This window comes from Ochlerotatus camptorhynchus, unplaced genomic scaffold, assembly GCF_037179485.1.
Source record: "Ochlerotatus camptorhynchus isolate MF236.1 unplaced genomic scaffold, CSIRO-AGI_Acam_v1.1 ptg000013l, whole genome shotgun sequence".
In the NCBI taxonomy this organism is placed as follows: domain Eukaryota; kingdom Metazoa; phylum Arthropoda; class Insecta; order Diptera; family Culicidae; genus Ochlerotatus; species Ochlerotatus camptorhynchus.
This window is the reverse complement of record NW_027040505.1, coordinates 11,475-83,563: the sequence shown is the minus strand read 5'-3', so window position 1 is coordinate 83,563 and position 72,089 is coordinate 11,475. Positions and strand designations below refer to the sequence as shown.

Genomic DNA, 72,089 nt, shown 5'->3' with positions numbered 1-72,089 from the left:
AAGTTCCAAAAAATTCCGAGCTATTCCGAAACTTTCTCGGATATTCTAAGAATTATCAGAAATTTCTAAAACTTTAAAAAGTTTTCAGAAATCTCCAAACTTTGGAGGAAGTCCTGGGATTTCTGAAAGTTTAAAGATCTTCTAGGAAGCTTTTGCAATTTTTAGAAAGATCTTGAAAATACTACTTACTTTTGAGAAGTTATCGCAATTTTTGAGAAGTAGTCGTATATTGTGGGAAATTCTCGGAACTTCTGGGATGCTTGGAAAGTCCTCGGAATTTTCTAGTATCTCAAATTCTGAATGATTTCCGAAATTTCTGGGACGCTTTATGAATTATTGTGAAGTTCCTTGAACTTCTCAGAAAATTTTGGGATTTCTTGAAAAATTGCAAAGATTTTGGGAAATTTAAGGATCTTCTGAACAGTGCTTGGAAGGAACTTCTAGGAAGCTCACAGAAATTGCGAGTAGCTCTCGGATGTTCTTCGAAGTGCACGCATCTTGTAAAAATCTATTGGAAGTTCTAGGAAGTTGTCGGAAATTTTGGGAAGTTGTTGGAACTGTTGGGAAGCCTTCAGAATTTCTTGTTAGTTCTCGGATCTTCTGGGAAATTCACAGATTTTTTTAGAAGTTTTCGGAATTTCTGGAAAGCTTATGAAAATTCTGAAAAACTCTTGGAACTGATGGGAAGTTTTCGAAATTTTTGGAATGTTCTTGCATCTTCGTACGGGGAAGCTACGTAACGTGGGTAGATCACCTTTTCGTGGTACGTTACGGGATGTAAGATCTACCACCGATTCCTAGTCTTGAATACTTCAAACTAGGGGAACAGGATTTTTCTCGGATATTCTAAGAATTATCAGAAATTTCTAAAACTTTAAAAAGTTTTCAGAAATCTCCAAACTTTGGAGGAAGTCCTGGGATTTCTGAAAGTGTAAGTATCTTCTAGGAAGCTTTTGGAATTTTTAGAAAGATCTTGAAAATACTGGGAGAACCTTCTAACTTTTTAGAAGTTCTTGCAATTTTTGAGAAGTAGTCGTATCTTGTGAGAAATTCTTGGAATGTTCTGGGATGTTTGGGAAGTCTTTGGAGTTTCCTAATATCTCAGATTCGGAATAGTTCCCGAAACTTGTGGGAAATTCTCGCATCTTCTGGGATGATTTCGGAATTTCTGAGACGTTCTATGAATTATTGTTAAGTACTTTGAACTTCTCAGAAGATTTCAGGGACTTCTTGAAAAATTCCAGATTTTTTGCACAGTTGTCAACATTTCTGGAGAGTTCTCTGAACTTCTGAGAAATTCTTGGAGTTTCTGTGAAGTTCTTGAAACTATTGGAAAGATCTCAGATTTTTTTGGAAATTCAAGGATCTTCTGAACAGTTCTTGGAAGGAATTTCTAGGAAGCTCACAGAAATTGCGAGTAGTTCTCGGATGTTCTTCGAAGTGCACGCATCTTGTAAGAATCTATTGGAAATTCTAGGAAGTTGTCGGAAATTCTGGGAAGTTGTCGGAACTGTTGAGAAGCCTTCAAGATTTTTGTAAGTTCTCGGATCTTCTGGGAAATTCACAGATCTTCTTGGAGGTTCTCGGAATTTCTAGAAAGCTTATGAAAATTCTGAAAAGCTCTTGGAACTTTTCGATTTTTTTGGAATGTTCTTGCATTTTCTGGGGAAGCCGCGTAGCGTGGGTAGATCATCTTTTCGTGGTACGTTACGGAATGTAAGATCTACCACCGATTTCTAGTCTTGACTACTTCAAACTAGGGGAACAGGATTTTTCATTAATCAAAGGAACACATCTTAGTCCTTGTTACTTTTTATGCCTTGTTAATAGTGATAAGTACTCGGGTTGCCTGGACCGAGGATGATCCTGAAACAAGGAAAAAATTAGTTAGTTGGTCTTCATCTTTGTGATTCCTAATCTTCTATTCGTTGTTCCCTAGTTTGAAGTGGTTAAGACTAGGGTTCTGATGCATGGCCACTATCGGTGTCATTCTTTAATTTTGTTGCTAAGGAATCCAATTTTGACTGACAAAGGGGCGCGCCTTTGGAGGGTGTTCCAACACTCCGAAGGGTATTAATAGCGGGACCTTTCAATTAGAATCGATTCCTTGCGATGAGGCCAAGAATGACAACTGTATCAAAACCGAATACTTCATCATTTATCAATAGTGAAGAAGTAATACGACATGCACTAAACTAAGGACACGGGATATACTACAATAGATCAAATTACTGATCGCAGTAGTTTTATGTCTCGAACAGAGGAGAAAAATTCGTCTGGGGAAGTTCTTGGAAACTCTGGGAAGTTCTCGAAATTTATGCGAAGTGCTTGAATCTTCTAGGAAGATTATTGAATTTTTGGAAAGTTCTCGGAATTTTTGTGAAGTTTGGAAAGTTCTCGCATCTTCTGGAACAATTTTGAAATTTATGGGACGTTTGAATTATTCTAAAGTTTGAAAGGTTGCAAAAGGAAAAATTTCAGATTTCTGTTAAAGTCTCAGAATTTCTGGACAGTTCCCTGAACTTCTGAGAAGTTCTTGGAATTTCGGTGAAATTCACCGATCTTCTGGGAAATTCTCGGAGCTTTTGGAAAGTTCTCGGAGTTTCTAGAAAACTCAAGAATCTTTTGAACAATTCCTAGAAGAATCTTCTAGGAAGCACACATAAATTGTCAGTGGTTTTCTGATGTTCTTCAAAATGCAAACATCTCGAAAGAATCTGTCGGAAGTTCTGGGAAGTTGTCGGAGATTCTGAGCAGTTCTCGGATCTTTTGGGAAGTCTTCATAATTCCTAGTGAGCAGGGACATTCACAAATCTTCTAAGAGGTTTTTGAAATTTCTGGCAAGTTTTTGGAAATTCAAGAAAGCTCTTGGAACTGATAGGAATTTTCAAATTGTTTTGGGATGTTCTCGCATCTTCTGGGGAAGTTCTAGAATATTCTGGAAAATTTATGGAAAGTTTTGTGTGATTTCAGTCTTATAGGGTAAACGCAGCAGTATTGGTCATGTTCCTATTTTGGCCACCTTTTGACGATATTTTACGTTGTTTACAATTTTGAGATGGTCAGTTGCGTTCAGTTTGTTGGTATGAATCATATTCATCAGTGTACATAACATTTCGACCACAAAATGCACGAATATTGTAATTTAATCAGTTTTCTGAGGTGTGGCCAAAATACCAATGCCAATACTAGTGCACTTCCCCTTCTCTAATTTAGAACTACACGTTTGCTATTCATTCAAACGTCTCAGCGTCTCAGCACTTGTTGGTGCTTTCTTCAGGGGAATAATAAATATAGTATAACTTTGTCAAAATATTTTTTTTAATTTCTGTTGACAAAGTACTAGACTAATAACCCAAAACCACCATAGTTTGAACTTCTACAGTCGACCTCTACTTCACCAGTTACTTCCGGAAAGCTCTCGGATTTTTGGGAAGTTTTCGAAACATGTTGTAAATGCACGGATTGTTTTCTGGAAAGTTCTCAGATCTTCTGAGAAAGTCTCAGAACTTATGGGAGCCTCTCGATAATTCTGGAAAGCTCTCAGAATTTCTTGGAAGTTCTCGAATCATCTAGGAAGTTTTAAGGATTTCTGAGAAGTTCTGAGAACATAAGGGAAATTATCGGATTTGTTTCTGCGGATCTGATAGGAAGTTTGAGGGTCTTCTTGAAACCTCTCGGAATTTTTGGGAAGTTGAGAAATTTTCCAACCTGAAAAATTCCAAGACTGGACCGGGATTCGAAGTCAGCCACCTCCAGCAAGGTCTTGCTTTGTAGATGCGACTGAGCTAAAGGAGGCCCCTAGAAGATATATATCTAGTAGTACTCGGAATTTGCGAGAAATACACAGATCTTTTGGAAAGTTCTTGAAATGTATGGGAAGTTCCTGGAAGTTCTGTGCAGTTCCCAGAACTTCTGAGTAGTTATCTGAATTTCTTGAAAGTTCTCTAATATTTTAGTTCTGGAAAATTGCGGGAGCTTTCAGTAATTCTGGGAAGCTTTCGGACATTCTAATAATTTCTTTCAATTTCCATGGAACTTTCAGATTTTTTTTTTAAACTCACGGAAATTGTGGGGAGTTCTCAAATCTTCAGAAAAGTTCTAGAATTTTTGAATAAGTATTATCCTCGATTGAGCTTACCGCTTGCAAATCCGAAAGCCCAGTAATTTAGTCCTTTGTGCGAATTTCGCTGGATCTGGTCAATCGCCGAGTAGCAACTACGAGCAATATGGTCATCAATGTTCGACATTTTGTCCTACAACATCGTCACGTACAGATGCATACGCAATTTTTAAACATTCTCTGTGTAGTGTTCTATTGAAAGCTAAATGAATTAGTTAAAAAATTATCTTATTAATATTAAGCTTTTATATGTGATTTTAAATTCTAGTAATTTGTTAGCTCCATCTCCAGCCGTAGTCTATAGACTCATTTTTCCACTTGTAATCCGTTCCGCTGATTACTCTGAGCTGTTTGTCCATATTTCATTCGAGCAGCCCATCCATTCTCCTGGATTGTAACAAATAGATACCAAGATCGTGCTTAACCTTGGTCTTTAATGTGGAAACTTAAGTCGTTAGGTGCAATTCCCCATTTCTCCGGAAGCAGCCCAAGAAGATTACTTTCCATGTGATAGGGTAATAAGCATAGAACAGTAGAGGGGGGGGGGGGGGCGACAGAAGATAAAGAACCATCCCTAAGAAGAGTTTTGCCTGTGTAAGGAATTAAGGTTGCAACAGATGCATCCATTACATGAAGTTGGATTCCGTGGTGGGGTGGGGTCAGTAAGCCCAGCTAGTCGCCTGATGCTGCAGACAGAACTTTTGCTGCATTCTTCCGCAAGACTTGGACGACGACGACTTTGCTGCCGTCGTGCTGCCTGTCGCTACCGGAAGAATTTGCTGCGAGCGAAGAAAATTTATTTCAACATAAATTTTCGCAATTTTATCGAAGCTTGAGAGTGCACCCAGCCGGCGTGGCTACAGGAAAGCAGTGAGTTTATTTTATACTTCCCAAGTGAGCTCCCGAAGGCCCATTCACGTCCCGCTCTTTGAGTTGATTCAACAGAACGACGACGGAGTAGGATTCCATATTAAATTCCTTCCGAAAGTTCACACCGACAATAGTAGCAATAACAACAACAACAACATCCAACAGTGCTACAGTTCAGCCTGGTATTCAGTAGTTGAAGGAAAGCTCTCACCCAATGTCGGGAAGTGTTGCAGGCTTGATCAATCCTAGACTGGTTGAAAAGGTTGTAGCATTTTTGCGAGACAGGTTTCAAGATTCCCTTTTCGAATCCGTCTGATGAAAGGCTCGGCTTGCTAGCGTGACACCTCTCCCTGTTTGGGGGGAAATAAATGTCAGCGCTGCAAATAAGGATTATTTCCGTTCTCATTTCTACTGTCGACCGCTCTTCCTCTGCTTGCTGTTGGTCCGCATCTGCGGATGAGGGGTTTTGCATTTTGCAGCAAATGTTGTGGAACTAAAATATGTCCCGGGGTGAACTGGGGGGTGAATAGGGGATGGCAAACACAAACACACACACACATACACATACCGAACTGCCTTCCTGTCCCTGTATGACTGCAGAATCTCCTGTCCTGTGTCTGGTGAAGCTGTTTAGAAATGGATTTATAATGGGTTGTGAATTTTCGGTTTCCAGTCCTTTGAGCAGGAATCTGTGGGCATGTTGGTTCTGGTTTCGTTTTTTGATAATAAATAGTAGCTCATGGAAAAAGAGGATCTGTTTCTGCATTTCCTGTTGAAATGGGTTGGAATGAGTCGTCGACCGATTCGGTTACGGTTATTGTGTCATAAAACTCTTTCCAAGCGCATTTGGTCAGTTCGAATGTGGATAAACTGGGACTAGCTTTAAAGTTGAACATAGTTACTAAGCAGAAGTGCGATGCTTGAAAGCATATTTCAAATATGATTCGATACACACTACGAACAAGTCATGTAAATCTCGGTACCTTGACACATTTAAGCGGCCCTTTTGACATAAGAATCAGTAGAAAGAACTGAGAAATTAAATTTGGTTAAACGCACTTTTCATCAAGTTGCATATGTTTCGGTTTCAGATCACTAAAGCTGGGTTTAGACAGGGCAAGTCAATTGATCAAGTCAGTTGATTTCAACTGACTTGAACGCGAATTGAACGTGAATTGAACGCGAATTGAACGTGTAAACCATGCCATTCAACTAACATCCCAAGTAACCAAAAGTTCCGCATTCAACGATTAAAATCACTTCCAAGTTCCATAAAGTTCAAATAAAGTTCCGACAGAACTTTCAAGTTCCATAAAGTTCGAATAAAGTCCCGACAGAACTTTCAAGCCACATGAAGCAATCCGCACAAGTCTTTATTAGTAACAAAATTTAATTTACGTAAATATGAAATGGTCAGTGGCCCAAATAAATCATAATTCTTATATTTATGCAGTGCATCAACATTCTATCCAGGCATAAAAAAATTAAGAAGTAATTTCCTGCATTCAAACCCGTGTATTTGGGCATGCAATCTAAGAACGCTAATCACTGCACCACTAGTGTTTTGGAATACCATGCGGGCAAACACCAATTTAAAATTCATCAAGGTGTTGTGTTTCGTATTCAAGTCAGTCAGCTGGCACTGAAAACTCCAACAGTAGGCGGGACAACAGCTCACTATATTATATCTCAGATGACGCAGCGGTTCGTGCAGGGGCTCTCACGCAGAAGGATTGGGTTTAATTCTTCAAACAACTACAATTCTACTACTAATGGTGATAAATCAATACACATTAATACCTGAATTTAGAAATAACTTTCATAATAGTGCGAACTAAATATAGAATTGATGTAGAGGACAAAAACCTTTTTTAATTTATTTTCTAAAAGTTCCGTTCAAGTTCCGTCAGAAGCTGCTTAGAATGCTATTCAATTATGATACCGGAACTTTCAAGTTCTTATAATGACTTAAAAATGAGGCTACTTAGAATTCTATGGACCACCTTCAACCAAGCTGCTTAAGCCACAAATAGCCTTTTATCAGAACTTTTGGTTACTTGGGATGATTTACTCACTTGAATTGAAAAACGTTGAACCAGCCTCAACTTTTCAAGTCAATTGAATTCAACTGAGTTGATCATTTGACTTGTCTAGTTTAAACCCAGCTTAATCCAAATGACATGTGAGACAAAATTGTTGGGAAAAATAAAGCTTTTCTAGGAAAAATAAACACTGTACATTTTCTTCAAGAATTTTTTTGGGATGTTGTAAAGAAGTGATGAAGTGGTAAAAGATCGTCATGAAATCACGTTGCACAGTTGCCAATCGTGCAATCGTTCGAATGCAGCGGAATCTGACAAAGTAGAATGCAGGAGGTGCAAGCTGTGGGAACATTCAGGATGCGCCGGTGTTGATCAAAGGATCAAGCAAGCGGATCGTCGATACAATTGCAAGATATGTTGCTTCAAGCTAGGAGCAATTAGCAAGCAGCTAGCGCTTCTCGCTGCAGATCGCCCTATTCGAAGCACACGGGCTAGCTCCAAAAGAAGCCAACAAGATCCGACAACGGCGACAAGTGTTACGTCGATTGTTCGTGCGGCAATGCTGGAGGCCCAGCTGAAGAATGCGGAAGAGGAACTACAAAACAGAAAGCGAGAATCGGAATGATGTCCTAACGCTTACCTTCATGAGCACGGAAACCAGCTGGAAGATCATCCCACCTGCTGCGCCCCGTATGGGAGGCGTATGGGAACGGCTACTTCGGTCGATAAAGGTGGTAACTGGGGCAGTTATTGATGCTTCTCGTAAGCCCGATGACGAAGCCCTTGAGGCCGTGATCCTAGAAGCCGAGGCGATGATCAACAGTAGGCCGCTCATTTTCGTACCATTGGAGTCTGTTGATCAGGAGGCTTTGCTCATAACCATTTCTTGTTGGGCAGTTCTACTAGGGTCAGCCGTGCTATACTTAGGAGCAACTGGAAACTGGCGTAGTCCATCAATGAAAAATTCTGGTGGCGATGGGTGAAAGAATACCTGCCAGTAATCACTCGCAGGTGCGAGGAAGAGAAGAATCTTGAAGTCGGTGACTTAGTGTTGGTGGTCAGTGGATCCTCAAGGAACCAGCGGCTGATAGGACGCATAGAGCAGGCGTTCCATGGCAAGGACGGGAGAGTACGTCAGGCAATCGACTTGCGATGAGCAGCAGTACTGGACCAATTGTCGGTTTACCAAAATTTTAAGTTGAAATGGGCAACATTTGTACCTTAGACTAATACATATACTTTTTCTAGCTTGAAGCTAACAGCATAACTAAAACAGCATTTGCTCTCGGGAGTTGGAAAACCCGTTGATGGCGGTACTCGCCTTGCCGTACTCGAAGGTCTTTTTTCACTGCACTCTTTAGAAGTGCTTCACCAATCACACAAAATTCTTCCAAGTCCCTTTTTACTTTCCCCAAAATGTTCTAACGCACTGATTCAGTCATCGAAGGACCAAAAAAAAAATGAGACACAAAAACCAGCCGTACGTGCTCTTCAACATGTATATTGTTACTGGGTTATTTACAAATTGTGCAGATCCCTTATCTACCTATCCAAATGTTGACCATCGGCTATCGTCGTTAAAATATACATTCTCTCCATCTCTGTGCTCACAAATTCAATTTAAAGTACAATCCATGTCATTTGAAATTGTGGCTATCTACAAATTCAAAATTCTAATGTATTAACTCTAACATTCCGGCCACCTTGAAACATGGAATATTTCAACTGATCTTAAATCTGCTTATTTACAAAAAAAAACTATCCCTTCCAGAGTCCGGCTGCGCATGATTCTACATTTGCACGCTTCCATGGTTCACGGGTTGATCCAGCGGTAGAAGTGGGATAATTATTCCTCGACGGTGACCGGGAGCAAGAGAAGGAACAGGTAGATCTTACGAGGCAAGTGTAATGTATTGGACCTACAATTACCTGTGCAATGCGCAGGTGCGCATCAAGCAAGTTTTCCCGGAATGGGTTGCTCTGCCTGGTCACAAGGTTAATGATGATTTCATCGACGGAAGTAGAGCGATTCGTGCTACGGGGCGCACGACTACTTTAGCTGATGCTGTTCGAAGAGTCACCACTCGTACAACACCATCTTTTCCGGGATGAAGCTTGACAATTTTCCCCAACGGCCAATTCCTTTATAATTCCCAATGGTCCAAGCAATTATCAGCAGTATCCTTCCAGTTCGGTTCAGGAACCGCTTGTAGGCTGCTTCCAAGGAAGTGTCCTGGCTTTAGGACTTCTAAGTCAGAAGGGTCCTCAGGTATCGGCGTAAGCGGACGAGAGTTGAAGCACGTCTCGACTTGTGCTAACAATATCAACAGGTCCTCGTAGGCTAAGTTGACATTACCATCGGTCTTCAGCAGATGTGTTTTCATGGATTTGACAGCGGCTTACCAGAGGCCTCCGAAGTGTGGAGCTCGGGGTGGAATAAATTTCCAGACGATTTCATTTTCGGAGCACTAATCGAAGATTTGCGCACGGTCAGCAGCTTCAATCTTTAGCATTCGGTAAATCATATTCAAGGCATGCGAAGCACCTTTGAAGGCAGTAGCATTGTCAGAATGGAGCTCGACGACTTTTCCTCGGCGGGCAACTAGACGACGACGTGCAGCTAGGAACACAGGAGTTGATAAATCGCTCACTAACTCGGTTTGAACAGCTTTGGTTGAGAAGCAAACGAATATGGCCACGTAGATTTTTGTAGGACCACGCTTTCGAACTGCTGACTTGATGTAGAACTTTCTGCGGAAAATGGACGCATCGGCGAAACTCGCGATACCGGCAGATCGGCTGTGTTCTGCTGGACTAGAGTTGGCTTGCTTCTAAAACAAATGTGGCATTGGTGTAAGACAGATTTTATGAGGTTTCTGCCGCCCAGAATCCAAAACTTCTGGCGGAGAGTGGGTAGCAGGAGTTTGTGAACCTGTATGCAGTAGCTTTAGGTGGTAACTGCTAGCCAACAGAGCAGACAGCGGATGTTTAGCAGACAGAACGATCGGGTGTTTGATTGCGTCGGATAACGCGGCGTTACGGGTACGAGCACCAACGCGGATGAACCATACCCATACGAACGGGCTCAGTTATTTGAGTGAAGATGACTTAGTGACGCGTTTGCCATTTGCAAGATTGGAGAGGTCCTCAGTGAAAGCCTTGCGTTGTGATAAACGGCACAGTAGCTGTTCGGCGTGTTGAAGCTCGGTGGTGGTAACTCGTGAAACGGATGCATCTTTATCTCCTTGAAGTACTACTAGTTCAGCGAAACTGAGATCAGATTTGCGCAGGAGAGAACGTTCTTTCAGGCACTGTCGGTAGCGTTCGCAGAATGCCAAGACTCGGCGTAGTTTGCTGTAGCTGGATTACCGTGCGAACAAATCCTCATAGAGATTTGCTTGTGCAGCAGTCATTGCAACAATCGGATCTTTGCGCTTTTCCTCAGACGCTACGGGGGAGTACTCCTGGTCGATGATGGTCTTAAGCCAGATATCAAGAGTTTGCTACAGCTATGATGGTCCGAGGTGTCTCCAGTGATTGATATCCGTAGTGGTCTGGATCTTAGACACACGATTGGCGACGAATGTCTTCTAGCGATTTGGAGATGCACGCAACCACTGAAGCACGGTACAGGAATCCGACCAAAATAATGCCGTTGCTGAAACCTTCAAGGCCGCTTCTACCTTCTTGTAAAGTTGAGTAGCTAGATGAGCGGCACAGAGCTCAAATCTAGCAATGGAATGATGTGTAGACAACTGGGCGACCTTGCACTTAGATGTCAAAAGGTGTACAAATACTCCTACCACTGATTCCGTGCGAACGTAGCAGCACGTACCGTATGCAATGGAGGATGCATCGGCGAAGAAATGCAACTGGATATTGTTGACTCCGGAAGCCAACACCAATCGAGGAATACGGATATCAGCGAGAATGTGGAGGGTAGAATGAAACTGCTTCCAATCGGCTTGAAGTTTCTCTGGTAGTGAAGAATCCCATTCATAGGAAACACCATTGCGCTTCAATTTCCACAAATGTTGCATGAAGAGCTTTGCCTTGGTTGTCGTTGAACCCAATAATCCCAGTGGGTCGAATATTTGAGCTATGTACGACATCACTTTCCGCTTTGTAAGGATGGCAGCAGGAAGAGGTAGTTCAACTTTGAACCGTAGCATATCATCGGTTGGCTCCCAAATTAGACCAAGTGTGGAGATTGTCTGCTCATCCTGTAGATCGTGGATAGGCTGAATTGCAAGATCCTCTGGCAGAGCACCCTCTAGAACTTCCTGGGCATTCGATGCCCACTTCTTCAGCATGAACCCAGCTTCCACATCCGATGCTCCAGACAAAAGATCGTCGGCGTAGAAATCTTCAACAACCGAGTTGACTGCAGCGGTATACAAATGCTCATGATCCTTCGTGATCTGCTGAAGTGTCTTCTTTGCCAAGTATGGAGCACTTGCTGTTCCGTAGGTGACAGTCTGTAGTTCGTATGTGGCGATTGGATCGGTAGGACTTCTGCGATATCGTATGCGGAGGAATACTATGTCGATCAGATGATGCAGCCGATACATCTTCTCAACATCTGCTACGATGGCAACAAGTCTTGTCCGGAATCTCAAATAGATCTTGCTGAACAACAGGTCCAACAAGCAGAGTGTCGTTCAAGGAATAGCCCGAAGAAGTTTTGCATGCCGCGTCGAAGACAACCCTGACTTTCGTGGTCGTACTGGATTACTTGAATACGACGTGATGTGGGATGTAGCAGTGGTCAATGTGGTCATCTACAGGCTTTTCCACCTATTTCATGTGTCCATGTTGCAGATACTCCTCCATGAACCTATGATACGAGTCTTTGGTCGCAGGATCTCGCTCGAGTCGACGTTCCAAGCTCAGAAAGCGTCGATCTGCTATTGATCTCGATTCTCCGAGCATGATTTCGGGATCTTCAACCCGTGGGAGACGCACGATGTACATTTCTCATGAATCGCGCGCAGTCGTTGCAGCGTACACAACGACGACAACGACTTACTTCTGCAGACTGGACCGGATCCGATGGAATTGTTTCCATTTTCCAAAACCTTTGTAGAGTGGATTCCAGTCGTTCATCTACGGTGGAGAGATAGCAGAACCATGTAATGCAGGTAGCCGTGCGAGCTGTGGGACCAGTAACCGCCCAACCAAATGGGGTTTCGACTACCCACGGAAGACCTTCACCCAGAGATTCCTACCCGTGTGGAGTTTCCAATATGTTTCACTGCCGATGACGAAGTCTACACTTCCGGGAATACTGAACTGAGGATCTGCTAGTTTTACATCCGGAATTTTCCATGCCAAAATCGGCGTTGTTGGGAGCTCCGATGATGGTTGATTCAATACCAAAAACTGCAATTTCATCGAGATCGTTCGATCTCCTTACTCGATGGTTGCGGTAATGGCATTGCCATGCTGACTTGGCGGTAGCCAGAAGGTTCCACGATTGGTGACGTGGAAGGAAGCGATTGTTGAACCGAGGAAGCTGATGGTACAGCAAGATTCGGTGACATGGTAGAACTTCGAGACTCAGCTGAACTAGATATAATGGCAGGCGACGCTGTATTCTTTATTGAAGCAGGATCGTGCAAGAGAGAATGATGTTTATCGTGGCAAGTTCGACAAGTGAATTTGGAACCAAACTTCTTGGATTGGTGACCGAAGCTTAAGCAGTTCCAACATAATCGTTTCTGGGAAACCAGCTCACGTCACTGGCTCTTCGAATTGAATGTCTATCTGAACAAGACAGTGGACATGAATACTGTGGAGACGAAACTGTTGCTGCATTAGCTGATACCTTTGACTTGAATCCTTTATGATAGATGCCGGCCACCTTCATTGAGGCGAATTGTTGCGAATCAGGTCCGACGGAATTAAGAATCCGAACTCGTTGATAGAGTAAATCGACCAGTTCCTCGTATGTCACGTCGTCCCGTTAGCTTGCCTTTTCTTCCCAGGCTCATAGCGTTGCTTGATCCAGTTTGTACGAAAGTAAATTGATGAGCGGCGTGTCCCAATGATTCAGGGGTTGACCCAGTTTGGCGAGGGCGCGAACATGACGTTGATAATCGTCGACCAAACCGTGAATGCGTTTCGCGCAGTCCTGCTTGACTGCTGGCAAGTCGTACAATGCCCGGAAGAGTTGTTTTTTGAGGTATCATCGGTTGTCGTACCTCTTCATCAGAGCGTCCCATGTTGTAGCGTAGTTGTCGGCTTCGATGTCAACTGATTCGAAGGGTTTCTTGGCATCCCCTTCGAGAGATTGGAGATGATACTGCAATTTGGCAACTGAAGATATATCACCATTTGCATGAAACATTGACGTAAATGTGTCCCGGAATGAAATCCAACGAGAAAAATTCCCGTTGAATTTCGGCAAATCAATTTTTGGTAGATGAAGGTGGAAGTTTAGAGTGAAATGTTGCGGAGCCAGCATAGAATTTTCCATCGACTGATTTTGATCCCCAGTGCGTTTCGTAAGTAGAAAGCCCTTTACCTTACAGTACCGCTGTTCGAACTCCACACGTTCAACGATATGCACATCCAGGGATTCCGGTTTATCCAACTGTTCAATGGCATCCTGACAATCCAAAAAGTTTGCGTTCAATTGATCCAACGAATCCAACACAGTTGACTGACATCGCGATCGTGATCGTACTCGCAAAAAAACTTCTCACACGCATTGCGAATCGCAAGGAGCCTCTTACGTTGGGCCAAACGATCGCCCAGTTTTTTCTGCTCTCTCGTCGGCATCACGGACGAAATCGAAACGGAAACCGTAGTTTATATACGAAATCGAAAAATCCTTCCCGGCGCGAACTAACCGTTTCTACGCAAAACCGTACCGGACGAGGGTAACACACAATCGAAACATATTGCTCTTTCCCGACGCGGTGTATAAACCATTTCGCGACGTTTCAATTGAACGGAAGTGAGTCGTTGATAATCTAAATCGATCTCTCCTTCCCGTCGCGAACGTACCCACTTCTAGGCGGTTTCGCAAATCAAGCAGAATAACTTGAAACGGACTCACCGAGAGCAATCCAATGGAAAGGATGGTTTCTTTCAGGCACAACGGTATTGCGCCAAATTGATCCAATGGTACCAGAGAGCGATGGCCAGACACAATGTCCTTTCTTCTCCACACAGAGTAACACTCGCCTTAGTGCACTCTCAAGTGCAATATTCTTGTCCCGCACAAAATACACGCACTTATTAATTACCGACGGCGAAAATGTACCGTATATCGATCGTTCTGCTTTTCTCCCGCTATCAACGCACTAGCAGCGATAGTCACTATCTTCACCCAGTTCACCGTTGTAGCGCGATCGATATCAATGATCGAATTATCACACTAAGGCTGCCGAATAGCACCCGTCTTGGTACCATGTCCACGCGAAGCACACACAGCAGGATAGTGCTGATTGAATTTAAATAATTCCCACACTGAGGTTTACCGGACGTGGTAGAAACTTTGTCGCACTATCGCACTTGTTTTTCGCCAATGTACTGGCAGCCCCGTTGACCCGCGTTTTCGGTCAGATTGGCCTCTTTCACACACCACCGCGAGGCGCACTTCTCGGTCCGAATTGCCTTCGATCCGGTTCGAAGGACCAAATGATGGTGATACTCGCCTTGCCGTACTCGGCCTTTCTTCACTAGTCAAGTGAACTAGCGCCGAAAAATGCACTCTTTAAAAGTGCTTCACCGATCACACAAAATTCTTCCAAGTCCCTTTTTACGGGAGGACTTTGTCGTTCTAACGCACCGATTCAGTCATCGAAGGACCAAAGAAAAATGAGACACAAAAACCGGCCGTACGTGCTCTTCAACGTGTATATTGTTACTGAGTTATTTACAAATTGTGCAGATCCCTTATCTACCTATCCAAATGTTGACCATCGGCTATCGTCGTTAAAATATACATTCTCTCCATCTCTGTGCTCACAAATTCAATTTAAAGTACAATCCATGTCATTTGAAATTGTGGCTATCTACACATTCAAAATTCTAATGTTTTAACTCTAACATCCGTCATGTTTTCAAACACAGACTTACAAATTACGCTTTTATCAACGAATCAATTAGTAGAAATGGCCCATTGGAAATAATCCGCTGCTGACCCGATGACTATATTCTTAATATATTCTTAAAATTGTTAACCTAGTAAATTTAATTACCTTGCATTATTATTTTTTCTGCTGATATCGTAAAACCATAAAACTGAACTTACAAAGATTAATACCAGCATTGGTATTTCAACAAAGAGCACCAAACAAAAGCCGATGTCGTCTCCCTCCGCTGTGAGACCATCGCTCAAAAAATAAGCCATTCGTCACTCCCGTCAAGCAAGGAAGAAGCCAAGGACGAGACTGCTGCCAACCTTCTGAAATGTAGGTATAGGTAGGAATTCCTTTCAGCAGCAGAAATTATGAAATCATAATAACAAGACAAACAACGCATGGAGCTTTGGGGTGAGCAGCTTCCCATCAGAGAATTCCATCACCAACGCACGCACAGTGGGTTTAGTCCTAAAGAAAACCCGGACAAAATTCGGAAAAAAAAACAGCGACGCCGGTGGTGTAGTGGTAAGCGCGATTACCTCTCACCCCAGCAGGCCTGGGTTCAATGCTAGTCGGCGCCGCCAGGATGTTCTGAGACATAACATCTCTGATCAAGGGAAGTTAAGCCGTTGGTCCCCGGTTCTCGAGTTCATCGGTCGATAGGTAGTTTCTAAGTGTGGGAGCTGCCTCCCTGGTGTCGATAGCATTGGTGCTCAGCAAGGAAAACAAGATCGACGGAAAACAAATCAAGGAAAAAAGGATATTCTGTAAATTAGCGCTAAACGTAATCATCATACTAGCATAATAAATTAAACCGAACAAGGATGATGAGCCAAAGACTAAACAATTGTACTGCACAACCAATGTTAAAACATGAACATCAATAATGAATCAACAAATAAATGTAAATTTTATTACTACTCTCCCCAATTTTATAAGTTGTAAAGTTTGCTCTTTGCGCTCAATTTGTGAGGAAATAACAAGTCTGCATGGGGATGTGATTTTTGAAATACTAGAACAACTTCCTTTACAACAGTGCCAAATTGGCAGTGACTAAATTGGATCGGAAGTTAGGTAATAATTCCTTAAGAAATGTTTAATTATGTTTTGTGGATATGCTGTACAATTGAAAGGAAATCGAAAGCTATAATTAATTTGTTCAAACAGGAGATAACTTAATTTGGCTGGCACATTTCTGTCAAAGTACAAGTCTACCAAATTTACCGATTGCGCTGAAAACCTGGATTTCCCAATCAAATTTAATGAAGATTCTGAGAAACATATCCAAAGATCCAAATAACTTGATATTTACCATTTCAATAATGTCCACCCTCGCCCTATTGTGCACCGGCGGGCTCTGAAGTCTGGCTGCCATGTGCGAGGGTGGTTTTGAGAAAGGTAAATGAAAGAAGATATTATAAGTCCCAGGAGGATTGGAGTAAATATGAACAGGGTATTAATTTTGGAATTATGTTTTTCTGATGAAATTTCCACAGTTGTCCTACGAATGTTTGTGAAATATTACAAACCGGTAGTTCGTACCCATTAGAGAATCCTGAGTTTACAACGATCGTTTTCACGCAGTTCAAGTATCGTTTCTTCCCGTCTTCGGCCAGGGAGAAGAAAAAAAAACAATAAAGCCGTTTCCTTCTCAGTGAACCAGCAGGGAAAAGTTTTTCCAAACAGGCAAAGGGCGAGGTAAATCGGTCCAAATCACGCAAATGGTAAGCTTGAATGCATGGAAGGCGGAGGGAATCTTTTTCCGGCTGAAGGAAAATTGCAGAATAATAAGCCATTCTTTCGTGCAGAAAAGGCGCCGGAGCGTTTTTTTTTTTTTTTTCTGGCGCTATATTTTTAGTCCGCTATTGTTTTTGCCGTCCTTCTTTTGAATTTCATGGCAGAAAGGAAGGGAGTTTCAATGAAAATACACTCTTCCCTAGGGTCAGGGATATTCCAATGGCACTCCCGGCTCCCTAAAGGAGCCAAAAACAAAAAGCGACCAATAAGAACAAGAAGGATTGACTGCACCGTCCATCCGTCCGTTCGTCAGCTGCCACGCCATTTGGAAAGGGGGCGAGAAAAAGAGCGAGTGGGCTTTTAGTCAGAAGGAAAATAAATAAATGGATGTCTAGGAAGATGGAAACACTCTTTTTTTTTCGGATTGGTGTGTTTTTGTGAGGCCGAATAGGGGTAGATGTGGCTGATGCCACGAGCCTTGAGTTCTGTCGCTTTCGTATGATGAAATACCAGAAAGCTTCGAAGGGATGTGAGGAAATAAATAAATTACTATTTGATTGCCGGTGAATGGTGTCCTTTACCGGTTCGCTTGTGCGGAGAATAAAAAGCAGTCTGTTTATTCGCCTGATATACATATCGTGGCTGTGAACAAACTCAGAAGAATCATCAATCATTTGGTTAGTGGAATAATTGACCGTATTCACATACGGTTTCTGAGAGAAAAGCCTGAATTTTTCCACCTATGGTCAGATTTGACCCTTCTACCTTGCTACCCACACTGACTGTTCAAAACTATTTATTTCTATCCTTAAAAACTAGTTTGCTCATATGAAACAAATACCTCATACACGTCATTAAATAGTCTATAACATCTATCCAGAGGATTGTTATATCCGTATGCGATGCGGTGCCCAGGAGTCCACAAAAAGTAAATTTTGCGGAGTAGGCGAATGCGAGCGTGGATATTTATGCTCTGAAGCACACTACTGCAATCAATATGGTTACTCAGCACGTCATAAAGGAACATCCTCTGCAGGAAACTACGCCGGCTTGACAAAGATTGAAGCCCATTCAGCGCGCATCTATGTTCGTATGGAGGTAGATGTTTGGTATTGGTCCACGGCAGCCGCCGTAATGCAGCTTTAACGAAGCGTTTTTGTATTCCGTCGATGCGCGATACGTAGCTCAAATTTGCACTCCATACAGTACAACAATTTCATGGCGTGCACGTCGTCGAATTGTGCTGAATTGCAACGCATGAATCCAAGCATGGAATTTGACTTTGCAATTGTCATGGATATATGCTCGTTGAACCTCAGTATTCCATCTTAGGTGAGCCCACCCAAGTAACATTTCCAGTTTTATAGAGGTTTTATAGCATTCTATAAGTCTAAATCATGGTCTACAGAACCTTCATAAAACCAAAATTGTTACTTGGGCAAGGTACTTAATGGAGCTTACTCTACACACTTAGAAAAAATAATGTAAATTTAGGGGCTCTGAGACTGACATATACGAGCGTCAATTTTGACATGTGTATGATTAGGTATTTCTAATTGTGTAGGTAAATGATTCATCGAGTACTCGAATCTTATCAGTGAGTGACCACGGCTGAAGGTAATTACTTTGCACTTGGCTGTGTTGGCTACCATTCCGTTCGTTTGACACTACAATATCAGTCGCTCGATATCGGTTTGTAGAGCGCAACTATCAACGATCGACTTAATCATGTAACATATCACACACGTCGTTTATGAACAAAACAAATATGAAGGGTTCCAGGTGACTCCTTTGAGGAGCACCATATGGTATACTGGACTGTACCTTTACGAAGGCCTTCCTGGATGATGAGTATTATTCCAATCAACGATCCATGGAGGTAACGACCAAGGCGGCTCAACTTCGTGACAGCAAAATTGTGGGTAACTTTATCAAAAGCCATAGAGAGGTAAATGTACACTGCAAGTGTGCGATCTTATCTATGAGTGGTTTCAACAAATCCGCTTAGCTATAGGATCAGTTTCATGAATTGACTACTTTTACGGATCTTTCGGATCTTCCGGTGGACCATCCTGTAGTCTCCATAGTCCAAATTCCAGTCGAAGCGGTTTCGAAAAAAACACGGAGCTCCAGAATCAGTTTCATGAATTGAACACTTTTACGGATATTCTGGATCTTCTAGTGGACCATCCATTTTTCATAAGAGTACAAATTCCGGTCATAATTCCAAATTAATTGTAGTGAGACGTCTATGAGTGGTTTTGAGAAAACCACGGAGCTCTAGGATCAGTTTCATGAATTAAACACTTTTACGGATGTTCCGGTGGACCATCTGGTGGTCCTCAGGGTTCATATTCCAGTCACAATTTTGAATTAATTATAGTAAGTCGTCTATGAGTGGTTTTGAAAAAGGCCCACAGAGCTCTAGGATCAGTTTCATTAATTGAACACTACGGATGTTCCGGATCTTCTTGTAGACCATCCCGTAGTTTCCAGGGTTCATATTACAGTCACAATTTCGAATTCATTCTGATAAGACATCCAAGAGTGGTTTCGAAAAAACCACGGAACTACAGGATCAATTTACCACTTTTACGGATGTTCTGGGTCTTCTAGTAAACCATCCCTTAGTCCCCAGGGTCCATATTCCGGTGTCCACTCCAAATTCATTTTGATAAAACGACTATAAGTGGTTTCGAAAATTTCGCGGAGCTCTAGGATCATTTTCATGAATTGACCACTTTTACGGATGTTCTTGATCTATAAGTGGGCCTTCCCGTGGTCCCCAGTATTCATTGTCTGGACAAAACTCCGAATTAATTGTAATAAGACGTCTATGAGTTGTTTCGACAAAAAAATACGGAGCTCTAGGATCAGTTTCTTGAATTGACCACTTTTACGGATGTTCCGGATCTTCCGGTGAACCATCCCATCGTCCTCAGGGTTCTTTTTCCGGTCACAACTGCGAATTGATTCTGATAAGACGGCTATGAGTGGTTTAGAAAAATACTCGTAGCTCTAAATTCAGTTTCATGAATTGACCACTTTTACGGATATTGCGGGTCTTCCGGAGGACCAAACTTTTGACTTTCCAGATGCAAAATTGTCCCGAAAGGAGGTCATCTATCTTGTTTAAAACTTTTCAGAAGACACCAGGAAGTCATCTCATAAAATTATCTAACAATAAGTGTATGTCCCCAATTATCTCTAACCCCACATGCTACGTGTATTCGTTAATGCCGGTTCCTATAGTGCGGTTCCTATTAACCGTACTACATATAGGAATCTTGACAGTATTTGCTTTTTACTGAAAGAAGTGTTACTCATACCTAAAGCTACAACAAATTTAAACAACACTTTTCGGTGCTTAATATTACCTGCAATTGTTATACCAACTGGTTGAAACTAACGATTTTAAATTGGCTCATTATTTGACTAACCTATTGGTCCCAAGCAAATCGTTTAACGTACCCCATTCTAGTCGAAATTCTAGTACTACACTATGTTTGTTTTGATTCGCTGTAAAAGTTTGACAGATACAATGAGGGGTTCGTTGATTTTCCTATGTTTCGAGGGGTGCACCGATTAGCTTGACACCGAAGATAGTACCAGAGCTGAGCCAAAAAGTTGAGCACGTTTCTTCGGGACCTTCTGGTCTTAGAGTTATCTCTATTATTATACCTTGTCCTACTCTAATTCCTCTTCGATCCTTGTTTGGACCCTACCCTAATTCTGCTTATATATCGATTTGGATAATTCCTCTTCGATACTTCGGGTTCTTATAGTAATCTGCTTGGAAGTCGATTTGGATAAACTTTCTTCTGCTACCATGGCGTCTTAACACAAAAGATAAGGACAATCTCTTGATCCCCTTTCTGACGAAATCTAATGGATAATGAGAATGGCAAAATTTCATTAAACATCCCCGGCTTAATGTCAAGAAGGAAAAGGTCCCCCCTATTGTGATAGCCACTTCCGATTTCCAAGCTCTTCGCACGGCTGAAACCTTTGATGGATTCAAACGTCTTCTCCAGTATCTTACTGAAAAGCAACGCAAATTTTTCACTTACGACACCAAAACTGAACGTCTGTTCAGAAAAAGCTCAGAATATTGGATCTTACTAGTCCTTTTGAGAATAAGGTTGCTCGGGATTATCTGCATATTTTCTCTCGGGAAATATTTTTGATAATTTTTGGACGATGTAAGATATATAACTAAAAAGTTTCATAATAATGTGTATCGATTGTTGACTTTCAACCCTTTGAACGTCTCAGACATCTCGACCACGGCAATCGGCATTGCACATCAGACAAAAGGTTTTTTGATGAACTGTAGCTGTGTGCACCTTGCTGGTGACAGCAGAAATCCGAGGATTAGGAACAATATTATTCATTTTTCCTTGCCCCAACGACTGTTCACACCGCTCTAGCATATGACAATGCTGTCGAAGAAAATCCATGGTGTTTCTGTACTTTGACAGAATGTTATCACGTCATTTGGTCGTACAATTGGAGATTTTGGGAATTTGGAGAAATCGGAGACAAAAAGCATTGTTTCAGTTGAGTTCTATAAAAATATAGTACTTAAATCAGAATTTTGTGAGCATTATCCCATCACAAAACCGATGTAAACAAAAAAAATCACAAAAGTCATTATACATTCAGGGTTTCCAAACTCATGGTTGGAGGTCGTTATTTACTATGAGTATTATTCTATACCAACTCTATTTACCACATCTACTTCGTTTCTGAGATATGGAGGTCTAGCCTGGGTTGCAGTGCTAGAAACCAAGCAGAATTTAAGTGAACTGAACAGTACGTATCGCCCAAGTAACTCAAATGCATAGAATTATGTTGAGTAAACTCCAAACTTTTCCCACCCTCCTTTCGGTACTTCCTGGGTCTTTCGATCATTCCAGGCATCCATCGGAAGTGATCAAACCCACATCATGTCAGAGGCGAAAATGAAGCAGAAGGAGCTCAAGCGACGAAACATCATGGATTCGATAAACCGCATCGACGAGTTCCTGAACAATTTCAACTCCGAACGCGACTCTAAGGAGGTAGCGATACGATTGAGCAGACTGGATATACTGATAGAAACTTTCGAGACAATACAAGGTGAATATGAAGCATTCGATGATTCCGACAAATTTGTGGGTGCAAATATGAGCATTAGAGCAAAGGTGGAAGAACAATACTATCGGGTTAAAGGTGGCCAGTACCAGTTCAACCGGCACCGGCAGTTCCCGCAATTTCCCATTTGAGTGGCGTAAAGCTTCCGAAGATTTCATTACCGCAGTTTGATGGAGATTTGAACGAGTGGTTAACGTTTCACGATTCGTTCAATTCAATTTCATCGGCAGAAATCCCAAGCATACTGTTCTTGCTTCAATTGCCGGAATCTGGCCGGCACGACGACAAAGGCGAACTTGTGTACAACGGCGAAATTGTGGTTTCAATCACTGGGCGGACTGGCGCGAACCGAGATAGTTTTCGGACGAGAGTGCAGAAACTGGTCTGTGTTGCTTTGTAGTTCTTAGGTAACTGATTTATTTGTCGTGTTCAGTGTGAGGTGAAGGGTAATCAATTTGGGATGTATATAGATGTATAAGTGTAGAAGCGGTGTTCTGGGTGGTGGGTATTTTTAAGTTAATTTATAATTCATTTTGTTTGTATAATTTGCTCGTAATTTAGTGCTTTCATGTTAGTACTATAAGTTCTGGGTCGCAACATCACCGGGCCCCGTTGAAGCGCAGCATTCAAGAAGAATTGGTGGTGACGGTTTCACAATCGTGTGCCTTCGTTGGATCCTGATCTTCGATGGGAAGGACACATAGTTCAGATGTTGCACGGCGTCGAATACCTAGTTGCGTGCGCACATCCACTACGCGCACGATGTTGTCACTTCCGGGATAGATGGCCACAACTCTGCCAAGGGGCCATTGCATCGAAGGAACGTTATCTTTCTTCACCAAGACCATGGTCCCGACGTGAAACTCGGTTGGGGATTTCCTCCACTTAGCTGGCCGTTGGTGGAGAAGCCCGATGTATTCCGTGGACCAACGCTTCCAGAGATTTTGGACGGAGCGTTGTGTGGCCTGGAAATGGTTGAGACGATTGGTTGGCACCTGGGAAAGGTCTGCCTCCGGCAAATGAAAGGGGGACTCTCCTAGCAAAAAATGGCCGGGTGTCAGGACACAGAGATCCTGCGAGTCGTTGGAAAGAGGCGTCAATGGTCTGGAGTTCAGTATACATTCAGCTTGGGAAACAACTCTGCGCATATCGTCGTAGTGGTGTGGAGCTGCTCCGATGATCTTCCAGAAATGCCGCTTGAAGGCCTTTACTGCAGCCTCCCATAGGCCGCCGAAATGCGGCGCACGTGGTGGAATAAACTGGAACTCGATGCCTTTCTCCAAGCATTCGGTGGTCCATGCAGTGCCGTTGAGTTGATCAACCAAAGCTTGTCGCATCTCCATAACTTCTCGACGCGCTCCGACGAACGTAGTGCTGTTGTCGCAGTGTATTGTACGAACACGCCCGACACGACTCGCGAAGCGCCTCAACGAATTGACGCACGACTCCGTCGACAACCCGGCGACGATGTCGAGGACTACGGCTTTTACGGCGAAACAGACAAAAGTTCCAATACCTTCGGTCAGTTTTGAAAGATGATGCATTCAAGCTGATTGAATCTCTCTCTATCACTGCAAACAATTACGGTGATGCTTGGGAGTCTCTGTTGAATCGGTATTCCAACAAATACCGGCTGAAAAAGAAGCAATTGCAGGCCATTACATTCCAACCCAAGGTCCTGGGCAAATCCGCTTCAACACTTCGTGCCGTGGTGGAAGAATTCCAACGGCACGTCAAAATTTTGCGTCAACTGGGTGAACCCACAGCAGAATGGAGCAGATTGTTGGTTCAATTATTTTACTCAAGAGTCGACGAGCAAACCCTCAAGGATTGGGAGGAGTTCGTGTCCGCTGATGGAGATCCTACGTACACCAATCTTGTCGAATTACTCACCAAGAAAATACGCACACTGGAATCCCTGTCGATCACTGCAGAATAATTCGCATCATCCTTCCAAGGTAAACACAATCCCCCCTCAACGCAACCAAAGTCGTCCCATGGTCCTCTTTCTTCTCGGGTTGGTAGCTACGCTGCAACAGAAGATTACCTACCTATGTGTCACGAATGCAGTCCACATCATCTCCTGGTGAAGTGTCCCGTCTTCGAGAAAAAGGTCGCTGAAGGATAGGCTGAACGTGGTCAACCCAAGAAAATTTGCAGCAATTGCTTCCGCGGAGATCACTTCATCCGCAAATGTTCCTCCAATTTCTCCTGCCGCACTTGTCAAAAGCGACACCACACTTTGCTGCATCCTTGATTCGAAACATCGGCAACTGGCAACGGAAACATTAATCACGGTCAAGGTCAAAGTTCCCAATCCCATCCAGTCTCCAACTTTGCTAGATGTGAAGTTGAAACGGTCCCAACTACTACTGAAGACACGGTTTCCTCCAACTCTGTATCCGACCCGCGAAGTGTGAATGTGTCGTACTCGTCGTTGTGGATGGATATGGGAAGAGAGTATCTTGCACGAGCACTATTGGATTCGGGCTCACAATGTTGTTTGATGAACGAACGACTCTGCCAACAATTGCGATTGGTTCGACGACGAATAAACCAACCCATCTTCGGCGTCGGTGAATCTCAAGTTCGGGCTATTGGTTCGGTCTCCACAGAAGTTCGATCTAGAATCGACGAATTTTCGGTCTCTCTGGATTGTTAGGTTCTTCGCAACATCACTACAAGTCTGCCTGCGGTATCAATTTCAAAGTACAATTGGACCATTCCCGAAGGCATTGACCTTGCAGACCCTGAATTCAACGATTCACGGAAAATAGATTTGATCATTGGTGCTGAACATTTCTATACGTTCCTGAAGGGTGGCCGGATCAATTTGGGGAAATCATCACCCACGCTTGTGGAGAGCGTGTTTGGTTGGCTAGTATCGGGAAAGTCGTCCTATGAAACGATATCCCACTCCCCGCTATACCATATTTCTGCCTTGGAGTCACTAGAGGAAGTAGATACCAGAATTCTATCACCAACCGAGCAGTGCTGTGAGGATTTCTACAAACGCTCAGTATCCCGGGAATCAACTGGGCGATATGTGGTCAAATATTCCAAAACAGAAGGCTTTTCCCGTATAATTGGTGACTCTTACTGCAATGCAATGTCGATCGTTCGATCCCAAAGAGACAATTAAAACGTTGGGAATCAGCTGAGAACCATCGACCGACCAGTTTCGATTCAGCATCAACGTGAGCATGCAGGAAGGACCGATAACCAAACGGAACATTTTGTCGGAGATCGCACACCTGTATGATCCACTTGGTTTGAGTGCATCGATTGTCGTTCGGACCAAGATATTGATGCAACAGTTGTGGGTGCTGTCTCGGGACTGGGACGAGGAGGTACCCATGTGTGGGATGCGCAACTACAATGTTTCGCAGATACATCCAATGTTGCTTATGACACGTGCGTACAATTGGAATCAACGGAGAAGTGAAGGTTGAACTACTAACTTCGAAATCGAGGGTGGCCCCAATGAAGAAGCATAGTACTCCACGGTTGGAATTATGTGCAGCCTAAATTGCTACTCATCTAGCTACGAAAGTCCGCAATGCGCTGGAAATTGAACCTGGATCCATCTGGTTTTGGTCAGATTCGACGGTGGTCTTGCACTGGCTCCACTCCCCACCGCAAACATGGAAAACGTTTGTTTCGAATCGTGTGGCCGACATCCAAACATCTCGGCTTCAGGTGGCGGCATGTATCCGGAATGGAGAATCCCGTAGATTTGGTTTCGCGAGGTATGGAAGTTCGACAGTTCACGACGAGTGAGCTTTGGAGAAAAGGACCCGATTGTGGGAGGGAGAGAATCTCTGGCCAGGACAAATACCCATTCTGGCTGCTACATTCGACGATTTGCTTGAGCGCAAGACAACATGCCCGGCAATTCAAACCCCACCACCACCGAACCCCTTGATTACCCCTTGATCGTTGTACCACCACATGGTACGGACGATAGCCTATTACCTGTGGTTTATTAAAAATGCTCGTAAGGAAGAACGAGAAAACACAACAATTCTTTCCATCGACGAAGTAAAACATTCACAAGCCACTCTGCTGAAAATGGTTCAAGCTGAGTGCTTCCAAAAAGAGCTGCGTGCTCTCAAGAAAGGTCAACCGGTTACTAACCAGTCCACGTTGAAGCTGCTGAACCGGTTCGTGGACACTTCTGGAATTATACGCGTTGGTGGCCGGCTTAGACTCTCCGAAGAATCCTATGGTACCAAACACCCCATTCTTCTACCTGTGTTCCACCACTTCACACGAATGCTCTTGGTGTCGTACCATCGTGAATTATTACACGGGGGCATTTCACTCACTCTTGCCGTGATTCACGACGAAGAGCGGAAGAGCCGTTCGTAGCATAATTTGGAACTGCTACCGCTGGACAAATTCCTACTGCGCGAATCACTTCCTGGCTGGCCTTAAACCGGCATAGATTACTGTGGTCCAGTGTACGTGAAGGCTAAACTCCGCAAAGGTGCCTCTACCAAGGCCTATATCGCACGGTTCGTATGTTTCAACACCAAAGCTGTTCAAATTGAACTGGTTGGAGATTTGTCCACATCATCCTTTATCTCTGCATTGTGGAGATTTATTGCTCGTCACGCTTACCCGAACACATCTATTCGGATAATGCTACGAACTTTGCCGGAGTAAACCACGAGCTCCATAATATTTACCAAATTCTCAACAACCAAACCGAAAATGCTGCTGTTAAAGTAGCAAAAAAGCACCTACTTCGTCAAGTTGGAACCACTTCGTTGCTACTAGAGGACCTCGAAACAGTTGTAACCAGTGGTGTGTCTATCTGTCTAAGATTGTTGAGATTGTTGTGAATATAGTGTTTCGATTTAAATGTTATGAATGCCAGGAAAAGATTCAAATATTAGTGCTAACACCGCCCACCACCCACTGGACAGCACGCAACCACTCCACGAAGTTCCGCTACTCACAGCCAGATGCCGCTGACAGCAGGATTGGGTGGCCATCGGGAGGTGGTGTAAAGGGGGCCATGATGGGGCGAAATTGGGCTGAAGGAAAATGGATCAACGATCGAGAGCGCCAATTGCCTGGCAAAAGTCAAATGTGGTAGTCGAAAACCAAGCTAGACAAACCCAAAACGAATGTGATATACCGTGTCGATTCAAATTTCGGACACTTAAACTCGAATTTCGGACACTTTTAAAAGTTGATTATCTCGGTCGAACATGTCTTGTAAATTTTAAATTTTTTTGTCTAGTGCCCTCCACGATCATCTAACATTATTCTTTGTTTCTAACTGGATGTAATATTTAATTAAAAATGAAAGTGTCCGAAATTTGAATCGTCCGAAATTTGAATCGTCCGAAATTTGAATCGTCCGAAATTTGAATCGTCCGAAATTTGAATCGGAACGGTACATCATAGTGAAAGATTGTTATTCGAATTAAAGTTATTAGTTTGCACGAGTTTTGAGGCGCGAAACTCGATCAGTAGTGGAGGAGGAGCCAACCTACTGAAATATCCAGGACCCCGTAGTTTACCGTTAACATTTATCTACGGCGCGGTGAGACCCCGTAGTGTTCGTTATGTTCGACCTACTGCGGTCAAACCCCAAAGCTATCGTGTAAATACAACCGGATTCCAATCCATCCTAGAACCAGCCGCGTTTACTAGGCCATGTTCATCGCCATTGTGGAGCTGCCTTGAGCGTCGTGGACACGTTATGCCGTTCGCGAACGGCTCGGCAAACGGTACCGTGGGAGCACCCGTAGGAGGAGAGGAGAGTGAAGTGTTAAGAGGTGAATCGAGTGTTTCCTTGGCCGCGATAGTCACACGTGTATGCCGACCTGCGACCCTGAGGCAGTGTAGAGGAGGGTCTCATTATTGCTGGGCAGGGAGTACCCCAACTGTTACACAGTGTTAGTACAAATCGAGTCCGATCAACCGATTGAACCGTTAGCAGAAAGTGAAGCATTCCCGAGCAAAGCTGAAGATCAAATTGAAATCAAAATTTGCTGTTATGATGTAACTTATTTTGAATACTCCAGTTGATCTCATTTTGGTTGACTTAACGGTTAACACAGCAAAAATGAGAGCAAAATTTTACACTGTTGAAGCAAACGGAAAACTAATCCTGCTTTCAATGAAATCAATTTGATTACTGATTTTGAATTCATAATGTTTAACTGAATACGGGCCTGGAGTAAATGGTTACAGTTCATGTTTCTCAAGCTGAAAGACTTGGGCTCCAATCTCACCCCGGGTAAGTCACGAATGACCTAAAATGTGTCAAACAAATCAAATAAACAATAATCATAAGTTCAATGACAGATGAATTTCAATTAAATTTTAAACAAGACGTAAACAGCAGAACTTCAAGTTAAGTTGCTTTCATTTAAAAAGTCTTGACTGCATAATGAAAGCACAATATGATATCAGACTTATGTCGCAACATTTGAAATCAAAATGAGTTTTCATTATGATAGGAACTGCACACTTTTATATCGATTTGCTTTCATTTTGTTAACCGACTTTGCTCGGGTTGTTGGCACCAATGGAGGACCGAGTACCTCAAGGAGCTGCAACGTCAAACGGCAATCAACCCACGAAAAATCGACTTCCAAGTTGGTCAAGTAGTCATCCTGCAAGCTTCCACCGGTACGCTGGCTTTTGGCCCGCATTATGGAACTTCACCCAGGACAAGACGACTGTAGCTGGAGTATTCAAGCGACCTATTGCGAAGCTATGCCTGCTACCCTCGACGATGGAGGACGACATCGAAGCAGACGTCACGGAGAAAGCAGATCAGTAGCTTGACTAAAACTTGATGTGAATGAATTTTAATTATGAATTACCAGTAATTCTCAGCGAAATATTCATTTCGGTGGCCGGTCTATGTTAGGTTTAGATCACTTTGAAGCTAAACAATTCAAATTCAAATTGGAATCCATGTTCAATGCACCTTTTGGCGTCAGAAACACAGTGCCTTGATTAGAATGAAAATGCACTCCAACAGTTGTCATTCTCTGGCTATTGTTCCATTATCGCGTACAAGGTACAATCCCAAATTATATGCCGCCGCTTGTCACCATTTGCAAGAGAGTTCGTGGGGCAATACCAGGCGGGATTCATGGGGGCCCGCGCAACTACGGACCAAATTTTTGCAATTCGGCAGGTTCTGCAGAAATGCCGCGAATACAACGTGTCCACACATCTTTTGTTCATCGACTTCAAATCCGCATACGACATAATCGATCGAGATCAGCTATGGCAGATTATGCATGAGTGCGGATTTCCGGATAAACTGACATGATTGGTCAAGGGGACGATGGATCGAGTGATGTGCGTTGTTCGAGTATCGTAGACGCTCTCGAGTTCATTTAAATCTAGAAGGGGGTTACGGCAAGGTGATGGACTTTTGTGTCTGCTATTCAACATCGCGTTAGAAGGTGTGATCAGAAGAGCTGGGACAAGAGTGGCACGATCTTCAGAAAGTCCTCCAGCTTTTTGGCTTCACCGATGACATCGACGTCATGGCACGGAACTTTGAGACGATGACGGAAACATACATCAGACTGAAGGCTGAAGCTAGGCGGATTGAACTTGCCATCAACGCATCGAACACAAAATACATGAAATGAAGAGGTTCTAGGGAAGACAATGTTAGCCTCCCTCCCCGAGTTCAGATTGACGGTGACGAAATCTAGGTGGTCGATGAGTTCGTGTATTTGGGCTCGTGACCGCCGAAAATGATACCAGCTACAGGGATTCGTGCCTACTTTGGACGCCGGAGGACGCTCCGCTCGAATAAAATTCGCCGCCGCACGAAGTTGTTGACCATCTACAAGACACTTATTAGACCGGTGGTCCTCTACGGCCACAAGACCTGATGTTTTCGAACGGAAGGAGTTGCGTACCATCTACGGTGGAGTGCAGATGGATGACGGAACGTGTAGGAGGCGAATGAACCACGAATTGCACCAGATCCTGGAAGAACCATCCATTGTCCACATTGTAAAAAATGGGCACTTTCGGTGGGCTAGGCACGTCGTAAGAATGCCGTCGACCCAGTGAAAATGGTGCTCGAAAGCAGAAACAGGATCAAGAAGAAAAGGCGTGTAGCGGGCAAGGTGGACCCATCGCAGACTACGAGGCAGGCGAAGTGTGGCCATGCATCGAGTAGAGTGGAGACGAATTCTTCGGACAGCAGAGCACATAAAGGCCTTGGCCTGATTGGTTAGGTAAGTAGTTATCTTCCCTAGCGAACAATTATGCGTAGTTTCGTGGAATTCTGAGAGGGAAAAATAAAATCGATTCGTCATTGGGCGTGGAACTGCTCACCTGTCAAGTTTATTCATAAAACGGTAGCTTTTTGAGACCGTACTTGTCGAGCTTGTATGTCATGATCACCGCAGTGACACGGACTTTGTCAAAAACTGACGATGATGAATGCTGGTAGGTCCGTTGTTTTCCTTTCCTTTTCATTTTTTTTTTTCGAGGATGAGAGAACTGCAAACTTCCGTTTCGTCGCATTCTATTTCGTTAAATGTCAACCGTTGTCGTTTGTACGTGTGCACGTATCATACACTGTTGGCAGATGCCAACATACTTGCAGTGGCCGGAGACAAATAAAAAAACAACAAAATGGTTGAACACAGCAAATTTCTCGCTGGAAGCTAATCTTCCTACCCGGAGGCTTAGTCCTGAACCATGTTTGCATGATAAAAGCTTACTTGATTGCGGAATAAGGGGCCATACTACACAGCAGGGACTTGTTGAATGAGCGTCGTCGTCGTCGTCGGTACGGAGGAATGCATCGCTTTCGGCCAAGTGACTGATATGCGGAAGACGATGACGACGTTGATGCTGATGTACCACGACGATGGCAGCTCACACGGGACAGGATCCATTTCAGTCTCCGGGATAGAGTTTCCACTTTTCACTTCCCCCCGGGGGGACACTGACTGGGCAGCAGCCAAGTCAGTCGGTTGAAAGATGATCAGATCGAGCTTTCTGAAGCGGAACGGATGAACGGTCGGTGGTAGAAATCAAAGCGCATAAATCACTTGCCGTTTTGTCGTTTTTATACATTATTGCTCCGTAGTGTATTGTCCTATGTGTAGATATTGTTGTGGAGATAGATAGACACAAGACAGTTTTTTGAATAAAAGAGTGAGGCGAGAGATGCGATGTTTGTTCTGAGCCCCCCCTCACTTTCCTTCCCGGACGAAGAGAACTGAAAAGCGTCAGGAAATGATAATATAGATGTCAAATGATTTATGACCACGCGGCAATGGTCGGATGTGTGATGTGTCATTTCTTTCCTAGTACAGACAGTGTGCCTACACATCTCCGAGGGAACAAACTTTTGAAAACGTCCTCTGAAAGCACTGAATTTGAATTATGGTTCGCATTTCACATTCTGAATTGATTGATGACTGCGCTTCGGGTCTTCAGCATAATTCAATTGCGATCGATTTCTTTAATTTGAAATTAGGTTTGAATTATGTTCATTGTTCTCTAGTCTGATGGAAACATCCAATGGCTTAATGCGAATTAGTTTTCTACGTCCCTATTTCGCATTATGCAGTCAACTCAATGTTTATATTAAAGAAAACATGAGCTAAGTCTTTGAATGCCTTCATCTCCTGAGCCGAATTTGCTTCAAGTGTCACTCAAAGAATTACAACTTCGAAACAACTTTCCTCGTCTACGCGAGATCATTCAAGAATGCAAACATTTCGCTTATTTCTTTCATCCATCGAAACCACCAAAATCCATCTCACTGATTCGCAATTGTTGTTTTTCTGCGCTGAAACTTGCGGGAGAGCTCTCGTGCCACTTCTGCACCAGAAGAAAAAAAAAATCCACGACGGTACGCATTTCGCTTGGCAAAACAAATTTTCCCCGAGTTACGAAAACAACTTTTCATCCTCCGGTCGGAAGTGGCATTCTGTTTGCATTTGAAAATTGCATCTCCTTACAACCAACATCAATTTCAGAAGTGAAATTAAATTTCTTCAGGCTTTTCTGGGTTTCTTCTCTTTTTTTTTTCTCCCCCACCGGTGAGTCTGAGGCAGCTGCACTTTCATAATTTCCATAAATGTGTTTTTGAGCCAGTAGCGGAGAGCGATTTTCTTCCTGCCGGGGTTTGCAGTGCCCTGTTGAGACCCACTTTCGACGGCTTGTTGAATATTTAAACAGCATCATGAATAAAAAGAAATCCTCTGATGCCGAGCATGTCGAACTCGGAGGCAGGATTCAATCGAATGCGCTGCTTTCTTGCCGGTTCGATTGGGTAAAGTGTGAATGCTGCTTGAAATTTGAATTTCCCACCCCGAGAAGTTCACAGCGATTCCATTTTTGGATTTTCCATGGAATCACATCCCCTTCGATGCCACACAATCTTGAATCGCACAGCACGGCTGGCTGTGGAAACATCGCACAGAACTCTCTTCATAAATATTTCCACACCATTGGGACTTTGGAAGTCGTAGCACTGACGCGTTGGCCTTTATCTCGATTGAATCTCAATTTGGGCAAGGCTCAGGCCAAGCGGACGTACTCTGTCAGCAGTCAGCAAAGTAGACCACACATGCCATCCACCAGCAGCACCGTTGAAAGGGCCATCACCCACCAGCCAAATCGGAGTCCTCGGAGAAGCCATGTGCCACAACGGAGGAAAAAAGTCGTAAAATGTTATGACTTATGATTTCTAGCTGCCGGCAGATTTTTCTTCTGTATGGTCAGGATTTTCACCCGCTCCAAGCTATTCCCAATATACTGTGGCACGTGACGAGATTGTGGTGTGGGGAACATGTATGTATGAAAGTCAAATCAGGACCCGTTTTGGCTCAAAGTCACAAAAAATCGACCCAACTAGGAGGACCGGAGCGGAAGCAGACGAAACTGGTAACCTAATTTAAGGCTTGTTGTGCGATTCCCGTACCGCAAACTCCATTGCATGAGTGTATTTACTTATGTGAAGCATGCATGGACGACATTTTCCCGGAGGACGATGGTGTCTTTGCGTGCCAGAAAGTCGGTTGGAACGAATATAGTTATATTGCATCATTACTGTCGGTTTACATTAAGCGTGATGAAGAGGGACGTTTAAAAGGAAGAATGAATCCAGCAGTTTAGAGATGGCCACTTAAGTAATATGACTTCCAGTTTTCTCGAAACTTGCGTAGAAATGTTTGGACCTGCTAAGAAATCATGTATCTGGAATCAGAAATCAGAAATCAGTGAATAGAATACATTAATCAGAAATCACAAATATCAAACACAATTGAAAATTGGTTGCCAATTGAAAATTGGACACCAATTGAAAATTGATTACCAATTGAAAATTGGACACCAATTGAAAATTGGTCACCAATTGAAAATTGGTCACCAATTGAAAATTGCTCACCAATTGAAAATAAGTCACCAATTGAAAATTAGTCACCAATTGAAAATTGGTCACCAATTGAAAATTGGTCACCAATTGAAAATTGGTGACCAATCGAAATTTGGTAACCAATTGAAAATTGGTCACCAATTGTAAATTGGTCACCAATTAAAAATTGGTAACAAATTAAAAATTGGTCACCAATTGAAAATTTGTCACCAATTGAAAATTGTTCACCAATTGAAAATTGGTCACCAATTGAAAATTGGTCATAAATTGAAAATTGGCCACCGATTGAAAATTGGTCACCAGTTGAAAATTGGTCACCAATTGAAAATTGGTCACCAATTGAAAATGGGCCAACAATTGAAAATTGTCCACCAATTGAAAATTAACAACCAATTGAAAATCGACCAATTGAAAATTGGCATACAAATGAAAATTGGCAACCAATTGAAAATCGACCACTTTAAAATGGGCCACAAATAGAAAATTGACCACCAATTGAGAATTGGCCACGCATTGAATATTGGCTGCTAACTGCAAATTGGCCACCAATTGAAAATTGGCCACCAATTGAAAATTGGCCACCAATCGAAAATTGGCCACCAATTGAAAATTGGCCACCAATTGAAAATTGGCCACCAATTGAAAATTGGCCACCAATTGAAAATTGGCCCCCAATTGAAAATTGGCCACCAATTGTTAATTGGTCACCAATTGTAAATTGGTCACAAATTGAAAATTGGCCACCGATTGAAAATTGGTCACCAGTTGAAAATTGGTCACCAGTTGAAAATTGGTCACCAGTTGTAAATCGGTCACCAGTTGAAAATTGGTCACCAATCGAAAATTGGTCACCAATAGAAAATTGGTCACCAATTGAAAATTGGTCACAAATTGAAAATTGGCCACCGATTGAAAATTGGTCACCAATTGAAAATTGGTCACCAATAAAAAATTGGCCACCAATTGAAAATTGGCCACCAATTGAAAATGGGCCAACAATTGAAAATTGTCCACCAATTGAAAATTGGCAACCAATTGAAAATCGACCAATTGAAAATTGGCATACAAATGAAAATAAGCAACCAATTGAAAATCGACCACTTTAAAATGGGCCACCAATAGAAAATTGACCACCAATTGAAAATTGGCCACGCATTGAATATTGGCTGCTAACTGCAAATTGGCCACAATTGAAAATTGGCCACCAATTGAAAATTGGCCACCAATCGAAAATTGGCCACCAATTGAAAATTCGCCACCAATTGAAAATTCGCCACCAATTTAAAATTGGCCACCAATTGAAAATTGGCCACCAATTGAAAATTGGCCACCAATTGTTAATTGGCCACCAATTGTAAATTGGTCACCAATTGAAAATTGGTCACCAAATGAAAATTGGTCACAAATTGAAAATTAGCCACCGCATGAAAATTGGTTACCAGTTGAAAATTGGTCACCAGTTATAAATTGGTCACCAGTTGAAAATTGGTCACCAATCGAAAATTGGTCACCAATCGAAAATTCGCCACCAATTGAAAATTCGCCACCAATTTAAAATTGGCCACCAATTGAAAATTGGCCACCAATTGAAAATTGACCACCAATTGAAAATTGACCACCAATTGTAAATTGGTCACCAATTGTTAATTGGTCACCAATTGTAAATTGGTCACCAATTGAAAATTGGTCACAAATTGAAAATTGGCCACCGATTGAAAATTGGTCACCAGTTGAAAATTGGTCACCAGTTGAAAATTGGTCACCAGTTGAAAATTGGTCACCAATCGAAAATTGGTCACCAATAGAAAATTGGTCACCAATTGAAAATTGGTCACAAATTGAAAATTGGCCACCGATTGAAAATTGGTCACCAATTGAAAATTGGTCACCAGTTGAAAATTGGTCACCAATCGAAAATTGGTCACCAATAGAAAATTGGTCACCAATTGAAAATTGGTCACAAATTGAAAATTGGCCACCGATTGAAAATTGGTCACCAATTGAAAATAAGTCACCAATAAAAAATTGGCCACCAATTGAAAATTGGCCACCAATTGAAAATGGGCCAACAATTGAAAATTTTCCACCAATTGAAAATTGGCAACCAATTGAAAATCGACCAATTGAAAATTGGCATACAAATGAAAATTGGCAACCAATTGAAAATCGACCACTTTAAAATGGGCCACCAATAGAAAATTGACCACCAATTGAACATTGGCCACGCATTGAATATTGGCTGCTAACTGCAAATTGGCCACCACACCAATTGAAAATTGGCCACCAATTGAAAATTGGCCACCAATTGAAAATTGGCCACCAATCGAAAATTGGCCACCAATTGAAAATTGGCCACCAATTGAAAATTGGCCACCAATTGAAAATTGGCCACCAATTGAAAATTGGCCACCAATTGAAAATTCGCCACCAATTGAAAATTCGCCACCAATTGAAAATTCGCCACCAATTGAAAATTGGCCACCAATTGAAAATTGGCCACCAATTGAAAATTGGCCACCAATTGAAAATGGGCCAACAATTGAAAATTGTCCACCAATTGAAAATTGGCAACCAATTGAAAATCGACCAATTGAAAATTGGCATACAAATGAAAATCGGCAACCAATTGAAAATCGACCACTTTAAAATGGGCCACCAATAGATAATTGACCACCAATTGAACATTGGCCACGCATTGAATATTGGCTGCTAACTGCAAATTGGCCACCACACCAATTGAAAATTGGCCACCAATTGAAAATTGGCCACCAATCGAAAATTGGCCACCAATTGAAAATTGGCCACCAATTGAAAATTGGCCACCAATTGAAAATTGGCCACCAATTAAAAATTGGCCACCAAATGAAAATTGGCCACCAATTGAAAATTCGCCACCAATTGAAAATTCGCCACCAATTGAAAATTGGCCACCAATTGAAAATTGGCCACCGATTGAAAATTGGTCACCAATTGAAAATTGGTCACCAATAAAAAATTGGCCACCAATTGAAAATTGGCCACCAATTGAAAATGGGCCAACAATTGAAAATTGTCCACCAATTGAAAATTGGCAACCAATTGAAAATCGACCAATTGAAAAATGGCATACAAATGAAAATTAGCAACCAATTGAAAATCGACCACTTTAAAATGGGCCACCAATAGAAAATTGACCACCAATTGAAAATTGCCCACGCATTGAATATTGGCTGCTAACTGCAAATTGGCCACCAATTGAAAATTGGCCACCAATTGAAAATTGGCCACCAATTGAAAATTGGCCACCAATCGAAAATTGGCCACCAATTGAAAATTGGCCACCAATTGAAAATTGGCCACCAATTGAAAATTCGCCACCAATTGAAAATTCGCCACCAATTTAAAATTGGCCACCAATTGAAAATTGGCCACCAATTGAAAATTGGCCACCAATTGTTAATTGGCCACCAATTGTAAATTGGTCACCAATTGTAAATTGGTCACCAATTGAAAATTGGTCACCAAATGAAAATTGGTCACAAATTGAAAATTGGCCACCAATTGAAAATTGGTTACCAATTGAAAATTGGTCACCAGTTGTAAATTGGTCACCAGTTGAAAATTGGTCACCAATCGAAAATTGGTCACCAATCGAAAATTCGCCACCAATTGAAAATTCGCCACCAATTTAAAATTGGCCACCAATTGAAAATTGGCCACCAATTGAAAATTGACCACCAATTGTAAATTGGTCACCAATTGTAAATTGGTCACCAATTGTAAATTGGTCACCAATTGTAAATTGGTCACCAATTGTAAATTGGTCACCAATTGAAAATTGGTCACAAATTGAAAATTGGCCACCGATTGAAAATTGGTCACCAGTTGAAAATTGGTCACCAGTTGAAAATTGGTCACCAGTTGAAAATTGGTCACCAGTTGAAAATTGGTCACCAATCGAAAATTGGTCACCAATAGAAAATTGGTCACCAATTCAAAATTGGTCACAAATTGAAAATTGGCCACCGATTGAAAATTGGTCACCAATTGAAAATTAGTCACCAATAAAAAATTGGCCACCAATTGAAAATTGGCCACCAATTGAAAATGGGCCAACAATTGAAAATTGTCCACCAATTGAAAATTGGCAACCAATTGAAAATCGACCAATTGAAAATTGGCATACAAATGAAAATTGGCAACCAATTGAAAATCGACCACTTTAAAATGGGCCACCAATAGAAAATTGACCACCAATTGAACATTGGCCACGCATTGAATATTGGCTGCTAACTGCAAATTGGCCACCACACCAATTGAAAATTGGCCACCAATTGAAAATTGGCCACCAATTGAAAATTGGCCACCAATCGAAAATTGGCCACCAATTGAAAATTGGCCACCAATTGAAAATTGGCCACCAATTGAAAATTGGCCACCAATTGAAAATTGGCCACCAATTGAAAATTCGCCACCAATTGAAAATTCGCCACCAATTGAAAATTGGCCACCAATTGAAAATTGGCCACCAATTGAAAATTGGCCACCAATTGAAAATTGGCCACCAATTGAAAATTGGCCACCAATTGAAAATTGGCCACCAATTGAAAATTGGCCACCAATTGAAAATTGGCCACCAATTGAAAATTGGCCACCAATTGAAAATTAGCCACCAATTGAAAATTGGCCACCAATTTAAAATTGGCCACCAATTGAAAATTGGCCACCAATTGAAAATTGGCCACCAATTGAAAATTGGCCACCAATTGAAAATTGGCCACCAATTGAAAATTGGCCACCAATTGAAAATTGGCCACCAATTGAAAATTGGCCACCAATTGAAAATTGGCCACCAATTGAAAATTGGCCACCAATTGAAAATTGGCCACCAATTGAAAATTGGCCACCAATTGAAAATTGGCCACCAATTGAAAATTGAACACCAATTGATAATTGGCCACCAATTGAAAATTGGCCACCAATTGAAAATTGGCCACCAATTGAAAATTGGCCACCAATTGAAAATTGGCCACCAATTGAAAATTGGCCACCATTTGAAAAATGGCCACCATCTGAGATTTGGTTACAAATTGAAAATTGGCCACCAATTGAAAATTGGCCACTAATTGAAAATTGGCCACTAATTGAAAATTGGCCACCAATTGAAAATTGGCCACCAATTAAAAATTGGCTACCAATTGAAAATTGGCTACCCATTGAAAATTGACTATCCATTGCAAATTGGCTACACTTTGCAACACTTTCTTTCGCGAATAACTTTTTATTGCATGGGTGATGAAATTTTGTGCAAAACTAGTCACAATCTGTCAAGCGATCATCTAGATGGCTTCCAAGCAAAAAGTGCTTCGACAAAAAATTATGGGTGCGGTCGTGGAAAATTCAGGCCTGTCCCACAGGTGGATCGCAAAACAGTTAGGAACCGACAAAATCGTTCAAGGAGACCCAGACGACCCAGCGGCGAGCTGGCAGCAAAAGAAAAGCGAAGACGACCCACCCCGTGAACGCAAGGAATGTGAGGGATTACTTCAAGCGCAATTCGAACCTTTCGATTCAGGACGTGGCCAAGAAGGTCAATTCTTTCGGCTGGTTCGTCCAGCAGACAATGAAGCGGGCTAGACTTCATGTCTTCAAGGTAAGGAAGTTGCCTAACCGAACTGATAAACAGAATACGGTGGCCACATCACACGCTAGGAAGCTGTACCGCGAGTGGTTGGTGCAGCCGAAATGCATCGTAAGGGAAGACGAGACGTACATTAATGGATGTTCCGGAGAAGTTCCGGAAGAAGAAGGTCGACAAATTTGCTAAGAAGTACTTAGTGTGGCAGGCGATCTGTAGGTGCGGCAAACTCAGTAAGGCGTACATACCAACCGGCACCATAATAGGCCAAATATATTAAGAATAATGCCTCAAGAAGCGTCTGCTGTCCTTTCTCTGCTCCCACGAAGGCGACACTCTGTTTTGACCGAATCTGACATCGTTGCATTACGCCAAACCGGTGATGAAGTGGTACGAAGCCAACGATTTTGTTTTTGTGTCGATGTAGACAAATCCACCAAACTCGCCAGAACTTAGTCCAATGGAAAAATTCTGGGTGATTATGAAGGGTAAGCTCCGAAAAACAGGGCAGGTCTTCAAAAACAACAAGGATTTGAAGAAAGAGTGGATGAAAGTGTGCAAGAAAGATGGCGCAAGTGTTGCACAGGATGTGATGGGTAGCGTTAAGTACAAGGTGCGGAAATTTAGCCTAGGAGAGGAGGTTGAATAAACCAACTTTACAAAAACATAACGAATAGGGGAAATGGATGTAATGTCGGCCTACATGCTCCTAATTTGGGCCCATACATAAATTCAGCAATCGACTTGATTTTCAATAGCGACCAAAAATATCCATTAGTATCGTCCCAATGACGCGTTTATCTAGATAAAATGGTTAAATAACAGATTTATAGCGATGGGCCCAATCTTGCATCTATAGGTCAACATTAGAGCCGTTTCCCCTATGTGTTTATTTATTCCCTGAGAGTTTCAAAGATATCCGATTTAAATTGAATTTTGGGTGATCATTTTAGTCTGTTGCATTTTTTCGAATATAGTCTTTAATTGAAAATTGACCTGAAATTGAAAATGGGCCACCATTTCAATATTAACCGTCAATTGAAAATTATCTACCAACTGATCATTGTCCATCAATTGAAAACAAAACAACACCATCTTGTTGGGGATACATTACCCTTACTGATGGAGGTGTTAGTTTGGGTGGGAGTGCTATGAGTTTCGACAAAGTGACGTTTGCATCTTTGTTTACAAAATACGGATACGTTCCTGTGAAAAAAATAATCGAGAATTTAAGCTTTAAATTTTAAATTTAAGATCCTGGTATACAAATTGAATTATCCTCTGTAATGGTCCCTCAAATTGACACGAATCACGCCCCTTAGTTACTCAAGAACCTCATAAATTCACACTCTTTATCAGCACCCATGAAAATTCACGCCCAATTTCGAGAGGCAATTTATGAACGCAAGAATTCTGCACCCATAAAAACGTTCATAAATGAGCCTGCGTGTGTGAATTTCCTTCCGCGCTTCAATTGTTCGTGCGAAAATGTTCCCTCCCACAATCGTATCAACCATATCAGCGGAACGGTTCCGGTGTCGATGGCTTCGAGGCACTAATCGAGCAGCAGCATCATCAAATTTTTCCCGCACTCAATTGAATATTTAATGTGGCGCGAACAATGTCGGATTTGGCTTGTAAAAGGTAATCGCTTCTCGGAAGAAACTGGGTCGGTTTAAATCGAAGAAATCTGAACCTTCCCGCGGTTGGAAAGTTAACGAAAACATTTGAGAATGCTTGTCACGATTCCTTCCTTCAGGAGTAGAGTTCCAAATGCGTGAAAATTGAATGCAGACGGGAAAGGAAATTCGATTTTCACACGCTGCCAGATTTTTTCGAATACGAAATATCGCATGAGCATCGTCTTTTGAAAAAAGTGAAGTAGAACCAACGAGCAGGGAGAAGTCTTCACTTCATTGAAAGTCTTTCTGCAGAGCCTGGAGGCAATTTCGGGTAGGAAGAGAACGACTGTTGCATCCTGTTACTGATGTGCGGAATTTGGATAGGGATGTGACCGTGATACACTTGGTTGGAGGCATGACAAATTTGATGCAATTGTTTGCTTTCGTGAACCTACTCGGGAAATTATTCATTTTTTGGCATTCCTAAAGTCTCCCTTCTCGAGGCTGAACATGATTGAATATCCTCTATTAGCACTATTGATCTTGTGCTGGCATCTAATGAATCACAATCTCCACCCGATTGGAAATTAACCACAATCTCTGTCCGCTCGGTATCAAGGAAAATTCCCCTTACCAATCTTCAACTCTTGCGGTCAACCACCCGACTAATTACTATTAATTAGAGCCGAGCACCTGGGGTGTCCAGTCAAGCAACTTTTCCCAGCACTATCAATTCGCCACATGAAATGTGTTTTCATTAAATAACCACTGTTTAGCGGCAATGGCTATTATGCAATCCCTTTTCTTCGGAGCTTCAACTACATATCTCCTACCCTTGCACATTCCGTTCCCATTAGGAGGCAGATTGGAGCCATACCAACACAAATTACATCAACCATAGTACATAGCAGATGCAGGTAGATGGAAAGGATATTCTTCCCTTTCCGAGTCCCGACCAGTGAAAATCGATGAATCGTTAGATGCTAATGAATTTCCATTTCCTTGATTAGAGCTGCCCGGAAGGATAAGCAATAAAATGTTCGATGAATGCAGAGCTGTCGATGTTGTTCTAGACCTGATTTCTTGGAAAGGGAACCATTCAATGTTTGTAATGAAGATGGACATTTAAAGCATCACATCATTCAAACCCAAGAGGTATAATTTGATTTTCTCACGATTCACATAACATTTAGATTTTTATCACTTCTTTGTCGTTTAATACTTTTTGAGTTGCTCATTATTTATTTTTATTTGTCACGTTCGTTTTGGCAGTTCCTTGACTGTATTTCATTTTTAAACCTAAGATACGTACCGCTTGAAAACCTGACTATCTAAACGAAGCTAAGAGGGCAGTATCATATATACCATTTCATTCGAGTAATCGGGATACGCGCGAGTCGCTCTACATTGAATCGGATTTCTAGTGTTCAAACATAAACCAAAAAACCACGTTCAGTGCTCACGTTGAAGCTGTTGTCGAGGTGATCTCCAACAAAGTTAAATTAACGTGGAACTGTTCACTATAGTCGTCTAAAAGTGAAAACCAATAGTGATTATATCCCGCGGTAGTGCTGTGATCTAAAATAGCACCAACACAAGCACTGGATTGATAACACGGGCTATAGTACATACCCCGAGCAGAAGTGCGTAATAATCGTGAACTAAAATCGGTCAACACGGTTTTAAAAACAAAGTGATTTAGTGGGAATAGCTTTCAGCTCCGGTCTAGTGACCGGAAGCTGTTCTTCACCCCCGGGGGGTCCAAGGATGGGCCGCCAGGGGATAATACAACTCCTGAATGGATGCGAAAACCGGACGAAATGAGTACTATGGTGTTATTGCTACGTCGAAAGAATGACAATGGAGGAACAGATGCCAATAATGATAGTCGCAGACAAGAAGATGCCCTTCCCAATCCATTTATTGTCGGAATATCAATCGAACTGGCTGTAGGTAAAAAAGAAGCCAGGACTGTGCAGGCCACTCGTGAAGCACGTGGATCGCGCTACCTTTTTCGTACCAACTCCAAAACTATATTCGACAAACTGACGAAAATGCCGAAGCTTACCGATGGAACAGAAGTTGAAATTATCGCCCATCCCACCCTCAACACGGTACAAGGAACCGTATACGACCCGGACTCTATCAACATGGAAGAAAAAGAAATCGAGGGGTATTTAAGCTCTCAAGGCCTACACACCGTCCGAAGAATCAGGAAGAGAGTAAACGGTATTCTAAAGAATACGCCATTACTAGTGTTATCGTTCCGTGGTACGTACTTGCCAAAGTACGTCTATTTTGGCGTATTACGTATGCCGGTACGAACCTACTACCCATCCCCTATGATATGTTATAATTGTGGTGCTTATGGACATTCAAGAAAATCATGCCAACAATGTGGGATCTGTCTACAATGCTCGAAGCCACATAACATAGCCGAAGGGGAACAATGCAGCAACCCGCATTATTGCTTCCACTGCAAGAATGGCCATGCGGTTACGTCGCGGGAGTGTCCAAAATACAAAATGGAGGAAAAAATAGTGCGCATCAAGGTTGACCTGGGAATTTCTTTTCCTGAAGCGATACGAATCTTTGCTGAAGAAAATAATAACGACACCTTTGTCAAAGTAGTTCAAGAACGTATCAACCAAGAGCTGGCTACCAAAGACCAGTTGATAGCTACGCTACAGAAACAGTTAACTACTCTAGCCAAGGAATTATCCACATTAAAAAAGCTACTGAAACCAAGGGCTCAAAGTCAGTCTCCAGCTCCACAAGTCAACAAACCATCTCAAAGTCAGTCTCCAGCTCCACAAGTCAACAAACCATCTCCGTCTCCAAACCAAACACCAGCACAGACCTCAAACACCACATCCACTAAACCAGCCTCACCAAAAAACCGCTTATCCCGAAAAGACAAGTCACTCATATCTCCACCCGACAACTGGAGAAATAACCAGAACACGAACCAGAATAACACAAACAAGTACGACATTCGAACTAGAAGTAAGAGCAGACAAACCCTACGAACGACCTCGCTATAAACAACGGACGAACGAAACATACCAACCAAAGCACATATATTTGACCGTGACACGCCGATGGAACACGATTCAGGAAAATGTATAAACACCACGCCAAATTTCAACAATCGGTTTGAAGTTGGGGAATGTGAAGTACCCCTTTCACTTCCAGAAGAAGAAGCGAGTCTGATTAGTGAGATGGTCCGGGACGCCTCTCCCCAACCCGTTGATCATCAAACTTTCAGCTCGGTTGACACTATGCTGAACATCATTGTTTTACCAATTTCAACATTTCAACATGATTCGCCAAGCGCGACGCTTTCCATGTCGACCCTGACCAGGGATGTTCCGGATCTATCTGACGAGCCTCTGGCGGCAGTCGATGTGGACCTTACATCTTCCCGGACAAGTACCATTCTATTTTCGCCGCACTCTAGCCAAAACCATCCTACTTGTGGACCACATTTTTCAGCACCCCAAGAGAATATGAAACTCCTCCAAGCGACAAAACATCGCCGTACATAATCGGCCATAATCCCCTAAAGAATCTCCATCCAATGCAATGTACGAGCGTCATGCTAGATCTCAGCAATAGTGCTGAGGTGAAGCACCCCACTCACAGAAGACTCGGGACTTCCTTCGCCAACCTATGGATCGTCAAACCCGCAGCCCCGCCGACAGTTTACCAAACACTTATGTTCTACCGCATTCGGCAGTATCAAACTCCGATGCATATGACCGCTTTCGAAAGCTCAACATCCGAGCATCGTCCAATAAAACAACAACTATCATAACTCCTGAATCGCCAAGTGCGAGGCCTTCCATGTCGACCCTGACCAGGGATGTCCCGGATCTATCCGAAGAGCCTCTGGCGGTATGGATGCTACATCATCCCAGGCAAGTACCATCCTATCTTCGTTTCCCATCAGCCAAAATCATCTTGCTTGCCGATCACAATTTTCGGAAATCCAAAGGCCCAGCAACCATGAAGCTTCCCCAAGTGACAGAACAACTACCAACGAAAGTACAAATAGGATCGACACAAAAAAAAAGATCATTATATCTACAATGGAACATCCGAGGCGTCTGGTGTAATCATGCCGAACTGTCCCATCTAACGCTTCACGAACAACCAATAGCTATAGGACTCCAATAAATGATGACGAAACGCTCCAGTAAAATTCTAAAAGACCAATACGATTGGATGCTCGCCGACCGCCACTACTGTCAAGGAGCAGGTGCTGCTGGTATGGGGAGCATCAAAGAAGTTCCTCACCAGTTTTACCAAGTTAACTCAGATATCCCTTTACGTGCTGCTCGATTGAGTGAGCCGTACAGTGTCACCGTAGCTTCTCTATACATACCACCACACACCGAAGACCGAAGCATATTCGACGCGCTCAACAACCTCGTTGCAGAATGTGCGCCTCCTTTCATTATCGGAGGACTCATCCAACTCATCCTGGCGAGGATGGCTACTACTGGAATGAATGGTTAATCATCAACTCGTCGTCCTATGTAGACTTATGTCCAACCACTACTCGCTAGATGCTCATCTCAATAGAATAAACCTCGTGGACAGCAACATCTGTCGGTGTGGAAACGGTTACGATGACATCGATCACGCAGTTTGACAATGTACGGATAATGACGCCGCCAGAGAGCGACTTTTGAATACCCTCGAGGCCCAAGGAAGACAACCCTATATCCCTATCAGAGACGTGTTGGGTTCCCGCGATCTCTGCTATATACAGTCGATTTATGTGTTTCTTCAAATGTCTAGTATAAGAATTTAATTCCTTTGTCTTTTGTCTCTCTTTAATAGTTTTTGTTTGTCTTGTCCCCCCGTCTCGATGAGTCTAATCGTCGCCGACTGGTCACCATAGCCGGTCGAACTCCAGACGAATCTAGAACCACACTACCGTTCACACTGGCGACAACGCTCTGATGAGACAACGAAACCCTACCCCAAGCTCCTCCCTTTTTCCAATCCTTCGACAATGTACCGCTCTAACCTCGAGTAAGCCGCGAGTATTCGGCCCAACTCCTACTAGACATAGAATTAAGTGAATTTTGTTACAAACAAAGAACAATGAATTATCGGCTCCGTAGCTAACGCGATTGAGCCTTACAAATAAACGAACTAGATAAAAAAAAACTCGTCTTCCTAAACAATGGAGATCCAACTTTCATCAGCTCTGCTCACGGAAGTTCCTCTGCGATAGACCTCACTGTTGTCTCTCAATGTATGGCCTGTAAATTATACTGGTCTATCGAGAAAGACACCTATGGAAGTGATCAATTTCCTATCTATGTTTGTTAACAGGCAGATTCTACGCAGCTCCAATGCCGCAAACGATGGTTGTGTAAGGACGCAAGATTTTAGAAGCCATACCTTCAGGAGAAGCAGTACCCATTGAACACATCGGAGATATTATCGTGAGCGCCGCCAAAACTTCAATCCCGAAAACATCAGGAAATTGCAAGGAAAAGTCTGAAATTTGGTGGACGGAAGAAGTCAAAAGAATGGTGAAATCTCGTCGAAAAGCGCTTAGGAAACTAAAACGTCTGCCCACTGGTGACCCACAGAAGCAAACCACCCGGAAAGTTTTTCAAGAAGCACGCACCGCAACAAGGAAGGCTATTTCACGAGCAAAAGAGGAATCCTGGAATAAAATTCTGTGAGTCATTTAATCCCAGTACTCCTGCGGATATTCTTTGGAGCAATTTTCATCGACTGAATGGGAAAAGAAAATCCGAACTACGTGGTCTAACAATCGACGGAAAACATATCCAGGAACCTACGCAAATTGGCGAGCATTTTGCTGACTATTTCCATACGGCATCTGTAAACAACAGTGAATCGTCTAACAGCTCCACAATCAAGTCAGGAAGCACTACAATACCCAAAGGAACACAAGAAGAATCATCTCTTAATCAAGATTTTACCATAAAAGAGCTCCTTCGAGCTATCGATGTCGCCAAAGGACATACCACTGGTAACGATAATGTTGGCTACCCTATGATCAAGCGTCTTCCAATTGCTCCGAAGCTACAATGTAATTTGGGCGGATGGAATATTCCCAAGCAGTTGGAAAGAAGGAATCGTAGTACCGATCCCCAAACCTGGAGGGGACCATCAGCGCGCCGAAGGATACCGCCCCATAACGTTGTTTAGCTGTATTGGCAAAATTTATGAACGTATGGTTAATCGTAGGCTTATGACGTTCCAAAGAGGAAAACGATGTATTACATCCTAATCAACATGCCTTTAGAGCTGGTCGTGGTACTTTATCTTATTTTGCCAATCTCAAAGAAATTTTAACGGAAGCTGAACGATCAGGAGCTCATACTGAATTGGCTATTCTCGACCTCAAGAAGGCATATGACCAAACCTGTCGACCCAATATTCTGAACCAAGTTGACAACTTAAATATTGGACATCGAATGCGAAATTGTATAGCTGACTTTCTTCAAGCCCGGAGTTTTCGAGTCAACTACGGCGGAATCACCTCAACCGAACGAACTGTGGATAATGGGGTCCCCCAAGGCTCAGTCCTCGCTGCGATTCTGTTTCTACTTGCGATTAACGCAGTTTTCAATGTTATCCCTCGGAATGTTCGTGCACTTGTCTATGCAGATGATATAATACTGATAGCAACATCAAAACATCTCCCAAGAGTTCGCAAAGCACTAAAAAACCGCCGTGGAAGCCGTTGATACATGGGCTAAAAGTGTTAAATTTTTATTATCGGCGCCTAAATCGTGCATTCTTCACATCTGTCAAAAAACTAGACACAGATGGCGTAATGCACGTCTAGATATCAAAATCGAAGATGAAAGTATCCCTGAAGTTGCTAACACCGCTCGTCTGTTGGGTATATGGATTAACCGCAGAGGTCAGTTCTCTGTTTACGCCGCAAAAACTATCGAGGTACTGAAGAATCGAATCCACCAAAGGCGAACAGAATAACATTAAGGAGGATCGCGGAAGCTACATGTATATCCAAGTTGTTATACGGCATTGAATTATTTGGCCTGGACTTAGTTTACCCCTTCCAGACCACCTTCAATCAATTGATAAGAATTACCAGTGGAGCAATTCAATCATCACCAATAATTAGCCTAGTTGTAGAAGTAGGGGAACTTCCTCTCAATCTGCTAATGACGGAAACACTCATCCGTAGGTGCTGCCGTACCGAGGAGAAATCATCGTCTAATCACCTACACCTTCGGGAAGCAGCAAATGAAGCTCTCCATAATGCAACTGGCATAGGACTTCCTAACATCGCTAAACTACACCGCATTGGAAATCGACCGTGGCACAACCAACCTACCAAAGTTGACTGGTCGATTAAGAAAATCTTCAAGAAAGGCCAGAATCCCGGAAACGCTAGAGTTCCGTAACCTGTTAACCACCAAATACAGCGAGCATTCCAAGTATTACACCGACGGGTCGCAGTGCGACAACCAGGTCGGTCTAAGAGTAATAGGCTACAATCTTACTGTAGAAGGTAGCTTACCACAACAGTGTAGTGTTTTTTTCAGCAGAGGCTGCTGCACTAGCTATTGCTACCCACTGCGCCACAAAAGAGCCCCCACAGTTATCTTATCTGACTCCGCAAGTTGCATCGCTGCATTGGAGCAAGGAAAATCGAAGCATCCATTTATTCAAGAAATTGAACATTCTGTTGGATCCCTGGGCATGCCAATATTCCTGGAAATGAATACGCCAACCGTGCAGCCAATCGGGGAAGAACCTCTCCACAAGTGCAAGATATGATCCCTGCCTCCGACTTTCTTCATTGAGTTAGACATCTTCTCCAAGATCACTTCCAATCTATATGGGAATCTCATCGCCCAACATTTCTTAAAAAGAGCAAAACGTCGATCGAGAAATGGTAAGACAGAAAGAATCGTCTTGACCAGATGCAGGATTGGTCCTACCAAACTTACCAAAGAACACTTATTTAATAAAAAATGTATCCCAAAATTGTGAAATTTGTAATTCAGAACTATCGGTAGAACAAATATTATTCAACTGTATAAAATACGACCATGTGCGGGAAGAAATAGGAAGCAATAGCAGCCATCAATTGGCTTTAGGAAACAACAAAGAAGATGAAGTAAAAATCATCAAATTTGTGAAAAAAATGTTAATTGTTTGATAAGATTTAAAATAAAGACCAATAATTTCAGAGAGGCGAATGAACCGTATCGTTTAAAACGTCAAAAAAAAAAAAAAAAAAAAATATATATATATATATATATATATATATATATATATATATATATATGTACCATTTAACTCAGGTACCATAGCACGCTATTGCAAATTTATGGAATCTGTCAACTGGTTCCGGAGATATGGCCGGACTATGTTCCGATGAGTACGTTCCTTATGACTAAAAGTGACCTGAAACGTGTCATGCTGTCGTGGGAAATTTAGAGCTGGTTACTCACTGATTTTTCATATATGCGCCAAGAGATGAACTAGCCTATGGCTAAAAATCTCTCAAATAAAGAATTAAAAAAAATATATATATATGCGCACCCTTTAAGCAGCGCCCATAAGTGGAATTTCGGAATGTACACACAATTTAGTGTGTGAATGTTTTTTTTTAGCAAGGAAAGCTTCAAGAAGCCTGGCCTGTAGTGAAGTTGGCACGGTGGGGTATCCACTCCAGCTCCACTAAAACCCATTCCTTACTCTCTCCTCTACCTGGATCCCCCCGGGACCACTGTGAAGCGACTACTTCGGGGGGTGGCTGTAGTCATGCACTTGTCGTACTCTCAGCGCTAGCTGGCTTTGCTAGATCACTGCTCTTCTCTCCATTTACGCTGCAGCTCCGACATAATCTGCGTGACTGCCCTGCTGACGGCATTCCAAGTGCCCTCTTCTCGACACATTTCAACGACGACATTCTCCACGTTAAGGACGGGCATCTCCCTTCGCACTGCCTCGTCAGTCTTGGACAGTCGAAGACCACATGCTCCGGCGTTTCATCGGCGTTGCCACACTCCGGAGACAGAGGGGTGACGCTGCGTGTCCGAACCGATGTGAGTATTTCCTGAAGTCGTGTTCCACTCCTGTTGCCACTTAGCCAATGACTCCACTATCACAACTTTCCGTAGTCTTCCGGCTTCTCTCCGCCTGAAGCACTGGATGTCCTCCGCCAGGGTGATGTCGATAGGGATCATACCAGCGATAACGCATACTGCTTCCGACGAGATGGTTCTGCACGCACTCACGACTGGACATGAGCCGGAACGTGCTGCTCAATTTTCTTTGGCTCTGCTTCGTTTACAGCGCTGGAACCCAGGCTGGACCTCCATATCACTCGCGCAACACGAGAAAAGGGCCTATCATTGTTGGTCGATTCTCTTAATCGATTTTCTCTTTCGCGAATAACCCGACTGCAAATGAATGTTCCATTGAGTTTCAGGCGCAAGCTAACATCATCTTCTGTTGAACTGTGCTGCGAACTTAGGGAGAAATACGTTTATATAGCCGTAGTAAACCATAGAGAAAATCGATGAAGAGAATCGATCATCGAGGATAAGCCCTTTTCAAATGTTATGCGATATCTCAGTATCGATGACGAGACACTGGCCAGAAGACGCCTCTTGCTACTGCTGGGACCAGCATTGTTCGGCATGATTCTAGCTATCGCGTTGATGGCATTCAATTCTCACAGGTGTATTCGACGTGGCTGTTGAAGTTTAGCCGGTCATCGATCATGACTCCCAGGTTTTTTAACACACGCTTCTAGGCTATGGCGTGCTCCCTGACGGTGATTTCTGCCCGCTGTACCGCTTTACAGTTACTGACCAATAACACTTCCGTTTTGTGGTGGGCTATCTGCAGCTTCGCTCCTTGCATCCAGTTACCAGTCATGTCGATCGCCTCGGTTGACAACAATTCCACCTAATCCAGCGTCTCGCCTGTTACCGTAATGACGACTTCGTCCGCAAAGCCAACGATCTCATAATTTCAAATCCGCGGGGGACTAGTGTTCGGTCACGATACTAAGGATCTTGTTCTGGATCCTTTGGAGTTAAAGGTGATGGCATTTTGTGCAACTCTCCCAGATTGGCATCCCGTATTCTATTGCGGGAAGGATGATTTGTTTGTAAACAGCAAGCTACGGTAGCAAAGAGTAGACCTCCTGTTGATAAGTGGAAACAGTGATCTTTTCAAGATTGTTGTGCGGTAGCAGATGAATCGTGATTTCGTGAATTTATTGGGTGGTTAATAAAGAATTACAAAATCCTGCAATTTAACTTATTTATAAATGTCTATCATTGAATCTCATCGTAAAGTAACTTACTTGTTGTGATTCTCTACTGCTTGGTTGTCCACAACAACTTTACCGTCCGATCTATGTCCTATTTCTGATTAGGTTTTTACTTTAGTCCATTATTAGCTCTAAATTTTAGTTTAAGTTCGATTCTCACCTTCACTGCTCGCTTATATAGTAGTTTTAAAAACCTTTCTCCTTCTTTTCCGTCGACCGTATCGCACTCGCACTATCATTAATAAATTTTTAGATTAAATTTTTAATTAAGTTTTAGATAGACTAATTTTGTGGTTATACCTGTAGTTTAAGAGTTCAATTAGAGTAAATTTAGTTCTTAATAATTGTTTTGTATGCCAAGATGAGCCAGACGAAACTTTGAACAAAAGCATTTGTTGTTTCTGCCGTAACCTCCCTATTGTCCCGTATTCCAACAATCCTCTGTTCGAACGATGGGTGTGGATGGATTCGGCTGTCTACGTCGACCGTTCGGGGAGCGTGGGGTTTGAAGAGCTCGTCAAAGTAGCGCAACCAACACTCCCCCCCCGGAATGGGCTTCTGGTCGTCCTGATGCGCATTGCTTTCAACGCCTACGTCGAGCACGGCAAGCTTCACAGTTGGTCGCTCGTAGATGCCACCAGAAGTCTGCACAGTAGCACTTCGCACCTGCCCGTCCGATCCCTGCTTGATCCCAATAACTCGGCCTTTGGGCCAGGTGTTCCGAGGAAGTTTCGGGTCCACGATGACGACGATATCGTTGACTCTGATGGGTTTCACCTCCATAAACCATTTCGTGCGACGAGTGCTGGAAGGAAGATAGTCGTGTAGCCATTGTTTCCAGAATTGATTGGCTAAGGTTTGAGAAAGCTCCCAGCAGTTTTTTAGCACTTCTGAGCTGTCGTCAAACGGAACCCAAGGTTTTAATCCGTTGCTTGATCCCAGCAAAAAATGATTGGGCGTTAGCACCGGTGACTGGTCATCATCGAGAGGAATACTGGTTAATGGGCGAGAATTCACAATATTCTCTACCTCTGCAAGCATGTTTTCGAGGACTTCATGGGACAGCGTTCTGTTGGGTTTCAGTTTGGCAAGGTTCTGTTTGACGGTTCGAACGAGTCGTTCCCACGCTCCTCCCATATGCGGCGAAGCGGGAGGAATGAAGCTCCAGGTAGTATGTGAAGTGGTGAACTCCGCTGCAAGACGCTCTCGATCCAAATTCACCATAACTTCTTCGAGTTCCCTACTAGCTCCCTGGAAGTTCGTACCTCTATCACTATATATGACTGCAGGTACACCCCTCCTAGCCATGACGTTTCGTAGTGCCATAATACAAGAATCGGTAGTCATTGACTGAACGATTTGCAAGTGGATGGCGCGAGTGGTAAGACAAGTGGCGAGAAGTACCCAACGCTTCTCGAGACGACGCCCAAGGATGATCACAATTGGACCAAAGTAGTCCACCCCCATATAAGTAAACGGACGAGCATAGGCAGCTAGGCGAGGTAGTGGCAAGTCGCTCATAGCCGGTGGTTGCGGTCGTGCACGGTCGTTCTTGCATTGCTGACAGCATTGACGGATCCTGTTGTAGGCAGCCTTCAGACGAGGGATGCTGTATCGCTGCCGCAGCTCGTTGATAACTGTGTTATGGTTTTGATGATGATATTTGCTGTGGTAGTGGGATATGACGAGACGGGTGATGTGGTGGTCTCGTGGAAGAATAACAGGATTCACCGCATCCTGATTAACAAACGGACAACTGATGGTTCTACCACGAACGCGGAGTACATCATGTTCGTCTAGAAACGGACAAAGATGATAGATTGAACTGTTCTTCGGTATCGTTAATGTGAAGTTTTCCGACGCTCGTATGCCCGATAGTACTGCTACCTCATCTGGGTAAGAACTTCCCTGAGCAAGCCGGTACAAATAGTTTTCAGCCGTAGCTAGCTCTGAACTCGTCAACACTCCAATAGTTCTTTCTTCGGGTCTGGATGTCCTCAAGTTCCCGATGAATCGAAACACGTATGCAGTTCGATGGACAAGTGGAGTCCATTTAGAGCAGTTTTGGAGGTCAATGATTGGCTCCGGTAATTTGACGTGAACGAGCAAATGTGGGCGCAGTTCCTCCGTAGTAGGTCCTTCGATGTGTAGTTCCACAGGCCATTCTCCTTCAATGTTCTTGAGAAATTCCGGTCCGTTAAACCATCGGCTAGTTCTAGTCATGTCAGGCACCCGTTTCCACTTCGTGCCATCATCAGCAACGTTCTTTTTAGTTTGGATCCATTGCCACTCGTAGACTTCCGAAGCTTCTAGTATCTCACTCACTCGGAAAGCAACAAATTGGCTATACCGACGATGATCGGATTTGAGCCAGCTGATGACGTCACTGGAATCCGTCCAGAAGTAGCGTCTATTCACCTTGATAGACAGTGACTGTGCTATGCTGTTCGCAAACCTGACTCCGATAACGCAAGCTTGAAGCTCCGAGCGCGGAATCGACAGAAATTTGATTGGTGCAACACGAGTCTTCGATCCAACCAGCGCAGTTTCGATGATGGGCCCCTCCTTGAATCGCAGATACACCACCGCCGCGAAACCCTTCTCGCTAGCATCGACGAAGATGTGCATTTGTACTTCGTTGGAACCTCCAACAGATGTAGCCGTCCTGTAGCACCGCGGGATTTCTACCTTTGCCACTTCAGGAAGGACCTTCAGCCATTGCATCCACATCTCAAACTGTTTTTCTTCGATCGGGTCATCCCATCCGACGGATGTTCTCCAAATTTCCTGCAGTACCACCTTCAGGAACATCAAGAAGTGGCCAATGAGTCCTAAAGGATCGAAGATCATCATCAAGGTTCTGAGCACTTCGCGCTTCGTTGGTGTCCGCTGCCCCGACATTAGCTCAGGATCGTACCGTGGAGAAACCTTGAAGGTGAAACAATCAGTGGACGTATTCCACCACATTCCGAGCACTTTCTCGGTTATCACTCCTTCTGCCATATTAAGGTCCTTCTCTTCCGTATTTCGTTCATGTAACGCCTCCAAAACATCCGGGCTATTTGAGATCCAGTTCCTCATTTCAAAGCCGGCTTCATGGTGAATTTTCTTTACATCCCGTGCGAGGTCCACTGCTTCTTGCTCGCTTTCCACGCTTACAAGCATGTCATCTACGTAATGCTGGTCGACGATAGCTTGAACAGCGGTGGGATGGTCCTTCTCAAACCGTTGGGCGTTGGTGTTTTTGACGTACTGCGCAATGCTTGGAGCACACGACACTCCGAACGGTAACACCAACATGATGTACACCTTAGGATCCGCGTTGCCTTCATCGCCCTTCCAGAAGAAGCACAGTCGAATATCTTGCCTCAGTAGAACTTGCAGATACATCTCCCGGATATCCCCGCAAATTGCGATCCGGAATTCACGAAACTGGACGAGAACTGCAAGTAGCGACGTCAAAAGGTCAGGGCCTTTGAGTAACAGCGAATTGAGTGAAACGCCATAAGCAGGAGCAGCTGCGTCCCAGACTAGCCGTACCTTACCCGGTTTGTTGGGGTTCACAACAGGGAACACGGGTAAGTACCATTCCTTAGACTGATGCATATTGAGTTCATCATCCGACAACTTCCGAACGTAGCGTTTATCCACGTATTCATCCATCTTCGTCGTCACGGTTTTTGCAAACTCCTCATCCCGCTTCATGCGCCGGTCTAAACACTGCCATCTTCTGTAAGCCATTCCTTTGCTACTTGGAAAGCGAACATCATCGTACTTCCAGAGGAGTCCCGTTTCGTACCGCCCTTCTTTTGGGATTGTCAGCTTTTCGAGCATTTCCAAGGCACGTTGTTCTTCCGTTGACCGCAAAATCTTTTCTGGTTTTGCCACTCCAAGGCTATCTAGAGTGAAGTAGTTCTTCATTGCGGTGTGCAGGTTATCGTCGGAATCAAGATTGCACTCACATACTTTAATCGTATGGACATTCACGTAGTTTTGGTTTCGCTGTGTTCGTGAACAACTCCCGTAGATTATCCATCCCAAGCGTGTTTTGACGGCGATAGGTTCGTATGGCTTTCCTTCTCGACTTTTCATAGCATGCCCAAGCGACGCATGGTCAAGCCCAATCAGGATTCGAGGGCATACGTTACTGTAGGATTCGACAGGTAGTCCACCGAGGTGTTGATACCGTTGCAGTAACTCAGAATACACTAACGTTTGCGGCCGAAGTTGTAGGTTCTGAATCGTATGTACGTTGGACATCCTGTGCGACTTCGAGGTTTTTCCGATGGCTGATATTTCCACATCTACCTTCTGGGATTCATTCTCCACTCTCTTGGTACCACCCGTCCATTTTAAGCACAGCGGTGTTCGAGGCCCCTTTACGCCAAGCTCCTCTGCAAGGCTATCTTCCATCAGTGTCAGCTCTGAACCGTTGTCTATGAACGCGTATGTCTGGATGGATTTTGATGGACCGTGGATTAGCACGGGAACAATCCTGAACAGGACTTCGCTAGTTTGAAGTTGGTGAATATTGCAACTTCCGGTAGCAAAGGTTTGGCCAGAACGTTCCTTTTCAACCTCCTGGTGGTCATTGTGCAACAACGGATGATGCAAAAAGATGCATCCTTTGATCCCACACGGTTTTTGCTGCCTGCATGATCCATTGTGCTTACGCAGACATTTGCGACACAGCTTTCTCTCTCGTACAACAGCCCACTTTGCAACTAGGCTTAACTCAGCAAATCTTTTGCACTTTGCAACTGACGGACAATGACCTCTGCATGTGATGCATTCTGTCATTGGCGCTGATGATGATCCGTGGATACCCCGAGTCTTTGCAGCTGCTGATCGGGACAGTTCTGATTCTGCTTCAGAGTGGACATTGATAAATCCATCATTCTTTGCTCCACGAATTCTTTGCGTGCTGAACGAAGTTTGCATAACTGAACTAGCATCTTCCGCGATCGAGTACAGCCAATAACTGAAATCAAGCAGATTTGGTGCTGCATTATTTCTGGAATACTTCGCCCAATCCAGCTTCAGCCCAGGAGGAAGACGATCCACTAGCTCACATTTCAAAGACGCATTGTATACGAAATCTTCGACGCCGCATGCCTCTATCGTAGCTACCAGGTTTTCGACCGTCAATGCAAAATTGACAAGAGTGTCGAGTTTTTCCACTTGTGGCGATGGTAATGACCGAATCTTCCTAACTGATGCCTGAACGATTGCTTCTGGTCTTCCATATAGCATTTTCAACGTAGAAATTACACCGATAACGTTGGATGGGTGGAGTAGCCGGCATCGTACAGCATCTAGAGCCTTGCCCTTCAAGCATTTTCGAAGCCGAAGCATGTTTTCTTCGTTGGAGAAGCCACACATCTTCGTTGAAGAGTTGTACATGGAGAAGAACAGCGGCCAATCTTCAGGATTTCCGTAAAACTCCGGTAACTCCTTGGATACAGCCTGACGTGCTGCTAACTGGCTTCGGTTGAGGATGCACACGTTCTCTTCGACATTGCGAGCAGCTGGTTCCGGATTTCCGAAACCTCGGGATGTTGAATCTCCTTGAAGCATTTCATTCCTTGACCCTGAAGGTTGACGATACTGGCTTTCCGGGACGATTGTTGGTTCTGGCCAGAAGTGTTCATTTGGTGCAGCAGGTGGCGGCCGAAGATCCTGTGGCAGGTAGTTATGTGTTTCTAAAGCTGCAGCTGACCGAAGTACTTGTGGTCGGTAGAACTGGTCTTCTGGAAGCGTGTGCGAAGGCGACCTTCGGAGCAGGCCTTCTGGAACAGGTGCCGGTGGTCGACGGAACTGGACTTCTGGAGCTATGGCTGATGGTTGACGGAACTGGACTCCTGGAGCTGTGGCTGGTGGTTGACGGAACAGGACTCCTGGAGCTGTAGCTGATGGTTGACGGAACAGGACTCCTGGAGCTGTAGCTGATGGTTGACGGAACTGGACTCCTGGAGCTGTGGCTGGTGGTTGACGGAACAGGACTCCTGGAGCTGTGGCTGGTGGTTGACGGAACTGGGTATCTGGAACAACAGGCTGACGAAATGGCTCCTCTGGAACTGGTGCCGGTGGTCGGCGGAACAGGCTTTCAGGGATCGGTGCTGGAACGGAAGGTTGCATTACACGGCTCCTCAACCTCGGATCCATACGAACGGTCTCTTGAGGCGTTGAACGTTGGTTAGGAACGAAACCATGTAGAGATGATTGCGGTTCCGTCTGCCCCATAGTCGGTGCCAACTGAATGACAGCTTGCAGTTGATCATCGTTCAACTCTTCTTCCACCAGACCGGAATCAGAATCTTCACCACACTTTTCCGTATCTCTCAGCCATCCTCTCACTTTGGACATCTCCTCGGATCCTACATCATCATCACTGGCGACAGTTTCATCGTCAGCGTCCTCTTCATCCAAAATGCGGTATTTTTCATCCAAAAACTTTTGTTCCAACTGCTTCTGCTCTTCCAGCTTCTGCAATAGTCGATCGACCTTCCGTTGATTGCTCCGGTTACTGCTTGCCTTTCCGGTGGACTTCTTTGAACTTACAGAGTTGGGGGGTGGATCTACCGGTTGAATCTGCTGGAGCATTGGTGTCTGCTGCTCTTGATGACTTGCGCCGAAATGCATGTATGGACACTTTGGACAAATCCAGCTGTAGTCCGCTATGCCACTAGTCACTTCTACACAAGAGAAATGATACCACTTATCGCAACCATCACACTGCACCATTCTACTAGTATCACGTTCACTACACAACTCGCAATGACTGTACCGAGTTATATGAACGCGTTGGTTCAGATCAAGTCGCGCGTTGGGTCTCGCGTTAACGACAATATTTGACGACCGGACGGGATTGACTTTAGTATTAGCACTAGCCTTTATTTTGGGTATGGATCCCTTTACATGGGCCTGTCTGTTATTGGCAACGTCAAGATTTACCTGAGGACTAGGAGGGGGAGGAACTACTTTTACCACAGCTGCATCGCTCTTTGCGCCTGTTGCCGATTTCATCGAGTCCTTCGCTCCGCGTTTCGCGTTGGTCACGATAGTGAGACTGTTGATCCCGGCAACTACATCTGCATCGGTTATTGGAGTTCCCGTGTCCTTGTCTGCTGCGCTACCCACATCACCTGTACCGAAAAGTTGGCTTACCGCACCCAAGGCAGAACTCAATTCCGACCTGGATCTGGTTGACGATTTGCGAGACATCCTCGACGTGCAAACAAGATTTTGTAAGATGTTGTGCGGTAGCAGATGAATCGTGATTTCGTGAATTTATTGGGTGGTTAATAAAGAATTATAAAATCCTGCAATTTAACTTATTTATAAATGTCTATCATTGAATCTCATCGTAAAGTAACTTACTTGTTGTGATTCTCTACTGCTTGGTTGTCCACAACAACTTTACCGTCCGATCTATGTCCTATTTCTGATTAGGTTTTTACTTTAGTCCATTATTAGCTCTAAATTTTAGTTTAAGTTCGATTCTCACCTTCACTGCTCGCTTATATAGTAGTTTTAAAAACCTTTCTCCTTCTTTTCCGTCGACCGTATCGCACTCGCACTATCATTAATAAATTTTTAGATTAAATTTTTAATTAAGTTTTAGATAGACTAATTTTGTGGTTATACCTGTAGTTTAAGAGTTCAATTAGAGTAAATTTAGTTCTTAATAATTGTTTTGTATGCCAAGATGAGCCAGACGAAACTTTGAACAAAAGCATTTGTTGTTTCTGCCGTAACCTCCCTATTGTCCCGTATTCCAACAATCCTCTGTTCGAACGATGGGTGTGGATGGATTCGGCTGTCTACGTCGACCGTTCGGGGAGCGTGGGGTTTGACGAGCTCGTCAAAGTAGCGCAACCAACAAAGATGTTAAACTTGATTTTGGTTTTGTCAACGTGCTCCCTGAAAATCAGCTTGCTGTCTAATGTTAAGTTGAGGTAGACTACCTCTTTCCACCATTCCACCACTGAGCCGTTCAGGCAGATCTTATTATTCACCGACGGAACAAGTCTGGGAGATTTAGAGTGTGGAAAGATGATGACCTGGGTCTTTACCACGTGGATATGGATCTTCCAGCTGTTGAAATATTTAGACAGGACGTCCTCTCTGAAGTTTGGCAGTCAGAGCTCCGATGACCCTACCCTTGTAGACGATGGATGTGTCATCTGCGAACAGAGACAACGATCCACCATCAGGGATAGCCAGCATATCGGAGGTGAACAGGTTGAATAGAATGGGACTAAGGATGCTTCCTTGTGGAACCCCAGCACCGATGTTGAAAGCATCCGATGTGATGCCATTCAGAGAGACTCGGAACGTCCTGTTCGATAGATAGTTGTTTATTATCTTCACTAGGAAGATTGGAACACTGTAGTGCTGCAATTTGAACACCAGGCCATCATACCAAACATTGTCGAACGCTTTTTCATCGTCCAACAACGCCATGGCAGATGTGATTACTGAGCTTCAGAACGTGGTGTACAATGAGTACCTCCCGATTCTCCTGGGTCATCGGAAGGTGCAACAGTTCGGACTGGAGGATACTATTAAAGGGTTCACCAACTTCTACAATCCGAATCTTCGATCGATGACGCTTGCTGAGGTTGCAGCGGCGGCCCAACGTTACGGCCACTCCACCGTTGAAGGGTTCTTCCGACTCCTCCACAAAAAGGCACCTCCGGAGGACGTCTTCATCAAGGACATCTTCAACGATCCGACCAAGACGCTGGAACCGGACTGTTTCGACGAAATGATGTTCTCTTTCAACCAACAGCCCATGGAGTCGATGGATAAAGCTGTCACCTTTGGCCTTACCCGGTTCCTGTTCAAGAAGCGTAAACCATTTGGTTCGGATTTGGCCGCGTTAAATATCCAACGGAGTCGTGACATTGCCTTGCGGCCATACAACGATTATCGCGAATGGGCAGGACTTCCCCGGATAACCGATTTTCGACAACTGGGCAAGGTGGGAGCACGGCTAGCGCAGGTTTACGAATCTCCCGACGACATCGATCTGTAGCCTGGCGGTGTGTTGGAACCTCCGGCGAATGGTACCGTTGTGGGACCGACATTCAGTCATCTGCTAGCGAAGGCGTACTCGCGGTACAAGTTTGGAGACAGGTACTACTTCACCAACTCTCCGGAGGTAAATCCGGGTGCCTTTACGCTGCAGCAGTTGAAGGAAATCCGGTGAACTTCGCTGGCCAGTATAATCTGAGCAAATGTGGATAACCGGTTCGATTTCTACCAGGCTCCTCAGGCGTTCCTGCAACCCAGTAAAAATAACGTGCCAGTTCCCTGTGAAAACTATCGCCTTTTGCGACTGGGAGCTTGGCGCAACTGAGGCTATTTTAAGGTGTGTTCTTGTGTAAATGTTTTGGAAGAAAACATTGTTTTGATAACCCTGAGAGAAGGCTGATTGGTCGATAACTTGAAGGAGAGGACGGATCTTTCCCAGGTTTCCGAATAGGTATGACTTTAGCTGACTTCCAGCACAAGGGGAAGTAGCCAAGTCGGAGGCACAGGTTTAAAATCAGTGTCAGATGGTTGTAGAATCTGGAACTCAAGTGTTTGAGTTCCAAATTCAAGATGTTGCCGAAACCTGGGGCCTTCATATTTTTAGATGATTTGATATAGGCCAACAATTCGTCAGCCGTAATCTCGGATTCCTCGGAAAAATATTGGAAATCTGATGGAGGTTGGTTGCGTTTTCAGAAACCTTAGCTTCGTGAGGGCTGACGATGTTTTGTCCGAGATTATGGGAGCTGACGAAGTGTTGACCTATCGCGGCAGCCTTCTCTTCCGGAGTTATCAAATGAACCACCGCCGGGACTATTCAGTTGGGTCAGTGGTGGAATGGGTCTTGGCTTATTTTTAAGGATTTTCGTTAGTTTCCAAAAGGGTTTTGTACAATCTGGAAGAGCAAAGTTATGATTTCAGAGGTCCACCATCCTAGCTTGGATGGTTTTTGTTAGGCGATTACGGTGGGTCTTCGAGACAGACAAGCCAGAACGCTGGTATTGCCTTCTAATGGAACAACGGAGTCTAATGAGATTGTTGGTAATTTTATCAAGGTTCAGAGTATTTCTCGCCTGTCTGGATACTGGCACGTGTTGTTCCCTGGCCCGGGATATCGCCTCCTCGATGGAACGCAGACACCGGTCAACGTCTTCGAGCGTCTCCGGAAGAACACCGTAGTCGACACAATGTTGGAACTGATCCCAGCTGACGCTATGGTAGTTGCGTCAGGAAGCTTGAAATCGGTTGACGGATGAGTCCACATTGGCCACCACCGGATAGTGGTCCGATCTCAGCTCCTAGTGGGTCACAGGTTGTGAGATGTTGTCTCCTAAGTTGCTGATGAAGATGTCGATGGTGGAGTGTACGCCAGATCACCTCAAGCCGGCGCTATTATGGTGTAGTGAGCCTCTTGCAGGTCGTCGTTCAGGATTGTGCCGTTTTGGTTGCGTCGACTGTTGTCCCAAGCCTGGTGTTTGGCGTTCAGGTCGTCAGCGATGATGTACTTCTCACGGCGTCGAGTTAGTCTGATGATGTCTCTCCGCAGGTCTGCTGCCGACCCGTCCCTGATGGTGACTTGTTTGGGACAGTAGGGTTGATGGTAATAGGGGACAGGAGTGGGGACTTCCACACCCACCGCTTCGATCATATTCAGATGGAAACTTGGTAGCAGTCGACAGCCAATATTTCTCCTAAATGCGATAGCCACGCATCTTCCGCAGGAGCTGGTCCGGTCTAGCCTTACGAGCCGAAAATCGGGGAGGTGAAAATTTATCTCCGGCTTCAGGTGTGTTTCGGTGATGACGGTGATGTCAATGTACATTGAGGAAATCAACGAACTCAATGATTTTGCTCTTGAGCGAGCAAGCGTTCCAGTTGACTATTTTGATGACTTCACGATCCATACTTTTACACGAGGGACATTACTGCACGAAGCTGTTCAGGTAGTGTCTTGGTGGTGCGCAAGATTATGATCACCTCAGTCACAAGGATAACTAGTTCGTCACTTGTGAGTGGAGAATTGTCTTCTGACTCTCCTGACACCGCACGGGCGTACGATAATCCCGGGCAGTAGAGCCATGGCTCGGCTTGCACTGAGTATGCCAGACATTACCTATCTATATGCCTTTTGATGCAAATTTTAGGCCCCTCCTAGTAAGAGAATTATGCCAAAAAAAAATCTTGCCAAATTCTCTTGATATAAGAGGCTTAAAATTTGCATCAAAAAGCATAAACGTAGGTACCGTTCGGTAGGCTCATACTTATTTCATTTCCGCACCGCTATCATCTCCAAGAACATTGAGGACAAATTTCCACAGCATTGTTCTAAACTGGCTTCCAAGCTTCCAACCCATCGGGCCTTTTCAGGACCACAAATGACTGATAAAAGAGTTCACTAAAGAGTAAGAGCTTTTATCCAAGACATATCGTCCAGACTTGGCTTGTACTACATACACATCGACAGAGCACCTGGAGTTTGGAAAGTACACGCCCCTTTGAATTTTTCAAGCCATTTTGGACCATTTGGGGGATATCAGGTCCATAATTGGCTTTTTAATGCAAGTTTGAAAAGTCTAATTGTTTTGTTATGACGATTCAATGAGATTTTTCAATTTCAAGATTATTATAACAATTGCCTGGTCGTTTAAGTTTTTTGTTATACATTTTTGCGCTCATTAAGATAATAATAGACGACCATTTAGATAATAATAGGGGACCAATTAGATAATAAGAGGCTAGCTTTGCGATTGTGAGGGCATTTTGGCATTTTTTTACGTAGGACTACGTCTGTGATTTCTATATGGGGGTACACTTTGTGAACACCGAAAATGGAACATGTAACAAAATTATGAAAGATTTTGAACGTTAATAACTCAGCTGCCCCTGGACCAATTTCAATAATTTTATCACCAATCGATCAGAAATATTTCTACGCATCTGATTAGTTTAGTTTTTTTTCTCCAAAATATCATCTATAAAAATTGCACGAATGCGCAACTGTTGCTATGATAATTATAATTATCACCGAAAGCGATTTACCTAACACAGATTTCAAAGTTAAATTCCATTCGGTCTCACCAAACAGTGTTTATTCAATAACCGCGTGGTGAGTGGTGGTGTTATCCAGTACACAACGAAAGGCTCCCTACAAGCAGCGAGCTGTAGCCCACATGAGCATCCATAGAAGGAGGAAGAAGCCGCACCGCTATTGATCGGAATCAGTAGCTCTTCGTGAGTTGCTGTGGGCCATCTATGTCAAACGCGTAATACTAAACAGTATAAACAGAGAGAACCCCGCTCTAATTCCTATTCCTACACAAAACACAAGCTCTTGCTGCAGTTAAGAAATAAGATATATTAAATAAGACCACGTAGTCCTACGTCATCATTGTGTACAATATCATAGGGCTGCAGCCTTGTCCCGTGTAGTTTTTTTTAAATTTATAATTTACGATTATATTAAGGGTTTTCATTGCGTTTTATATGTGCTTTTGTTATTTAGTATTTCTGTATTCAATATTGGTTAATCACAAGCTATTGGAGTTTCTCATTCACAAGTTTAGAGAACTGATTTTCTGGGGTTTCCTCCGTTGAATTACTACCGATTGACAAACACAAATCACGAAATGACACTAATGATAATATTTTGTTTCTTATTTGTAGGTAAGTCCCACTCAACCAAATGGAAACTACGTATCTATAAGTACTGACTAAGTATTTCAATTCACACATCCTAACGCCTTCACGTAAGTACTGTACCTATTGCCCGAGTTTCTCAAGTTAAAATGAAAGTAAATTGTGCTTCCATATTTTAATCGTAAATCGTTATCATAAATTAAAAATTGAAGCCTATGATTCGTGCGAAATTCAATTTACTAAACCAAATTTTTCCTTATTCACAATATATATGCAGCAAGCATTATAGCACAGACAAACAGACGTAACTCTTCATTGTGTATCTTCGTTCATGCATTTAACGGTTGATTTGAATGTTATCAGTTCCGCGAACTACTCGCCGCAGCGCTGGCATCGGATCACTTTGACGTTTCTATATATTCTATAGAACTTTTATGCAATATTGTTTACGAGTTAGCGAGCAAGCTTGTTTTCCGCGAGAAGCCAGAGAGATGTCGTTACTGAGGTTATATGTTTTGAGATACTATGTTTTCAAGAACACGTTTTTCTAAGAGTTACGTCTGTTTGTCTGTGATTATAGCATACCGTTCCGATCATCCGGCTTGCGAATCAGAAACTCTCACAAAACGTAAGACGCATTGTATTTCTAAATTATTTTTCTTCACGATTTTGTTCGTTTATAGGAAAATGTTAACCGTTTCACCCAAATGCACGAGTCAAAATTACTTTTCGTTGCATACGCAAAATTTTAAAATTTTCGTTTTTCGGATCAATGTGGTGGATGTGAGTGGTGGTTTCACTTCTACTGCGTGGGAATAAGTGAAGCTGCCAGGAATGTATCGTTGCCAGAGCTCCTGCACAACAAAAGCTACATCCAAGAACTCCTACAAGTGAACCATTACCACTCCTGAAGTCACTACCACCACTACCAGTCTCACGTCTGCCCACACCGCAAACACCAATTTCGGGCCCCCGCGTAGACCTTTGCCAAATCCTCAACCACGATTGCCAAATCCGCTGTCACCAACAACCCTACGTCCGCGTACTCCACGAACACCGATTGTGGAATCCGATGTGCCAATAGTTCCCAGACAAGCTGCTGTCGATCCGGACCTCGTGAATAAATAAGCTTCCCCCTGAGCTCCGGATTTAACTGTCGGAGGAATCGGAGCCATCGAGTACAAGTTTCTACTACGAAAGTTCCAGCTTCTTCTTGAGTCGTCGGGAAACGTGAATCCTATACGTCATAGCAGCCCAAAAGGAAGTGTTTCCGCTAGGGTAGCTTTGAAATCATTCTTCCTTCCATTCTTCGCCCGTGGATGACCACCAACGCAATATTCCGGTATTTGCTCCACCTCTGGTGAACCATTACCCCAACGAGTCGACCAACGTTCCAAATTTGAGGGAGAAATAATAGCAATTTCTTTGTGCTTGATTCTCGTCCAGTCCAGCATGGTTCAAACATACCGACATTCAACCAGCGTCCTAGCGCTTCGGCATTTACTTTCTCTTTGGACCGATCAATATCCGAACTTTCCAGTGTTCTCTAAAACGAATTATACTCCCCAAGTTACAATTTTGGTTTTATGAGTGATATGATCTCTTTGCTGAGAGGCAAGACATTTGAAGCGGTTAAATGTCAGTTGCTGCATCCCGCCAAACTGGAACAGGTTTTCTCAACCTTCAGAAAGCTCTTCGGTCGTCCGGAAATCATCTTTCATTCGCTGCTGCAGAAGATAAACGCTCTTCCCGCACCCAAAACGGATCGTCTCGGTACGCTCGTCGGCTTTCGCTAGCCGTCCACAACATGATAGCAACTGTGAAGGCCTGTGAGTTAGAGGAGTATAAAGGGTATGAATTATATAAAGGACGGTGGATTTCTGAACGCACTTATAGAAACGGTTCCGGAATCCCAGCAACAAGAAGCATGCATTGGATGGGTCATCTGAAACGGTTTCGATGGATCTTTCCGCATGTTGGGCTGCACTCCGGGAGCACAAGTTATGCATACCATAGAAGTCCTTGCAAGTTCAGGAAGCCGTGTGGAAAAAAACGGATGCCAATACCAGCACCATTGGATGATAAGCCACAGTGTCGTTTTCATCGGGTTCTACACGAACACTTCTTCGCAGCAGGTTAAAACTGGCAGTTCCAAAGAAACCAAGCCGTGCAACACGCACTGAGGAGGAAGTAAGGCTGTGCTATTCCAGTACGTTTTGGTTACGCTGCACAACCTATGCGTTCCTGGATAACGGTTCTTCTTTGACGCTGGACGAGGAAACTTTGGCGAAGGAGCTGAATTTGCGCGGCGCAAAGAGTACACTTTGCCTCCGCTGGATGGCTGCCACCTGCCGTTACGAAGACGATGCCATGCGAGTTTCACTCAGCGTTTCCGGCACGTGCGACGGATGTTCTCAAAATAATCTGGCATATGTATACACGGTTAAAGAGCTAAAACTTCCATCGCAATCCCTCTCCATCCGTAAACTTTCGAAGAAATATCCTTATTTCGATGGGCTGCCAATAGGATCATCCAGTAATGGCCAACCGAAGATATTGATCGGGATAAATAACGTACGAGTGGTCAACGCACTAGATAACCGTGAACGAAAGCCAAATGAACCAGCTGCTGTCAAGACATGTCTTGGATGGACGATTTACGGAACTTGCCCGGCGGAGAATGGCTTAATGTCGAACATACAGCTATCATAACTGCTTCCACTCCTACGAATCGGATGAAATCTTGCACGATACCGTCAAGAACTACTTCGCACTCGACAGTTTAGGCATCAGTGTGAAACGAAATCAGTTACTCTCCAAGAAGGAGATGAACGAGCTCTGGCGAAACTGCAAGAAACTATCACCTTCCAGGACGGCCGATATGAAGAGGGCCTGCTCTGAAAGTATTACGACGTTCGTTTGTCCAACAACCGATCCATGGCGTTGAGACGTCATCGTTGCTTGACCAAGTAGGATGGAACGCGTGCCCCAATTATCAGAGACAGTGTGGGCAAAGATGGTGGACTACGAGCGCACGATGAAGATAGTCAGTGGATCGGACGATCCTCATGAAGATAGTTCGCAAGTATCGCTAGTATCCTGCCGGCGTCGACGCTATCCACCATAGACACTACGTTGACGACATGTTAACAGTCGTAGACACGGAGGAGGAAGCGATAAAATTGGCAAATGAGGTCCAATAGGTACGTGTAGAGTGCACTATCATTGGAAGCAAGACAAGAGTTGCGCCCATCAAGTTTGTCTCTATCCCTAGGTTAGAACTCCAAGTAGCGCTCATTGGTACGCGTTTGGCTCACAGTATCGCAGAAGGGCATTCCATCAAAATGCAACGTCGGTACTTCGGATGGACGCGCGGGATGGTATGTGTTAGCTACAGTCCGATCACCGGGCTAATCCCAATTCGTGGCATTCTGCGTTGGTGGAATACTGAAAGCGACAGACTTCACGGAGTGGAGGAGGTGGCTGGGCACGAAGCACAACGTAACCGACGACGGCACTAAATGGAAGTTCAAACCAGACCTCTAGCCAACAAGTCTTTGGTTTACTAGGCCGTCGTTCCTGTGGAGGCCGAAGAACGAATGGCTAGAGTCTTCGCTGATCGGCGAAGAAACCTGCACAGGATGCGGCACCATTCCGAAGGAAGGGATCGTACCAGTTTTGCATTTTGATTTCAAAATGGCTTCAGACATGGACTTCTGGTTCCTACACGTCTCTCCGATTCCAAAAATACCCATGTTGTGAGATATTTGACAGTATTTTCCTTTAACTAAATTTATGTTTGTATGAGTTCTTCCCTTCAGATAACAACTTTAGTGCGGTACAATCGACAGAACTGTTTCAAACCCATCATCTGTACATGAGCAGATCGGTTGGTGATCATCTCTTTTTGCCAGTGGTGGCGGGGGGAGGATACCCTGCACCATCCCTCTCCAACGGGGGAGTTTGGTAAAGAGAGATGTCCTTGCTCGCTTTCTACTCTCTATTTACAACTTTCATACTGCCGTACTCTAACGGAACTATCAACTCTATACTTCCATCTCCTCATCTATCGTATAAAATGACCACTTTAAGTCTGTTATTTGAAACTTTGCAGCTAAGTATTTTCCTGTTTTTCTGCAACCAGAAGCTGCCATCTTGGATTTCAAAATGGCGTCATATGTTGATTTTCGGTTCGTAATCGTCACCCCGATTTCAAAACTACCCATATTATGGGATATTTGACAGTATTATCCAGTTTTCTGTAACCGGAAGCTGCCACCTTGGATTTCAAAATGGCGTCAGACATCGAGTAACGGTTCCTACATGTCACTCCGATTTCAAAAATACCCATTTTGTGGGCTATTTGACAGAATTTCCAAGTTTTTTTTGTAACCGGAAGCCGCCATCTTGGATAGCTTAGGACATCGAATTAAAATGGCTTCAGACATCGATTTCCGGTCCCTTAACGTCACTCCTATTCTTAAAATACCCATTTTGTGGGGTATGAATTGAATACTGCGTAAAAAAGCGACTTCGTAAACGGAGGTTTTAAGTGTACCACAAAACTTCTCTTCGTGGCAACGTTTGCAACGCGTAACGGTCTATGTTCAATGTTTTTTGTCAACCTCAGCTGAAAGCCAAATTGACAACCAGTGATCGTTCGACCACTTGCATAGCAAGAACTTCCTGCTGCGAAGACTTTCCAAATCAAACGAGCACAGGAAGACTCCTACGGTGAAGAACTAGCGGTTTTAGCAGCGAGCAATTGCCTTCATAAGAAGAGTCGCTTGCACAAACTGAACCAGTTCATCGGTATCCCAAGTAACAATTTTGGTTTTATGAGGGTTCTGTAGACCATGATTTAGACTTGTAGAATGCTATAAAACCGCGATAAAACCTGCAATGTTACTTGGGATGATGCGGATTCAGATGGTGCGACTTCGTTGATGACAGCGACAAGTACCCTGTGGTCGCTAACGTACATCAGAGCTATCATTATCAGTGCCACGAAACATGCGTAAACAAAGTGCGCAAAGAATTCTACATCCCAAGAGTGCGCACAGTTTGCGATCAGGTGCACCGGGACTGCCAGTTGTGCAAGATTCACGGTGCAAGACCTGCACCACCATCAATGGGATCCATACCAAATTCACGAGTCACAGCTTTTGTACGCCCGTTCTCGTATGTGGACGTAGATTTCTTCGGACCGTTCCTTGTCCTCGTCGGTCGACATGTTTGACAACACGGGCGATACATCTGGAGCTGGCCACTTCGATGAACAATATTTCTTGTATCATAGCCCTGAGGCACTTTTTGGCGCGCCGTGGCACTCCCAAAGAAATCAGGAGCGACCAAGAAACACATTTCGTAGCTGCGGATAGAGAATTGAAAGCTGCCGTGGTGGAGCTGGACGAAGACAAGCTAATGGCTGAATTCACCACTCCAACAACATCATGGTCCTTCAACCCTTCTGCGTCGCCGCATATGGGCGGGCTACTAGGAGTGTCTGATCCAGACGGTGGAAAAGGTCTTGGCCATTGGTCCTTCGAGCCGGATCGGAGGACATACCCAAGCCAGGCATCAGCGTCGCAGGCAAGTTAGCGCCATCGCGGTAAGTGGTCAAAGGCAGTGACCACACAAAGGTAGGCCATTCACTCTATTCATTCTCTGTAGAGAAATTTGGGCCTTTCCTGCATGGCCGATGCCAATACTAGGGCACGTTGTGACGCGAAGGATTGTTCGTATCGATTTCACTTGTCCTTTTCGGTCGTTCGCGTTCATGTAGAAGTATCACGAAGCGACGGGAAGGATTATATCGATCGAATCTCGTGGTACTTCCGTCGTATTGATCGCGTTTGAACAGTACATCGCGACGGGAAGGAGAAATTCGTTCGATTCTGTGCTGTTTTCGTTTCGGTTCGTGTAGGAACGGCACGTCGCGTCGGGAAGGAGCAATCGTTACGAGATAAACGTGTCGTTTCCGTTCTCACGCGTGATTCTAGTGGTGAGTGAGATGGCAAACAAGGCGGAAAAGAAGCTGGAAGGAAACATCTTGATCCTTAAACGAGTGTTGGCGATACGAGATGTGGTGGAAAAGTTCGTAGTGGAGTACGACCATGAGCGGGACGCCAACCAAGTATCGGTTCGGTTGGAAACCTTGGACAAGGTCAACAAGGAGTTTCAACAGGTCCACGGAGGATCACATCGAGGTACGCACCGGATTCGAAAATAGGTACTGCGTATTGAAGGGCTTTCTACTCTCCAAGATGGACAACGGCCAGCCTCCATTAAATTCGACGATGATCAACACCTTTGCTCACCACACAACATCGAGTTTTCACCATCGGCTGCCGAAGATCGATCTGCCGAAGTTCAGCGGAGATGAATCAAGATGGATATCGTCCCGGGACAACTTCCTGTCGATGATCCACAGCAATGACGACATTCTGACCTTTAACAAACTCCAATATCTGCTGCAATCATTGGAGAGAGAAGCAACGAAGCCGTTTGAAAGCGTGGACATTCAGGCGGACAATTATGCGTCTACGTGGGACGCATTGATGAAGCGCTATGACAATAAGCGGTTCCTGACGAAGGAGTTATTTCAAGGCCCGTTCGAACTACCACCAATCAAGCGTGAATCGGCACAGGAGCTAAACACATTGGTTGACGAATTCCAGCGGCACGTGAAAGCGTTAGGAAAGCTCGGTGAACTAATTAAGCACTCATCTTCATCCTCTGCAATAAGCTCGACGCATCTACGTTACGTTCTTGGGAACAGGAAACGCGTCAGAAGGACGGCGTAAGCTAGGATGAGTTGATTGAATTCCTCGTCCAGCAAGTTCGAATGCTGTAGTCTGTATCAAGCAATCTACAGCATTGCTTTCAAGCGACTAGCATCAAGGTGGCCGGTCCAAACCCCAAGAAATTGTCCACATTCAAGTCCGTTGTCAATGCTGCTACAAGTGAAGTGTCGAACACTCTTCATTGCCCTGCTTGTTCCGAGAAGCATCTGCTACACCAGTGTCCAACATTCAACAAGCTGTCCGTATCCCAACGACGAGAGTTGGTAACCCAGCGAAGTTTGTGTTGGAACTGTTTTCGTTCTGGTCATCAAGCGCGGGCCTGCAAATCCAAATTTAGTTGCAGAACCTGCCAAGCCAGACATCACACCTCGCTGCACATCACACAGTTCCGAAAAAGAATCCTCCTATGCAACAACCAACTCCATCCACGTCAGCACACGTGGGGACCTCTGGATTAGCGCATCCACCGGAAGTTAGCATGGCTATCCAATCGAACCACAGCACGGTCCTACTGGAAACGGTTGCTCTAATCGTCGTCGATCAACACGGCAAGAAATTCATTGTACGAGCGCTCCTAGATTCTGCATCGATGTCCAATTTCATCACTAAGCGGCTGGCCAACGCTCTCGCCACGGAGCGTACTGCAGTGGACGTCGCTGTACCTGGACTAGGAGAATCCATCAAGCAGATCAAACGCCAAATCACGACTACGATCAAATCGAAAAAAAACACCTCTTCCACCACACTCGAATTTCTCGTAATGAAGAAACCATCTGCCAATCTTCCGACTATCGCCATCAACATAGCTGCGTGGAACTTACCAACCGTTCCACTGGCCGATCCGCACTTCAATATTCCGGGCATGATCGATATCATCATCGGTGGGGAATGCTACCACGAAATCCACACCGGTTGCCGCATAGCACTCGGGACCGGCCTACCATTGCTGGTCGAAAAACACTTGGGGTGGGCAGTTTCTGGAAAAACGTCAATCAATTCCACTGTCGCACCACCAGCATGCTACATATCAACCACCGATCGACCCCTCGAATCAGCGCTACAACGTTTCTGGGAGCTTGACAATGTCTGACGTGATGGCTTGGTGTTCGAATTGCAGCAGTACGGTTTCTAGTGAAGATAATAAACAACTATCTATCGGACAGGGCGTTCCGAGTCTCTCTGAATGGCATCACATCGGATGCTTTCAACATCGGTGCCGGGGTTCCACAAGGAAGCATTCTTGGCCCCATTTTATTCAACCTGTTCACCTCCGATATGCCGGCTCTTCCTGATGGTGGATTGTTGCCTCGGTTCGCAGATGACACATCCATCGTCTACCGGTCATCGGAACTCTGACTGCTAAACTTCAGAGAGGCCTGGACGTCCTGTCTGAATTTTTAAACAGCTGGAAGATCCGTATCAACGCGGCAAAGACCCAGGTCATCATCTTTCTACACACTATATCTCCCAGACTTGTTCCGTCGGTGAATAATAAGATCCACCTGAGCGGCACGGTGGAATCGTCGAAAGAGGTAGTCTACCTCGGCTTAACACTAGACAGCAAGCTGATTTTCAGCGAGCACGTTGACAAAATCAAAACCAAGTGCAACATCTTGAAACGATCACTGTATCCACTCATCAACAGGAGGTCT

General features: G+C 43.9%; 1 protein-coding gene and 1 pseudogene across 1 annotated transcript; one reads left to right on the top strand and one right to left on the bottom strand.

Moving 5' to 3' along the window:
* Window positions 1-51,286: 51,286 nt before the first annotated feature.
* On the bottom strand, window positions 51,287-57,598 carry LOC135700826 (uncharacterized). The gene is made up of 2 exons (XM_065221485.1): window positions 56,267-57,598; window positions 51,287-54,958 (listed from the first exon to the last, which is right to left on the bottom strand). Exons 1-2 carry the CDS (start codon window positions 57,596-57,598, stop codon window positions 51,287-51,289), a joined length of 5,004 nt encoding a protein of 1,667 aa, XP_065077557.1.
* A 1,822-nt stretch (window positions 57,599-59,420) lies between these two features.
* Window positions 59,421-60,354, top strand: LOC135700815 (chorion peroxidase-like; annotated as a pseudogene).
* Window positions 60,355-72,089: the final 11,735 nt, after the last annotated feature.

Coding starts and splice junctions, on each gene's coding strand:
- LOC135700826 (XM_065221485.1), bottom strand. CDS start 57,598: ATGCATTTCGGCGCAAGTCATCAAGAGCAGCAGACACCAATGCTCCAG. Junction 54,959..56,266: donor AGGGCAAGGCTCTAGATGCT/GTACGATGCCGG, acceptor TCACGAACACAG/CGAAACCAAAACTACGTGAA.